The following is a 72089-nucleotide window of genomic DNA, read 5'->3' as shown; positions in this document are numbered from 1 at the left end:
TAGTGGAACATCACATCGAACATCAACAACAAGTTCTCCAACTCTTAAAGGATAACCTCGTGTTGGCACAGAATAGAATGAAACAACAGGCAGATCAACATCGCAGTGAAAGAAGTTTTGATGTAGGTGATTGGGTATTCCTACGGCTACAACCATATAAGCAAATGTCCCTCAAGCAAGCTAAGAAGGATAATAAATTATCACCAAAGTATTATGGTCCGTACAAGGTGTTGCAAAAGATTGGTACTATGGTATACAAATTGGAGCTTCCTGCAGCTTCTCGATTGCGCCTAGTTTTCCATGTTTCATGTTTAAAGAAGGTTATAGGCGACAAGCTCCCAGTTCAAACAATATTGCCAGAACTTGACGAGGAAGGAAAAATTATATTGGAATCGGAAGCAGTCACAGAAATAAGAACTCGACAGCTACGAAATCGATCAATTTCGGAGTATCTTATCAAGTGGAAGAACTTATCCGCTGAAGATTCCACACGGGAGGATGAAAATTTTATACAGAAGCTTCCAGAACTACTCAAGCGTTGAGGACAACACTTTTTTGAAGGAGAGGGGCATGTTGGGTCTCTATAATACTAGTGATTACCCCATTACTACTGTAGTTGCATCCCTTATTAATATTGTTGTGCCCCTATTATCCCCATATTGTTATTACTGTGCCCCATAAAATCCCTCTATTGTTATTTTGGTGGCTTTATATTATTATTGTTAGGTCAGCGGGGTTATATTGTGACTCCTTAGACTCCTATATATAGAAACGAAGTTTTTTCATTTGAATCATCCAAGAATTGTTCATTTATGTAATGTAAAGGAGGTTGCCCCCCCGAAGAGGCTGAATTCTAAGGCGTTGATCTATCTTTTCTATCTTTTCTTGAGCTGGTTTCATAACAATGAATACCTTGCTACAGGAGAAAAGATCTCCTCATAGTCAATTCCCTCAACTTAATAGAATCCTTTGGCCACAAATATGGCCTTATAATTCTCTATCCTTTTTTACGCTGCATGCTTAACCTTGAAGATCCATCTCAAACCAACAACTAATCTATCTACCGGTATTGGAACTTCTTCCTAAACATTTTTCTTTACAATGGATTCATATTCCTCGACCATTGCATCAACCCAGACAGGTACTCAACTGCTTCCTCAAAAGAATATGGGTCAGTCTCTAGAAGCTTTCATTAGAGCCATGTAGCCAGTGTACCAATCAAGTGACCTTTTCCTGCGCAAATTTGAGTGAGCCCCCACATTCTCCCTTACATCCTGCACAATTATATCAGCTTCCCTGGTCATTTCACTGCCTTCTCTAGATGGTTATGCTTGAGTGGATGTATCCACTATATACTCCTATACTTGTGGCTACTCCACAAATTCCTGAGGCTCCTCCTTTAGAGCTAAAATCTCCTCTTTTGGTGGGATCTAAAGCTCCCTCTCAAGAAATCACCGCATCGCTTTCTCCTCATCAAAATTTACATCCCTTCGCACAACTGTCATCTTGAGGGATGAAAAGTACACACTGTAGTTGTGTGGATTTTCTGTGTAATCCACAAATACCCCCTGTTATGTTAGGCCCCTATACTACTAGTGTAACCCCTTATTGTTATTAGTACAACCCCCTTATTATATTTTTGTACCCATGTAGTCCCCATATTGTTACTATTGTGCCCCATAGAAGCCCACTATTGTTATTATTGTGCCCTTACATTATTATTGTTATGTCAGCTCTGATTATATTATGACTCCTTAGACTCCTATATATAGAAAGGAGGTCCTATCATTTGTATCATCCAAGAATTGTTCATTTGTGTAATGTAAAGGAGGTTTCCCACTCGAAGAGGCTTATTTCTAAGGCATTCATCTATCTTTTCTATCTTTTTGTGAGCTGGTTTCATAACATTTGGTATCAGAGCTTTGGATTCTAGGGTTTCGCTACTCCAAACAGGTCATCGTGGAATTTTTGCTATAACTTTTTACTATAGCCAGAGCTTTTCGTGGGTCCAAATTTCAGAGCTTTTCGTGCTATATTTGCAGAAATATGATATGAGAAAGTTGGTATTTTTGCAGACCCCTGAATTACATTCCAAACAGGTGACTTGGGGAAAATCGTCATAACTTTCTCTCTGAGCATTGGATTGAAATTTTGTAAGAAGGTACAGAAAGAGGACAGACTGTAGTTTTTTGTATACATTTTTCAGATCCAAAGGTTTAAACAGTGACACGTGGCACATCGCACAAGTTCTCTCTACTGAACTAGTCTATAATCAGGTCACCGTGTGAGATTTGGCATAACTCTTCCTTGGAGAATCCAATTTGGATCAAATTGATAGCACTGGAAAGAGGACACAAAGGGTTACTGCAAGTCGCAATTTCAGAACTGGAAGAACTGAAATTACAGAGTTATAGTCGTTTCAAGATCGAGCTCCTAAAATCAAGAAAAGGCGATATGAGGAACTTTGATGGAAAGGATCCGGTAAATTGGATAATTCATATGAAGCAATATTTTGATCTACATGGTGTACCACTGTTACAAAAGGTATGTATTTCATCTTCATATTTAGAACCAGATCATTTTTTATGGTATAAAGGGATTTGTTCTCATAAACAACTTGTTACGTGGTCAATTTTCACGGAGGAAATGATAACACATTATGAGGATACAAAGAGCAACACCTTCTTTAGAGCAGCACCACAACAATTGGAAAGAGTAAAAGGGCTTTGTTACATAGTGGAAAGTAAAATTATGGCAACAAGGAAGTCTACCCTCACAACTATAATAATGGAAGTGTTGTTTCTCCTAGCCTTCCACAACCTACAAGGGTTGCACCACAACAATTGGAAGAGAAAAGAGAAAAAGGGCTTTGTTACAATTGTGATAGCAAATGCACTAAAGGTCATAATTGTGCTGAGAAGAAATTAATTTACATAGATTATGAAGAAGACGAAGAAAAGGATCAAGAAACATCAAAAGAATATATACACCAGGAACCAACCCCAGAGAAAGAAGAAATGAATCCGACCATATCTTGTAAAGCATTGGCAAGAATTACCACTCCTCAAACTCTCAAGATAGAAGGACATATCAAGAAAAAAAGGTTCAAGAAGTAAAAGATCACATCGAGAAAGAAGAAATGAATCCAACCATATCTTATAATGCATTGGCCAAAGTTACCACTCCTCAAATTATCAAGATAGAAGGACATATCAAGAAGAAAAATGTTCAAGAAGTGAAAGATCACATCGAGCATGAAGAAATGAATCCAACCATATCTTGTAAAGCATTGGAAGAAATTACCACTCCTCAAACTCTCAAGATAGAAAGACATATCAAGAAGAAAAAGGTTTAAGCAGTGAAAGATCACATCGAGCATCAACAACAAGTTCTCCAACTTTTAAAGGATAATGCCACTTTGGTGCAAAATAGAATGAAACAATAGGTAGATCAACATTGTAGTGAAAAATGTTTTGATGTAGGCGATTGGGTATTTTTACTGCTACATCTCAAGCAAGCTATTTATGAGAAGGAAATGTTGGAAATACTACATGCACTTAAGAAATGGCGACCTTACCAAATGGGAAGACACTTCAAAGTAAAAATGGATCATGATAGTCTTAAATACTTTTTAGAACAAATATTATCTATAGAAGAACAGAAAAAATGGATCACAAATATATTGGGATATGAGTTTGACATCATCTATAGAAAAGGGAAGAAAAATTTGTTGCAGATGCACTCTCAAGAAAGGACGAGGATGTGGAAGCATTGTTTTGTGCTATTTCTATTATCCAACTAGATTGGATAAACGAAGCAAGGGATGAATGGAAGAAGGAGGAAGAAGTGTGGCCACTCATTCAAAAGCTGCAGAAGATCCAAATTCAAACAATATTGCCAGAACTAGAAGAGGAAGGAAAAATCATATTTGAACCTAGAGTAGTCACAGAAACAAGAACCCGATAGCTACGGAATCGATCAATTTCAGAGTATCTCTTCAAGTGGAAGAACTTACCCGCTGAAGATTCCACATGGGAGGACAAGAATATTCTACAGAAGCATCAAGAACTACTCAAGCGTTGAGGACAACACTTTTTGAAGGAGAGGGGCATGTTAGGCCCCTATACTACTAGTGTAACCCCTTATTGTTATTAGTACAACCCCCTTATTGTATTTTTGTACCCATGTAGTCCCCATATTGTTACTAATGTGCCCCATAGAAGCCCAATATTGTTATTATTGTGCTCTTACATTATTATTGTTATGTCGGCTCTGATTATATTATGACTCCTTAGACTCCTATATATAGAAAGGAGGTCTTGTCATTTGTATCCTCCAAGAATTGTTCATTTGTGTAATGTAAAGGAGGTTGCCCCCTCGAAGAAGCTTATTTCTAAGGCGTTCATCTATCTTTTCTATATTTTTGTGAGTTGGTTTCATAACATGTTAGCACTCCGTAATTCCTCCAGGCTAAGGAGAGGAACCCAAAGGTAACCACAAACCTCTTTTGGTTGAATGAATCATCTTCTTCAACCTGAGGGGACTTCCTCACTAAGCAGACTCAAAGATAAAAATTTTGAATATGTTTTTTTGAGAGAGACCAATTATGAAAATGTTTGATTTTTGGTATAGGGGTAGTAGAGGGTTCTAGGAAAACACTAGTGATGTGATCATGACCTTCCTGGTCCAATATGATGATGTATCTCCAACCAATTTCATGTACGAAGGCTCAATTAATATGATTTTTAGATTGAATGACAAATTGTAGTATAGTGAAGATGGGGATATCAAGACATTCATCAGAAATAGCAGAATAACTAACAGTTCATTACTGCAACTTAGACAAATGACTATCAAGAAGAAAACACAAAACTGTCAAAGGCATTATTTCATTTGCAAATAGAAATATTTGGCACAACTAGACATGAGCATATAAAATTTATTCAAGTGTAACTGCTCCATACACCTTCAAATCAGTTTAACACGATAACACAACAAGGATAATATATAACTAAGAAGAAACAAAATCTGAAACATCCATACCATAAGTATCTCTGTAAATCCACTAGAATCTCTTCAACATTTAAGCACATGCATTAACATAGATCACAACAACAAACTGCAATAGTTTCCCCAATAATAATGAAAACCATCAACAACCTTTTCCATATGTATTCATCATCTTATATAGTTCATACATAGGATAACATCATGTCTAAATTCAATGCACATTCGATCCAACAGAGGACCGATCTCAAAACTGCAAGGAGGAAAACTATTGTTTTTCCAAATACTTTTCCTCAAAAGCATAAAACATAAAAGTGTTTTTGTCTCTAAAAACAAACTTTGTCCTAAATAGAAAACCAACATATCTCCGAACATGATCAACATGAAGTAAATTAGTAAAAAGCACAAAGTTGTTTTCTGAGTGTGCAAAAGGCTGCGTATCATCCAAACTTTGGGCTTTTGAAACTGGCACGTGGCAGGTTGCTGAGGAGGTGAGTTGGATGCCACACGTTCTCCATGCTAGCCCCTTGAAAACTTGACAGGTGGCTTCCCTCCAGCATGCGTGTAGTAGTGTGGGCATGGACTGCGTAGCAGATTTTTAATGGGCCATATATCCAAAACAATAATACTTGTGTAAAAAATAAATGAGTTTATTGTAGATGATAGTTTTGTGAAGATAAAAGTCTCCCGATTTCTCTAAATTCTTTCCCAGCTTCCTAGAAAATACTCTGCAAAAAATGACTTAAAACAAAGTATCTGTGTAGTCCAAAAAATGGGATTTGAATATGAAATAAAATTCCTCGATCCATGACACATGTGTATAAACTAGAATAGGTTATTGTTATCTGACCTGTTCTTCATAAAAACCTCTTTAAGTTTCTCTAAAATCGGCTCCATTTGGTCAGAAACTGTTTTGAAAAATGGTGACTAAAACAGAGCTTGCGCAAAAAATTCCCACTGTGAATGTGACCTCAATTTCTCATCAAATGCTAGCTGGGAATTGTTCTATGGTATTCTGGAGGGATGATATGTGCTCGAGTTAGGCAGAGTTTGCATGAATGTACAATGGCATGAGGATATGGCAGGATTTTTTTTTTGAATTACCCCCTATCTTTTGTCTTGTAGTGCAATGAAGATTTGAACTAATGAGTTAGAGTGCTCCACTTGATTTGGCATGAGCATAAAGCATGGGAAATCATTAAAGTTGAGAGTATGATGTCTCTTAGGTAATTTGGGGCGGGGAGGGGGGCGGCGTTGCATGTTATACATGAGGATTGCACATGTGATGAGTATAGGGAAGTGGTAGTGGTGTCATGGGGAAATAGGGTAGGAAATAGGGAAACATAGGGTAGATATGAATAGGGTATAATAATTTAAAATACATTTAATGAATATACCTTATGACTATCAGAACTTTATACTGACTCAAATTCATTTCAGATGGTTTTGATCAATGAACACTTGACACATAACCCCTTTTGACTTTGACCTCATGACACCCATTGACTGAGACCCTTCACAACTCTAATGATGTCAAAGAATAACTTTGAGGCTATGACAGTAACAGTAGTCATAGGCTAAACTACTAATCAAAAACTTAAAATGAATGAATAAGGCAGAGACATTTGATGTGAAAAATCATAAGACCCTAACACCCCCACTTCAGTGGTCGGCTCAAGCTTCTTCCTTGATTCTTTTGAGACATTGCAGTAAACATAGGTTCCAAAATTTTTGAAGAGTGACACATCCAACTTCCTCCTCGGGAAGGTCTATTATGGTGTAATCATACCGAGAATTTGATGAGGACTTCGGTTTTGTGAGTAGAATGTTGTGTTGCATGCCTATGCTCACAAATGCAGTGGTAGGACTTGGTCATGCAACATCGCCCTCGATACTCCCACAAGGTGATCTGTAATTGAAACTTGAAGGTATTGAACAAATTGCAAGTGATTTTTTTTTATTATTATGTATTTTGGGTAATGGATCAAGTTACAAAACACATAAACAAATGATTTTTAAGCTTGGTTAACAACCAAATTAGAGACAAAATACCATATCAGAAACACATAACAACAAACATGATAAAGGAGCTCACCCCTCTCTTGGGCTATATCTCCTAGTCCAACTTCCAATGTAGGGCCTCTTTCGTTAAGTGCTCAAATTTGTGTTTATATGGCCTTACAATGATCAAAACACAAAATTGTATCTCCAATGGATCCAAAACTGTCAAACCCCCCATATATATCAATATCTCCCTCCATATTTCTTTCTTTGTCTCTCTATCTCAGCCCTGCTAAAACCATCTGGGTTCTTTCTGCACCTTATTTGGCCAAAAACTAAGAAATTTATGTTTGTTACAAGTTTTTCGCAATTTTCATAGCTAACCATCCTCCAATTCGACACAAACCTGGCTTGAGCGTCCCAAACTAGGAACCGATGCGCAAACCTGGCCCACAATCCCGTTTGACGGGTGCAATTATCGGATATTTAACTTGTCCACTAACCCCAAGTTTCTGAATTTTGTGGTCGTATGGGAGCCACATGCCTAGGGGCTGGGGATAACTGCCCGCCCCTCTCAGTCAGGCCCCCTAACACCTGGCGTATGGTCTTATTAACGCGCATATGACTGCATTGGGTGCCGAAGATTGTGGGTACGTGATAATTGTCGGAGAACTGGTTATATTGCAGGCCATTGGCCCTGGGGTTGGCCCTTGATGCAAGTGCCTAGGGGTTCCCCCCTCCCAACTCCACCTGTGGTTATGTGAAGGGTTTATGTGACCCAGGGTGAAACTTCCACCTCTCTCCATTCACTCTAGTTGTAGTGTTGAGGTATGTGGGTGGTGACCATGGCTCGGGGTTGGGGCTAAGACCTAGCCTATGGTCTTGGCCCTTTAGTCACACAAAGTAATCTTTTTATAATAGTGAGCTAATTTGATTAAGTTTGGAAAGGGGGGATTTTTTTTTTAAATATAACATTATCATTCACTTCCCAACATTCACGTGGTTCATCAACATCTTCAACAACTTTTCTTCAAAAATTCCATAATTTCTTCATTCGGAAGCCGTTTTCAGAGCCGTTTTCTTGAATCGACCTTTTTTTTCGAGATATTTCCATCGGAACAATTAGTTTCAGCATCCACAAGTTTCAGCATCCACAACTTCAGTTTCTTTTAAAATGGAAAGTCCATGCCTAGTTATTCTTGACAACACCAACTACTTTCAATGGCTATCCTACATGGTGGATTTATTTAGAAGTAAAGGTATTTATAGAATAGCTTCAGGCAAAGAATCTAAACCTCAAGATGAAAATAAGAAAACCAAATGAGAAAATAAGAAAGATTAAGCACATGGGTTGATAGGGATGTCGATTTCTCCAGACCATAGATTCCATATCGCAGAAATTGACACCCTCGATGAAGCAATGAAACAACTCAATAAAGTTTTTGGAATTAAAAATGAAATTAGAGCCCATCAAATAGAAAATATTTCTATCTCATTGATTGAGGCCCATGTTTTGGTTATTGTAGGAATTTACAGGGTAAGTTCCTCAGACAGAACACCAAAGGACACCACTCACAAACATATCACAGATCAATACACCAGTACTTTTGACGTGGTTAAAACCCTCAAAGAGGGAAACAGTCCACGGCCTGAGCCAACGCGACCACTTCATGCAATTTATTAATAAAAGAATGAAATTTTACATAAGCTTCTCTCATGAACAGTTAACCTACAAATGACCCTCCATGCTCTTTAAATAGAGATCATGGACCAATCGGGTGTTAAGTCACGGATCAATTGTCGGTAATACTGAGGAGAGAATGAACCGTCAGATCACTACATATCGTGACCATTAGATTGTAAGTTACAAAATGTACATAGTAAAGAAACACACTTTACCTAACTCTATACTAGACCAAGTTATACTTAACTATTTCCTATGTGTCGGAATACCTTAACATCCCCCCTTAAGAGCAACTTCGGATAGGATTGAAGGATTTACAAATATGACACAATAGGAGAAGGAAGGAGGCACTAGAACCTATCCCCCCTTAGTGACAACTTCCTGAACTCCAACCATAAATCGAAGTTTAGTAAACTTCACCTCTATGAGAGCCTTTGTAAAGATGTCTGCAACTTGATCATCTGTTGAACAACACTTCAAGAACATGGTCGTGAATAAGCTTTCTGATGGAGTGCATGTGCAGTTCAATGTGTTTTCTGCACTGATGTTGCACTGGATCTTTGCATAGTTGAATGGCACTTTGATTATCACACCAAAGTGTAGTCGGATGCTGCTGCTGAAAGCCAAACTTTGACAGGATCTAACGAAGCCACAAGGCTTCCTTACTAGCTTCTACGACACCACGATACTCTGCTTCTGCTGAAGAAAAAGAAATGGCACATTGTTTCTTGCAAGCCCATGTAATAGGTCCTGAACCAAGAGTGAACACATAACCTGCAGTAGACTTCCGATCATTAGGGTCACCAACCCAATCGAAATCAGTGAAACCAACCAATAGAGGAGATGCTTCGGCACTGTAATGAATCCCAAACTGAACTGTACCTCGAACATAACGAAGTATTCTTTTAGCTGCTTTCCAATGACTTTCACGTGGGTTTTGCATAGACCGAGCAACAAGGCCAACAACAAAGGAAAGGTCAGGACAAGTATGGGTTAGATACAAAAGTTTCCTACAAGTTGACGGTATAAGGTAGCATCAACTTCAGGAGAAGTACAAGTGACTGAAAGTTTGACTCCAGATTGAAAGGGAGAAGGGGCTGGCTTATAGTCTTCCATGTGAAAATGGCGTAGAATATCACAGGCATACTTGGACTGGGAAAGGGAAATACCTTCCTTGGATTGCAAGACTTGAAGACCAAGAAAATAATGTAAGTGTCCTAAGTCTGTCATTTCAAACTTTCTTTTAAGGCTAGACTTCACATGGTTTATAAGGTTGGGATCACTACCAGTCAGGATAATATCATCAACATAAAGAACAAGAATGATAAGAGACTTACCCACTTTCTTGGTGTAGACAGTATTGTTAGAATGACACCTAGAAAAGCCATTTTCTAAAAGAAAGTTATCCATTTTGGCATACCAAGCTCGAGGAGCTTGCTTGAGACCATAAAGGGATTTCTTAAGCCGACATACAAGGCTGGAGTCTGTTTGTATAAAGCCAATAGTTTGTTCCATATAGATTTCTTCATGCAAGTCCCCATGCAAGAAGGCAGATTTAACATCCATCTGATGGACTTTCCATTTGAAAGAGGCAGCAAGGGAAAGAACAAGGCAGATAGAGTTCATTTTGACAATAGGGGAGAAGGTTTCAGTGTAGTCAATGCCTTCAACTTGTGAAAAACCCTTAGAAACAAGACGAGCTTTATGTTTATCAACTTTCCCATCTGGTCCATACTTGGTTCTGTAAACCCATTTGCATCTAACAAGTTTTCGTCCCTTTGGTAGAGGAACAAGATCCCATGTATCATTTTCCAATAATGAATGATATTCTTCATTCATAGCTACTTCCCAATCTGGATGGCCTGAAGCTTCTACAAAGGTGTCAGGATCATAATTCATTGAAGCTTGAGCCAGTAAAGAAGAGGCTCTATCAAACTGAGAACGTGTACGTCGCTGATCTGTAGGATCACCGACAAGATCACCTGCTGCATCCCGAGTAGCATGGACCCATTTTGGAAGTTGAGGAGCTGAAGGAGGATCCTGAGAAGGTGGGGGAGTATTTTCATCCTCGCTTTCATCATCTGAAGAAGAAATATTTTCAAAAGTAGAAGAGATAGGGAGAGGTGGCACATCCATCGAACTAGGCTTGTAGGCCAATATATTTTCAGCAAACTTTACATCTCTTCTAATCATAACATTTTTGGAATTAAGTGGAATAAGTCTATATCCTTTGACATCTTCAGAATATCCAACAAAAATACATTTTTCACTCTTAGGTTCTAAGGCTTTATGTTTCTCATCTGGAATATGGGCCCATGCTTCACTTCCAAAAACACGAAAGTGACTTACATATGGTTTAATTGAGCTCCATGCTTCTTCTGGAGTGATATTCTTTAAAAACTTAGTAGGAGTACAATTTATTATGTAATTTGCACAGTTCTGCCCAATAATTAAGACTAAGTCCTTTGGATTGAAGCATACAATTAGCCATTTCCTTTAAGGTGCGATTCTTCCTTTCAGCTACACCATTTTGTTGTGGAGTATATGGAACAGTATGTTGCATTTGAATTCCATTCTCAGTGCAAAAGTTGATGAATTTGTTGTTAACATATTCTCCGCCATTATCAGATCTTAGCTTAAGAATTTGATGTCCAGATTGTTTTTCAACAAAGGCCTTAAAGGCCAAGAACATGTTAAATACTTCACTCTTGAGTTTTAAGAAGTATACCCAAGTGCGTCTGGAGAAATCATCAATGAAAGTTAAGAAATACTTGTAGCCAGAAAATGAAACAACTGGAAGTGGACCACATAAATCACTATGCACAAGCTGTAAAGGGGTTGAGGCATGCCAAGAGGCACATTTTTCAAAACTGTCCTGATGATGTTTTCCGAGTACACATCCAGAACAAACACCATCTCTGCAAGATACCATTGGAAGACCTGTCACCATATTTTCTTTACATAGATTCTGAAGAGAGAGATAGTTTAAGTGACCAAATCGCTCATGCCAAAGTTTGCTCACTTTATTGTTATGAGCAACAAATACTGAGGGAATATTTGATGACCCAAAGTTGTGAAACTTACACAACCTTGTAGAATCATCAACAATGCCAGTAGCTAAAATCTGTCTAGGATCTCTTAGGTCCTTAATTACAACATCGTGAGGTGAAAATTCAATGATTTTACCTTCACCTGAATGAGTTATCTGATATACAGATAGAAGGTTGCAGGATATGGTTGGAACACATAATACATCATTAAATTGACCATTGTCTATATGAACAGTTCTAGCCCCTACAACACTAAGAGATCTATCATCACCAACATATATATTTTTGGTGTTACAATCATTTAAAGAAGAAAAAATGGCTTTGTTTTTGGCCATGTGATAAGAAGCTCCAGAATCAATGAGCCACTCATGAGAATGAGAGGAAGAAGATACATTTAGTGCATAGCCAGACCGAGATGCTTGACAACCATATGCAGAAAGTGCCATTCCTGAAGATGAAGTTGAAGTTGAAGAGTGCTCCAAATGGATGTTATGATTCTTCATTGTTGCTTCCAAGGCTTCCATCTTCTTAAAGCATTTGGATTCTAAGTGGCCATCTCGATTACAAAAGTTGCAATGTCTATCGGTCTTCTTCCCTTTGTTTTTATTTGTCTTATCATTTTGTTGAAATGATTTTTCAATTTGTGGCTGAAATTGCTTAGGACCCTTGTTTGGTTTAGGACCATTCCTTTTAGGATACAACTTCTTAGGATTCTTTGAATTTGGTTGCTGCTGGGCGGCTAACGCTTTCTTAGAAGAGTTTCCAAGATGAAGAAGACCAAGGTGTAAGAGTTTTTCTTGTTCTCTTATTAAAGAATCACAAAAAGAATCAAAGGAAGGGGACTTGTAGTCTTGTCCTTGAGAAATGAAGGCTTCTCTTGTAGAATGGAAGGTGGAAACAAACACAGAGTAGGCTGGTCCCAACTTAGTAAGAATGGAATAGATAAGGTTACTATCTTCTTTCTTAACCTTAACACCTTCCAAGAGAAGTCTAAGGGTCTTGAACTTGGACAAAAAATCTTCAATGTAAGAAAAATTATTGGGGTCCAATGTAAGCAATTCATTTTCAAGTTGATGGGCTCTAAGTTCATTTTTGATTCCAAAAACTTTAGTAATCTGTTTCAATGCTTCATCAGGAGTATCAAGTTCTGCAATATGGAATCTAAGATCTGGAGAAATAGACATCCCTATCAACCCACGTGCTTGATCTTGCCTATTTTCCCATTTAGCTACCTTATCTTCATCTTTCGGTTTGGTTTCTTGGACTGACACTATTCTGTAGAGACCTTTACTTCTAAGTAAATCCACAATGTAGGACCACCATTGGAAGTAGTTGGTGCTGTCAAGAATAACTTGGCATGGACTTTCCATTTTTACAGAAATTGAAGCTATAGATGCTGAAACTAAGTGTTCCAATGGAAAGATCTCGAAAAATTAGGCTGTTTAAAAAAAAAAGGGTTCTAAAAACGGCTTCCGGATGAAGAAGTTATGGTTTTTTGAAGAAAATTTGATGAAGATGCTGACGAAGTGCGGGAATGTGCGGAAATTAAAAATCCGCCCCCACAAAAAGGAGACTTGAACTCAAGACCTCTACTCTCATAAATTAGCTTTGGACCAAGTGAGCTATACAAAAAGTTTGAGAGAGAGAGAGGGGGGGGGGGGCTGAAGCTTTGGGTTGCGTGCTTGCTTTGAGAAAGCTCTTTTTCCCTACAAAACAAAAAACACAAAACCCAACACAGACATGAAAAAAATGAACCTTGTGGCTCGAAGTTAGCTTTAGCCGGAAACTAAATATTTTTCTCAATGTTTCTGATTTTCCGAGATCACACTAAGGCGTAGAGGAAAAGAGCATACGCATGAGAAAAATCCTTCCTTTCTGTTTCTGATTTGCCCAGATAGCACAGAGTTGCGGGCAAAGAGCATACGTAGAAACGAAAGGTATATATCCGATAATAAAAAAGGCTAAATAAACCAAAACCGAAATAAACAGAGAGAAAATAACTGTAAACTGCAAATAAACACTGTATACCTCCAGATCTTAAAAATGACGTAGCTAGGGCTACCGGAAACCTTTTCGCGTGAAACGAAAGGGGTTCCTCACTGGAACAGATGCTCCAACACAATAGAGCAGTCCTCTCGGCCCGAAATCAGTCAGAAACAGTAGATCTAGGAAACGGTAGTCGGATGCAGTTATACCGGATTCAGATTTGGATCACCAACGGACGCGGCCCTCAAATAGGTCTGATACCATGTAGGAATTTATAGGGTAAGTTCCTCAGATAGAACACCAAAGGAAACTGCTCACAAACATATCACAAATCAATACACCTGTACTTTTGACGTGGTTAAAACCCTCAAAGAGGGAAATAGTCCACGGCCTGAGCCAACGCGGCCACTTCAGGCAATTTATTAATAAAAGAATGAAATTTTACATAAGCTTCTCTCATGAACAGTTAACCTAAAAATGACCTTCCATGCTCTTTAAATAGAGATCATGGACCAATCAGGTGTTAAGCCACGGATCAAGTTTCGGTAATACCGAGGAGAGAATGAACCGTGGATCACTACATATCGTGACCATCGATTTGTAAGTTTCAAAATGTACATAGTAAAGAAACACACTTTACCTAACTCTATACTAGACCAAGTTATACTTAACTATTTCCTATGTGTTGTAATATCCTAACAGTTATAAGTGTCTTATCTGTCTCTTAATGTAATGGGTATGAAAAGACCCATGTTGTAGTCATTGTAATATTCAATCATGTATGGGCTATTGGGATCAAGTCATGGTATGTAATCCCATTTTGGGACATTGATGTAAAATATGGTTAAAAAATGTAACCCCATTATGTTGGGTGATTTATGTAATGGTTCATGAGTCCTTGGTGATAGGAAAGGTCATAATTGGTTGAGTTATAAATTATTGTACTTCATTTAATATATTTAGAAAGTTCAACATATGCATAATGGGAGCATGGTCAGTATGAAATTTTCATATTCAACAGAGAAAAACTACAACGATCCACTCTACAGTGGTGGAGAGAAGCCTTCATTTAGTATTGATCATCCCTTTTCCCTTGATGTCAAAGGGGGAGAGAAGCTGGGTGTTTGGAGAAGAATACTAGGAGAAGCTTGGTAATAATTATTGGTATTTGCAGGTGTTTACAGGTGGTGACCAAACACCAAAGTGGTTTCCATCAAGTCCACAAGGGGAGATTGTTGGCATTATGGCTAATGTGTTGTCCTTGATGGAAACCTACTTGATTTTGGGTTGTGTCATATTCTTTCCACGACTAGCCACATAGTTAACGGGGGGTTAGAGGGGGGGCTCCATTGCGCCGATTGTGTAGCAGGGGGAGTCACAGGGGGTTTAAGGGGTACAGGTAACCCCACTCTATGGGGTCCGGGGTAGCGCCTCGGAAAATTTTGTTTTTGGACCCTATATTAGGTTGGGCGGACCTATCTATGGTTTTGTGCATGATTTTCACACATGGTTTTGGATGCAATGGTTTTCAGCCCATGTTTTTGGATGCGATGGTTTTTGGTCCATGGTATTGGATGCTTCGGCATGTATAAATATATATTGTAACATTGAAAGGAGCATAATGAAAAATTAAGCTGGTAGTCATGGTTTTGGGATCTAGGGAAAAATCTCTGTGTATATGTGTTTTATGTGTTATGCTCTCCCATTGTTTATTTTCTGTGTTTTAGAATTCATATGCAAGTAATTTATGTACAGGATTAAAACCTACATTTGGTCCTAGAGCTGTTTTTGGCTTCAAGGGGATGCCTTTGTTGTTGAAGGGTTTTGCTCAGGCCTGTGGTAGACCATGTTCAGTGGGAGATCTGCGAGATCAATTCTAGTGGTGAAAGAAGATGGCAAGCAATGGAAAGATAGAGATCGAGAAATTTAATGGTCAAAGTTTTGAGTTGTGGAAACTCAATATGGAGGATCTGTTGGTGGATAAAGATCAGTGGATCGTGGTAGATCCGAGTACTAAACCAACAAGAGTGTCTGATGAAGAATGGAAGAAGTTGGATTAGAAGGCAAAGAGCACAATACGATTGTGTGTCTCAGATTCAGTATTGCTGAATGTATCAGGGGAAGCTACGTGAAGGTTTTGTGGGAAAAGTTAGGGGATTTATACCAATCTAAGTCTCTGGTAAATAAACTGTTCCTACGGAAAAAGCTGTAACCTGAGGATAAAAGATGGAGACTCGGTGACATAGCATCTGAATGCATTTAATACTGTGGTAAGTCAGTTATCATCTATTGATATTAAAATTTCAGATGAAGATAAGTGCATCAGTTTGTTGTGTTCTCTACCAGATTCGTGGGATAGTCTGGTTATTGCAATAGGTAGCAATGCAACTACCTTGCATTTTGATGAAATAGTCTCATCCTTGCTGACAAAGGAGATGAGACAGGAAAATATGGAGAGCCAGAATGGTGATGCCTTGTCTGTACGAGGACGGTCCCAGAACAAAAACAAAAATAAGTCATCGATTGGGAGATATAAATCTAGAGGGAGATCTAAATCTCCAGGAAAACCTGTAAAGGTGGTGTGCTGGAAATGCGGAAAGGAAGGGCACTACAAAAGGGATTGTAAATCTAAAGCTCCTAATAAAGGAAAGGGGTCTGATGATGCTCCTTCTGTAGAGGCGAAAACCACCTCAGATGAAGGTGGGGATGTGTACTTGGCTTCTTCAAGTACACATGTAGATCATGAGGCATGGTTGATTGACTCAGGTGCATCCTTTCACTTCACTACCCATAGAGAATGGTTTTGCGAGTGAGAAATACGATGGTGGTGATGTCTTCTTGGGGGATGATAGGAAGGCTAGAATCGTTGGTCGTGGAAAAGTAAAGTTTAAGTTGCAAGGTGGAAGGGTTAGAACACTTCTAGGTGTTTTGCATATTCCTGCGTTAGCCAAAAATATGATTTCTGTAAGCAAGCTAGATGATGCAGGTGTAAAAACAATGTTCGAGAAAGATACTTGCAATATGGTTCGGGGAGCACTGGTATTGATGCGGGTAGTTTGGATTGGAACTCTGTACAAGTTGCAAGGTAGCACTGTTGTTGATGGGTGCAACAGCTCTGTGGTTCCTGAAAGTGGAGCAGAAAATTTGGTTGTCTCAGAGAGAAGACCATGCTGTGGCAACAAAGGCTTGGACATATTGGAGAGAAGGGCCTTCGAATACTTCATGGTAAAGGTATGGTATAAGGTATGAATAATAGCTCTCTGGATTTTGATTTCTGTGAAAATTGTGTTTATGGGAAGTAGAATCGGGTCATTAGAACTTGTGCACAATGATGTGTTTGGACCTGTGAAGGATCCATCACTAGGTAAGTTTGTATACTACGTACAACTTATAGATGAATTCTCAAGGAATACATGGATATATTTCCTTAAGAAGAAATCTGAAGTCTTTGACAGGTTTAAATAATTTAAGGCTCTAGTGGAAAACCAGACAGAGAAGAAGATAAAGGTGTTGAGGATAGATAATGGTGGAGAGTTTTGCAGTAAGGAATTTGAAGAATTTTGTAAGAAGTGTGGTATAGCACGACATAAGAATACTCCATACACACCTGAGAAAAATTGAGTTGCAGAAAGAATGAACAAGACGTTGATGGAAAGGGCAAGAAGCATGCTCAGTGGTGCCAGGTTAGGACAGGACTTCTAGGCAGAGGCGGTGGAGACAACATGTTACCTAGTCAAAAGATCAAGTTCATCAGCGTTGGAGGATCAGACTCCAGAAGAGCTATGGACTGGTAAGAAACCCTCTCTTTCACATCTGAGGGTATTTGGATGTGATGCATATGTACATGTTACAAAGGAGAAACGAACCAACTTGGATAGTAAATCTGAAAAGTGCATCTTTATTGGGTATAAGGATGGTTTAAAGGGTTATAAGCTTTGGAATCCAGTAACAAGGAGGGTTGTGTACAACTGAGATGTGGTGTTTAGAGAGGTAAAAAATGTTATTAAACATGAAGTCCAACCAAAGGAACCTGAGAAGATAGAGTTTGAGCTTAAGGAGGAAGAATTAGACTCTATAACAGAGGAGGAAACAAAAGATTAAGAGCCACAAACTATGGGTGTGAGAAGATCAGTTCGAGAAAGAAGACAGCCAGAAAGGTATAGTCCATCTAGTTTCTGTTCAAATTTTGCTTTATCTCTTATTGATGATGATCCCATAACTGTGAAGGAAGTAGTAGGTTCAGAGGATGGCACACTCTGGAAAGAGGCCATGGTTAATAAAATGACATCTTTTCACAAAAATGAGGCTTGAGATCTGGTGGAGTTACCGGCTGGAAGGACACCCATTGGCAGCAAATGGGTGTTCAAGAAGAAGATAAATGTAGAATGAAAGGTGGAGAAATACAAAACTTGGTTGGTAGAAAAAGGTTATTTCCAGGTGCTAGGAACTGAATTTGGTGATATTTTTTCTCCTATTGCCAAGGTAGTTTCTATTAGATTACTTTTATCTGTTGCTGCTGCTTTTGATTTTGAGATAGAACAGATGGATGTGAATACAAAATTTCTTCAGAGGGATCTGGAAGAGGAGATCTACATGAAGCAACCTGAAGGCTTTGCGGTGAAGGGTAAGAAAGAACTGGTATGCAAGTTAAAAAAGTCTCTGTATGGGTTAAAACAATCACCAAGGATGTGGTATTAGAAATTTGATACATTTATATGAGGACTTGGCTTCACCAGAAGCAAAGCAAATCACTCTGTGTATTTTAAATTAATTGGTGACCATGTTATTTATCTGGTCTTTTATGTGGATGATATGTTGCTGGTTGGAAATGACAAAGAAATTATCCAGGATTTGAAGACCCAATTGTCCTCCAAATTCGACATGAAATATCTTGGTGTTATAAACTATATTTTGGGCATGGAAATTAAAAGAGATCCGGCAAAGAGGAAGCTATAGTTAAACCAGAGGAAGTATGTCGAGACAATACTAAATCTGAAAAGTGCATCTTTATTGGGTATAAGGATGGTTTAAAGGGTTATAAACTTTGGAACCCAGTAACAAGGAAGGTTGTGTACAACTGAGATGTGGTGTTTAGAGAGGTAAAAAATGTTATTAAACATGAAGTCCAACCAAAGGAACCTGATAAGATAGATTTTGAGCTTAAGGAGGAAGAATCAGACTCTACAATAGAGGAGGAAATAGAAGATGAAGAGCCACAAAATCCGGGTGTGAGAAGATCAGTTCGAGAAAGAAGGCAGCCAGAAAGGTATAGTCCATCTGATTTCTGTTCAAATTTTGCTTTATCTGTTACTGATGATGATCCCAGAACTGTGAAGGAAGCAGTAGATTCAGAAGATGGCAAACTCTGGAAAGAGGCCATGGTTAATGAAATGGCATCTTTGCACAAAAATGAGGCTTGGGATCTGGTGGAGTTACCGGCTGGAAGGACACCCATTGACAACAAATAGGTGTTTAAGAAGAAGATAAATGCAGAAGGAAAGGTGGAGAAATAAAAAGCTTGGTTGGTAGCAAAAGGTTATTCCCAGGTGCCAAGAGTTGATTTTGGTGATATTTTTTCTCCTATTTCCAAGATAGCTTCTATTAGATTACTTTTATTTGTTGCTACTGCTTTTGATTTTGACGTAGAATAGATGGATGTGAATACAACATTTTTTCAGAGGGATCTGGAAGAGGAAATCTACATGAAGCAACCTGAAGTCTTTGCGGTGAAGGGTAAAAAAGAATTGGTATGCAAGTTAAAGAAGTCTTTGTATGGGTTAAAACAATCACCAAGGATGTGGTATTAGAAATTTGATACATTTATACGAGGACTTGGCTTCACCAGAATCCAAGCAAATCACTGTGTGTATTTTAAATTAATTGGTGAACGTGTCATTTATCTGGTCTTTTATGTGGATGATATGTTGCTGGTTGGAAATGACAAAGAAATTATCCAGGATTTGAAGACCCAATTGTCCTCCAAATTCGACATGAAATATCTTGGTGCTGTAAACTATATTTTGGGCATGGAAATTAAAAGAGATCAGGCAAAGAGGAAGCTCTAGTTAAACCAGAGGAAGTATGTCGAGACAATACTACATAGGTTTAATATGCAGGATAGTAAACCGATGAAGGTTCCTATTCCCGTAGGTGTGAATTTATCTGTTGAATAGTGTCCCAAGACACAAGAAGAGGAAGAGGACATGTCCCGTGTTCCATATGCAAGTGCAGTCGGTAGCCTGATGTATGCAATGGTCTGTACTAGACCAGACATTGCACATGCAGTGGGAGTATTGAGCAGGTTTATGTCAAAATTAGGGAAGGAGCACTAGAGAACAATGAAGCGGGTTTTCAGGTATTTGCGTGGCACTAATGATTATGGTTTGTGCTACCAAGGAAGACCAGGATTGGACAAAGTGTTGGATACTCGTGACTTTGTTGATGCAGATTGGGTTGGAGATCTAGATCAGGAAAGATCTACAAGTGGGTATGTGTTTAACCTATTTGGAGGTGTAGTCAGTTGGATGAGTAAGAAACAATCTGTAGTGGCACTATCAACTACAGAGGTAGAATACATGGAAACCACCCATGCAAGCAAGGATGCAGTTTGGTTGCAGAGATTGTGTTCAAGTATGTGGTTAGTACAGGGAGCTATAAGGATAGACTGTGATAGCCAAAGTGCAATTTTATTGGCAAAGAACCCTGCATATCATTCAAAGACCAAGCACATTGATGTTCAATATCACTTTGTGAGGGATATTATAGAAGACAAAAGGGTGTTGCTGGTAAAGGTGGACACTTTGAAGAATACTGCAGATGCATTGACAAAATCTGTGAGCTTTGAGAAGTTCTCTTGGTTTAGAGAAATAATGTGTGTTGCAGGGCTGGATAAATGACTAAGCTCTCTTGTGGCCCCTTGTGGGAAGAAAACAACAAGTGGAAGAATTTTGGGTTCTGTTATATTCATTCCACAACTAGCCCATGTAGTTAACCGAGGGGTTAGAGGGGGGGGGGGGGGGGGGGCAGAGCCCCCCCCTTTGTTGCGTCGATTGCGTAGCGGGGGGAGTCACATGGGGTTTGAGGGGTGCAGGTAACCCCAGTCTATGGGGTTTGGGGCAACGCCCCAGGAAATTTTGTTTTTGGATCCTATATTAGGTTGGGCAGACCTACCTATGGTTTTGTGCCTAATTTTCGCACATGGTTTTGGACGCGATGGTTTTCGGTCCATGGTTTTTGGACGCGATGGTTTTCTGTCCATGGTATTGGATGCTTTGGCATGTATAAATATGTATTGTAACATTGAAAGGAACATAATGAAAAATGAAGCTGGTAGTCCTGGTTTTGGGATCCAGGGGAAAATCTCTGTGTATATGTGTTTTGTGTGTTATGCTCTCGCATTGTTTATTTTCTATGTTTTAGAATTCGTATGCAAGTAATTTTTTTACAGGGTTAAAACCTACACTTGATAAAGATATCAACATGATGGTTATGCAGATGCTACAAACGGTACGAACTAGAAAATGATAGATCAAAGATAGATGAATTTTAAACGTGAAGTTTGAGGAATTATAAGCGGACCCTATGAATAAGGTTCACAGACATACGAGGGTCCTACAAGGGAAATTCACGTAGATAATCACAACATGGTAATTTGAATACCATAGGTATTTACTATGGTATTAGCCCTTAGTAATGGAGTGACAATGTTTATTTGATCCTGTCAATGAATACCAACAACATTACCAAGGGATTTATCTATTATAGATGACTTCTCAAGGAATACATGGATATATTTCCTTAAGAAGAAATCTGAAGTCTGTGACAGGTTTAAATAATTTAAGGCTCTAGTGGAAAACTAGACAGAGAAGAAGATAAAGGTGTTGAGGATAGATAACTGTGGAGAGTTTTGCAGTAAGGAATTTGAAGAATTTTGTAAGAAGTGTGGTATAGCACAACAGAAGACTACTCCATACACACCTGAGAAAAATGGAATTGCAGAAAGAATGAACAAGACGTTGATGGAAAGGGACAGAAGCATGCTCAGTGGTGCCAGGTTAGGACAGGAATTCTAGGTAGAGGTGGTGGAGACCACATGTTACCTAGTCAAAAGATCAAGTTCATCAGTGTTGGAGGATCAGACTCCAGAAGAGCTATGGACTGGTAAGAAACCCTCTCTTTCACATCTGAGGGTATTTGGATGTGATGCATATGTACATGTTCCAAAGGAGAAATGAACCAAGTTGGATAGTAAATTTGAAAAGTGCATCTTTATTGGGTATAAGGATGGTTTAAAGGGTTATAAGCTTTGGAACCCAGTAATAAGGAAGGTTGTGTACAACTGAGATGTGGTGTTTAGAGAGGTAAAAAATGTTATTAAACATGAAGTCCAACCAAAGGAACCTGATAAGATAGATTTTGAGCTTAAGGAGGAAGAATCAGACTCTACAATAGAGGAGGAAATAGAAGATGAAGAGCCACAAACTCCTGGTGTGAGAAGATCAGTTCGAGAAAGAAGGCAGCCAGAAAGGTATAGTCCATTTGATTTCTGTTCAAATTTTGCTTTATCTGTTACTGATGATGATCCCAGAACTGTGAAGGAAGCAGTAGATTCAGAAGATGGAAAACTCTGGAAAGAGGCCATGGTTAATGAAATGGCATCTTTGCACAAAAATGAGGCTTGGTATCTGGTGGAGTTACTAGCTGGAAGGACACCCATTGACAACAAACGGGTGTTCAAGAAGAAGATAAATGCAGAAGGAAAGGTGGAGAAATAAAAAGCTTGGTTGGTAGCAAAAGGTTATTCCCAGGTGCCAAGAGTTGATTTTGGTGATATTTTTTCTCCTATTTCCAAGGTAGCTTCTATTAGATTAATTTTATCTGTTGCTGCTGCTTTTGATTTTGACGTAGAATAGATGGATGTAAATACAACATTTCTTCAGAGAGATCTGGAAGAGGAGATCTACATGAAGCAACCTGAAGGCTTTGCGGTGAAGGGTAAGAAAGAATTGGTATGCAAGTTAAAGAAGTCTTTGTATGGGTTAAATCAGTCACCAAGGATGTGGTATTAGAAATTTGATACATTTATACGAGGACTTGGCTTCACCAGAATCCAAGCAAATCACTGTGTGTATTTTAAATTAATTGGTGAACATGTCATTTATCTGGTCTTTTATGTGGATGATATGTTGCTGGTTGGAAATGACAAAGAAATTATCCAGAATTTGAAGACCCAATTGTCCTCCAAATTCGACATGAAATATCTTGGTGCTGTAAACTATATTTTGGGCATGGAAATTAAAAGAGATCAGGCAAAGAGGAAGCTCTAGTTAAACCAGAGGAAGTATGTCGAGACAATACTACATAGGTTTAATATGCAGGATAGTAAACCGATGAAGGTTCCTATTCCTGTAGGTGTGAATTTATCTGTTGAATAATGTCTCAAGACACAAGAAGAGGAAGAGGACATGTCCCGTGTTCCATATGCAAGTGCAGTCGGTAGCCTGATGTATGCAATGGTCTGTATTAGACCAGACATTGCACATGCAGTGGGAGTATTGAGCAGGTTTATGTCAAAACTAGGGAAGGAGCACTAGAGAACAATGAAGCGGGTTTTCAGGTATTTGCGTGGCACTAATGATTATGGTTTGTGCTACCAAGGAAGACCGGGATTGGACATATTGTTGGATACTCGTGACTTTGTTGATGCAAATTGGGTTGGATATCTGGATGAGAGAAGATCTACAAGTGGGTATGTGTTTAACCTATTTGGAGGTGCAGTCAGTTGGATGAGTAAGTGGCACTATCAACTAAAGGCAATACATGAAACCACCCATGCAAGCAAGGAAGCAGTTTGGTTGCAGAGATTGTGTTCAAGTATGTGGTTAGTACAGGGAGCTATAAGGATAGACTGTGATAGCCAAAGTGCAATTTTATTGGCAAAGAACCCTGCATATCATTTAAAGACCAAGCACATTGATGTTCAATATCACTTTGTGAGGGATATTATAGAAGACAAAAGGGTGTTGCTGGTAAAGGTGGACACTTTGAAGAATACTGCAGATGCATTGACAAAATCTGTGAGCTTTGAGAAGTTCTCTTGGTTTAGAGAAATAATGTGTGTTGCAGGGCTAGATAAATGACTAAGCTCTCTTGTGGCCCCTTGTGGGAAGAAAACAACAAGTGGAAGAATTTTGGGTTATGTTATATTCATTCCATGACTAGCCCATGTAGTTAACCGAGGGGCTAGAGGGGGGGGCGAACCCCCCCCCCTTTGTTGCGTCGATTGCGTAGCAAGGGGAGTCACAGGGGGTTTTAGGGGTTTAGGTAACCCCACTCTATGGGGTCTGGGGCAACCCCCCAGGAAATTTTGTTTTTGAATCCTATATTAGGTTGGGCGGACCTACCTATGGTTTTGTGCCTGATTTTCGCACATGGTTTTGGACGCGATGGTTTTCGATCCATGGTTTTTGGACGCGATGGTTTTCTATCTGTTATCACTCAGGTTGTCCTTAAAGCTCCTTAAAGGATACGACCGAGGTAACCACAAACCAATCTTTGGACTGCAGGTCCTAGCCTACCTGCAATCAGAGAGGGCTCTCTCTTTATAATTTAGATTTGTTTTGGGTTTATTTTAGGCTAGTTATGATTTTCTTGGGTTTTGTTTTTATTTTGGTGGGATGGAGGATTCTTTCAAATAGAGTTGGGATGCATAGTGTGAGAAGTTCAAACCATTGGGCATGGAGTCATGGATTAGGCTTGCTGTTGCGTTTTCTTGGTCACAAGAGGAATACAGAGCAGGATAGCTACACATAAAACAATATCTAGCTAGAATAAAGATGGAACGAAGGTCAGTGAATGAAAGGCAACTAAGTAGCTCTCATTATGCTAACAGAGGGAAGGTGAATGAACATTTATATAGGAGCAATCAAGGATTCCTAAGCAAAATTCATATACGAAGGAACTAGTGTAAATATGAGCAAATCAGTATTCATATTCAGGACTAATTCAGAGGAAAACATAGATAAATCACAGAAATTGAGAACAGAATACAATTAAGTGAGCTCTGAACTATTCTTTCTTTCTGCTATTTAGATAGTGAAACAATGATGGCATAAAACATATAAACTGTAAACAGAGATAAGAAACACTTATTGGGCTATGTAGAAGCGTTAGGATTCCATAGTCACTCTTCAGACATTAAAACACAACAGTCAGTTCATCTCCCAAACATTCCAGTGATCTTTGATTATAGAGACTCTTAGAAAATACAATGCAAGTCTAGAGGAAGTTATTGACCAACCAACCCTTTTTTCATAACAGAGGGTGGTTTAAATAGAAAAAATATCTACAAACAACAGAACTGGGATAGATCTCCTCAAATAAATGCCTTTAACCTAATTTGTATAGAAGTAAATGGCAGAAATATCTATCTAACAACTACGCTGGGGCAACTGGCATCTCAAAAATATCTATTACAGCAGATCTTAGGCAGATCTAAGGAAAATGAGTGCTTTAATCTATTTTATCTTGAAGTAAATGCTTAAAACATTTATCTAAGTGCTGCGCTGGGGCAGCTGCCTCAAAAATGGATCAACATCTGTCCTTATGGCTCTGTGCTGGCTCTTTTAGCCATAAGTGTGCTTAAATTCATTCATCTGCGCCTGCAAGTGGTTCTGCTGCCTTAAGTGGCCAAAACTGTGAGTTGGTGAGCCTTTATGGCTCAGAGCTGCTTTATTGACTTTGCTGGGAGGCTCTTTAATGATTTCCTGCTTTGGGTTCAAAGTTTGCATTGAACACCTTCACTGATACACTTTTCCGCATCCTGATACACTTTGGCACTGAATCTAGGCCTTTTCTTACCGCTGATACTCTTTAAACTGTCCCATCGCCCCCTTTCTGCCTTTTAATGCAAAAATAACTGCTGCTAATGTCCTCCGTGGCCTTTGGAATGCTATCGGCGCTGGCCGATCAAAAATGGTACTAAAAATGATGAACAACTGCTAACTGGCGGAAGACTCGATGCTGGAGGCACGCCGAGGCCAAAATCCTGCAATTTGGAGCTATTTCGGGCCTGGAGCGATCAAATATGGACTAAAGAATGCCATGTTTCTTTTGGAGGCAGGGCGGGCATGGGTGCCGAACTGTTTAAACGAAAATGGCCCTTTTTCCCTCTTATAAGGCAAAAAATGTTTTAAACATGAAAATCCATCAAAATTGGGGCGGGAGAGATTACTGTTCACAAGATTGAATGCTGGCCGTTGGATCCGGCGCGGGCCGATCCAACGGCTAGCGCTAAATCGCATCGGGGCGGACCATTGGTCCCAACACAAAACCTTTGAAATGCCGCGGATCCGAAGTGCTTATATGCCCTTTCTTTATGGAGATCAGGTCCGGTCCGTCGGCGATTTCATATCGGCGGATTTTAACAAAATCAATATGCGGACCCGAAATCCTTTAAAACTGCCCTTTAATATTTTTCGGCTCCGCTGGTCGGAGCCATATAGGAGTGATGCGATTAAATATGGGCCATTGATCTCTGGGCCTGAATGGGCGGCTGAGATTAACGCGGCAATTCGCTATCGGCGGGGTCATGGGGTTGCCACATAGAAACGCCGAAACCCATCGGACCCGATAAGTTATACAGGCCCTCTTTATTTTATTTCGGGTCCGACCCATCAGCGGAACCCAAATCGACGATTTTAACAGTGGAATGGGTCCGCGGACCCGAAAACCCTTAACATTGCATTTGATAACTCATTGGCTCCGCCAAATCGGAGCAGTATATGGGGCGATGCGAAGTGGGGGGCCGCGCGACAAGATCTGGGCCGTCAGATCTGGGGCCCGATCCAACGGTCCTGGGTTCGTCGGCGGATCGGCAGTCGGAGGGACCAGGGGGCGGCACACATAGAATCGCCGAAATATGGCGGACCCGAAATCCTTTGCAAGCCCTTTATTATTTTTGAAATCGGGTCAGGCCCGGGCTTTCGGCAATTCAACATAGAGTTAACACATTATATCGCCCGACCTCCGACAGCGATATCGCGTCGGAGGGAGGGCACATGTCTTCGGAGGGTTTCCAAATATGCTTGTTATATGCCACTTCCCCCTCCCGATAGTGATATCGCATCGGAGGGGGACAAAATAGATCCTTTTCTCATCAGAGCATGCATTTTATTAAAATGCAAAGGAAAAATGAATTCGGAGGGGTAGCCTTTGGTGTTTCATATGGATTCTAAGGCATCGGAAGGGGTTCGATAGCCAAAAAAGGGAGAATTTTATCATTTTGTGAAGGTTTTTCATGGTTTTTGTATTCTTATGCCTTGGAAGGAGTCCAAAGGCACTTAGGAGGAAAGTGCTGTGTTTTGAGAGGGTTTAGTGGCCAAAGAGGGTTTCCTGCCTTATAAAGGCAAACCAAGGCCAAAGGGATGATTTTTATACATATGAAGGTAAACTATGCAAAGGAATGAGTCCTTTTGCATTTGGAAGATGGTTAGAGGGGTCAATGAGGGTTCTTGCTGAGTTTCAGATAAACTTAGCAATTCCCGAGGATATATATGGTTATTTTTCAACCAAGGGAAGGGATAAGTATACAGGGGAGTTATATACATAATTTTAGTAGGGGAAGGGGAAATAGATAGGGAGTTACATAATAAAGTTAGTAGTTAATATGATAGTGATGAGAAAAAGCGCTAAGAATGATGTCTTAGGCTATCAATGGGGGAAAATGACTGATAGAAGAAGTGTGAACATTCCTTGAGTGAAGCAGATCTCCACCAAGGCAAATGATGTGGAGAATGATGAATTTAAGAGGTATCAAGCAGATCTTGACCTCTTTTAGGGAAGTTAGTGAGTGATTTGGGGGAGAGGAGGAAGGGGGAAGTTAGACATGCATTTCTTGAAGTCCTCCAACTGAAAAACCGCCTTCAACTTGTGATATGATAGATATAACACTTGACAATATGAAATGGATCACAAGCCATGATTCTGCAACCACAAAGCTACCTACCCGACCTGCTCACCTAACATTTTCTCTTCTTTTTGGTTTGGGTGCACTTGAACTAGCATACCCAACTTTTCACTCTTTCTTCTTGCTATGCTCCTATCTACTTCTACACTTATTTCAGCCAGGGTCTCAGATTAAACTGTTGAGCACCCTTGTTTCTCTACCTATCTACAAATCTGCCAAGATTAAGCTGTTTGGACAGATATTTATTCTCTATATTCTACAACAAGAAATTGAAACCTAGGGAGACCAAGATTAAGCTGTTTGGACCTCCCTTAGCTGAAAACTCATGAAAATGGATCAACTCATCAAAAATGAAACACAACAGTGGCATTTAGACTAGCACACTCTCATGGATACTTCTCTGGCCATTTGTAGCAAATATGGAGCATTGCAGCAAGCAAAGTATGACATATTTGGCATGTAAAAATGTCGATCATGAAAGATGATTAACCTGCTGCAGCAGGAGGCTAACAGTGGCTCCACTTGGGGATGGATTTTCCTTGTGACAAGCCAAGAACAGCAGGTCAGAATGCCTTGATCCTCTGTAGTTGCTGTTAATTGAAAATTTCTTCTGTGCTAACTGCTGAATGACTAGAACTTTAACTTCTGAATGTAGCACTCCTCCTTAACTGAAACACTGTGAAAAATAAAGCATCACCCGCTTCCTTCTGCGTGCTTGATATTGTATACACTTTTGTTTGAGAACTGCCTTGTAAAATAAACACAAAAAGGGAACAAAACTAGAGCTCTTCTTTTCTTGTCTTTGAAAGGGTGCTGAAGTAAACTGAAAATCCTCCTTTCTTTTTGATACTGTTGACTTGAAGACTACAAGCTGCAAACAACTTCTCTTTAACATAAATCACTGTGATATGACAGCGCTGCTCTTGCTGTTTTGCTGAGATTACTGCAGAGACAGAGATTAAAAATAGAGGACTTGCATTGGCTGTGTCTTCAAAAACTTTGTTGCTGCTCCTCTAACAATCAGACTGTTTATACAAAATAAAAACAAAAGTGCTGATATATACAAATATCAATGTATAAAGAGATATTTACAAAGCTGTGTTATGTTCAAAAAAAGGGATCATGATAATGCTTCAGCATACGGCCATTTACAGGGCCTTCTTCAGCAGTGCTGCCCTCTACAACTTTGAGGAAATATGTGTTATTTCCCTGAACAACAGAAATAACAAATGGCCCTCTCCAAAGGAAATCGAATTTTGCATGTTTTCCCTTGTCTTCTCTTCATGAGTCCCACCTTAGAACTTTGTTGCCAACACAGAAATTCTCAGCCTTAGTTTTCTTATCAAACATCCTTTTGAGTTTTTCTTGCATAATTTGAGCTCTGCCATAGACCTGCTCTCTTGTCTGCTGCAAATGGATTGTTTGGTTTATCCTCCTTTGTATATCATTTCGCTCAGCTTGAATCTCTTGCAGCAGCTTGATAATAGGAATGCCCAGTGATGAAGGAAATCTGGCCTCCATGCCATATACTAGCTCATAAGGGCTCATCCCAATGGATTTCTTGGTTGATAATCTGTCTGCCCATAGGGCATTTGTGAGCTTTCTATGCCAGTTCTTCTTGTTTTCTTCTAAGATGTTCTTGATAATACTGATCAGGATCTTGTTAGATGACTCGGCTAAGCCATTACCTTGAGGGTAATAGGCTGTAGAGTGGCCTAAGGTAATGTGAAATTTATGGCAAAAATTGATCATCCTTTTGGATTTGAAAGCAACGGCATTGTCAGTGATGATCTTCTCAGGGCAGCCAAATCTAGACAGGATATTGCACTCAAGGAATTGGATAATGGTGGTGTCATTGGCCTGCCTGCATGGAATGGCTTCAATCCACTTGGTGAAATAGTCGGTGGCAGTTAGAATCCACTTATGCTGGCCTGAGGAAGAGGGATGGATTTCTCCAATGAAGTCAAGACCCCATTGTTGAAAAGGCTTTTCAATTGAGATGGGTTTCAGAGGCAAGGGGAGCAAATTTCTTTTGCCCTCAAAGATTTGGCATTTGTGACATGAGATAGCAAACTTCTTTACATTTGCAAAAAAAGAGGGCCAATAGAAACCAGCCCTTAAAATTTTATCAGCAGTGGACTTCCAATATAGATGTCCTCCACAGTCCCCTGCATGGAATTCTTTCATGACATTATTAGTTTCATTCATGGTCAAACAATTAAGCAATATGCCTTCATGATTCTTCCAAATAAAGCACCATCTAAGACACAAAGTTTCAAAGCCTTCATTCTTAAAAATCTCTTCTTGGTCCTGGACAATCCTGGGGGAGCAAACAGGTTTAACAATACAAAGCATATATCAACATACCATGGGGATTGCAGAAAGGTGTCACTGATCTGTGGAGTCGCCAGCTCCTGTTCATTGTCCAGTTGGTTGATGTCTAAGGCTTGAAAGTTTGTTTCGGACATCAGTTTGGCTAAACCTTGTCCCTTTATTAGCTTGGTTGGTTTTATTTCTATGTCATACTCAAGAATATTAGCAATCCACTTGCCTCTTTTGCCTTCTAATCCTTCTTGGGTTAATATGTCTTTCACAATGGCATTTGGCACATAAGCAATAACATGAGAATATAGGATATAAATCCTAAAATCTTTGATGGCCTTAACCAGGGCATAAGCCTGCTTTTCCATAATTTGGTACTTCAGGGGTGCATCTCTTAAGGCTCGGCTGAAAAAAGCAATTGGCTTTTCATTTCCTTTGTCATCCTTTTGCAATAGGACAACAGCTATGGTATTATCAGATGCAAATGAAAATATGATAAAGTCCCTATCAAATTGAGGACTTGTGAGGACTGGGGCTTGAGTTAAGGCAACTTTGATACTCTCAAATGCTTGCTTGGTTTCAAGAGACCATTTTACCTTGGCATCCTTCTTTAACATGTTGCTCAACAGTCTTATCAGCTCGGCTAGATTTGGGATATATCTCCTTAGGAAATTGATCTTTCCTAAGAATGCTTGCAGCTCTTTTATGTTTCTTGGATATGGGATTTGGAGAATGGCTTGGATCCTTTTCGGATCAATTCTGATCCCGTCTTTTGAAATGATATGTCCAAGTAATTTGCCTTCTTCAAGGCCAAATAAAGACTTCTTGGGGTTCAAGGAAATGCCATATTTCCTACATGTTAGGAACACTTGTCTCAAATGTCTTAGGTGCTCTTGATCAAATTTGGAGAAAGGGGTAAGATCATCAAGATAGACAACCAAGAAATCATGGATTTCCTTGGAAAATGCAATGTCCGTGGCCCTTTGAAAGGTGGCACCTGCGTTCTTTAGGCCGAAAGGCATTTTCACATATTTGAATGTTCCCCACTGTGTGGTAAAGGCTGTCTTGTCTTGGTCATCTGGGTGAACCAGTATTTGATTAAAACCTGAAAAGCCATCTAGCAAAGAGATTCTAGATGACCCCACTACTCTTTGTAGGATGTGGTCCATTTTGGGCAATGGATAGTGGTCTTTAAGGGAGACTTGGTTTAAGTTTCTCAAATCTACACAAAGCCTAATCTCACCTGTTTTCTTTCTTGTGGGAACAAGATTGGATACCCATTCAGAAAATCTAATGGGTGCTATGATACCTGCTTCAAACATTCTTTTCACTTCTTTCTCAATTAAAGGGAGAAGCACAGGATTGATTCTCCTCAGTTTCTGTTTGAAGGGCTTTTGATTTGGCTTTAAGGGAATGGTATGTTGAATAATTGAGGCGTCATAGGACTTCAAGTCCTCATAACTCCAAGCAAATACATATTGGAATTCTTTGAACAAATCAACATATTTGGGCTTTTGATCGGGTGGAAAATATTGAGATAGTTTGATCATTTTGGGATTCTCTGCTGTCCCAATGTTGTGTTCTTCTATGGCAGTGTTTATAGGCTGCATTTTTGGCTTTTTGGGCACATCATTTGCATCAAACATGTCTTCTAGTGGAGTGAGGCCAACCGGGAGAAAATTTTCCTTTAGATCAATGATTTCGGCCTCTCTTTTGGCTATTTCCTCCAAATGCATCTGTTTCAGATCTTCTATGTTTTCTTCATCAAAGATGGTTGGCTGTAGCAATTTTCTAGCTGTTTCAGCTGTTACAGTTTGCTGGATTTGGTTTATTGCTTGCAGTGGATCATCCATAGCATTCATATCAATGTTTAGGCCTGAAAACTCATGCTGTAAGGTAAGAAAATTGTTGATTTGAGCATCATCCTCACAATAATTCCTTTTTGACTCTAGGCAGATTGACTCTTTTACAATAATGACTCTTCCAATGATGACACTTTTACAAATGACTCTTTTACAACTTTACAATGATGACTATTGGCCTTGACACTTCTTCACAATATATAGATGGCTGTCATGTCTTCAAAGGATGTCCCGCTGCAATGATTCCTTTGATTTGATACTTTTTCTCTTGAATTATTGCTTGAAGTTGTACTTGAATCTTCTTCTACCTGCATGCAAAATTTGCCCCGTGAAACCAATCCCAAAACAAAACAAAATACCCTTCAACTTACCTCTGCCTGCAAAACACATGTAAGTGCATAATAATGAATACATACAAATTAAAATTACAATGTGTACCTGAAGCGTGCTTGTCACTTTTTTTGTTAACTTGTTGCAGCAATAGACAAAGACTCCCACTCTTGATATAGGCCTGGACTATATGAAAGACTATATCTAAAACTGACCTGTTACACAACATTTTGTCACTGTCCCTATACTCCTCGTTCCTTGACCCTGGAGGACCTCTACAGTGAACCCTACATGCTTACCCCTCATGAAGAAACCCCCATTTTGTCCCTCTTCATGAGTAGAACAACTCCCTTTTACACCATTTTCCTAAAATCTTCTGTTTTTTCCAGTTTACAAGACCTGTGCTAATGGCCCTTGTCCTCCTCTCACCGATATGCAGGGATTAACATTGTCCATAGTGCTGACAGGAGTGACTAAGCTTTGTTCCAGTCGCGTTGGTCCTCTTATGGAAAGTTTTTTAAATAAAGAGTTGAAGCTTCCAGCTCTAGAAGCTTTGTAATGGAAGTCTGGTAAATCGTTTGGTCGGATGGGATCGGGGATGTCAGTTTGGGCTCCTTTCCCCTATAATGATGGAACTGCTTCAAGAGATAAGACCTTCTCCCATGAGAAGAGGATCCATATCCCATTTGTTCATCCTATATAAACCTCCCTTTTCCCCAAGCACAAGCTAGTGTTAATGTTGGTGTGCTAGTGCTAATTAAGTTTGGAGTAAATAACAAGCTATTCATAGTTGTAGCTCTCTAGTTGTGTGAGGGAGAAGTGTGAATTTGGTTTAGTGTTGAAGCCTAAAGGGAAGAGCCTTAAAATTATTATTATTGAGGCCATCATGGAATGCTAACAGAAGTGTGTGGGAACCTGGTTTTGTCGGAGGAGAACAAAAACATCAAGACAACGGTTGTAATCTCTTCTTGATTTAATATATATGCAACTATCGATTGATTTCCTACATGATTTATCATATTACAATTCATGGCTTAATGTTTCTTGACTTGTTAAGTAGGTTGAATTACAATTGGTCTATTATCGCGGTTGTTATTTGCTGTTGTTTACTTGTTTCAGGTGTTTGAAGAAGGAAGCGAGAGATAACTAGAGCGAGCAAGCAAGGACATCATCAAATGGGATAAGCGTACTAAGAGGTAGGCCCTCTTAATTGGTTCTAACCTAAGGAAATATTCCATTGAATGTATTAGTTGTGGCTAGACCCATTATCGAGCTAGAGGAATATGTTTGTGTCTGCACTTCTAATTTTACTTCACCACAAATTGGCGACCATACTGGGGAGCCAATCCTTCTGTTTATCTTAGATTTCATGATTTCGTGTGAAATTTTCTAGTTCCACTTTTTCCCTTTGGTTTTGTTTATTTTCTCCTGCTTACTGGTCTGAGTTTGGAATTCATAGTAGTAGATTTGGTTCCTGTTTCAATTTTTTTTTTGGCTCCCTAGCTCAGCGCGCTTAATTCGCTAACAGTTGTGCCGATCAACGTGATATGCTGAGAAACAGTTGCGTCGACTAGCCTCTGGCGCTTGTTGTCAGTTAGGCAGTCGCGTCGATCCTTGTAAGTGAAGATTAAGGTTTGTCCCCAATCTTGGCCAGTGTGTTTTTCTCTCATGATTTCGACCCCGTAAGCCTTTTAGACTATTTTCTCCCTAAGTAGAAAGCTGCTTTTCATTTGGTTTTGTTTGCTTGTTGGCTTATCATATTTCTGCTTAATTTCTTGAGCCATTGGATGGTTAGTGACACTAGGGCATCTACATTGTCATCCATTCAGCTGATTGTGAACTCAGTGAGTCGAGTCGTAGGTGTACTTACTCCTTGCATTTCGTTTGTGGTCCTTTTTTCAACTTTGACCTCCATCACACAAGTTTGAAAAGTTTTCGTTTGCTTGTTTAAACATTTTTTTTTTTTTTGTTTTGTTTTCTGGCATGGATTACTTTCTTGTCTTGTTGTTGGTAAAGTCGGTACTTCATTACTCTGAATGAGTCTCTCTTTTCATGTTTTCATTTTCTTGAAGAGTTGATTGTCTCGAAATTTTTTTCATTGAAGTGTTATATGCAAAAAATTCATTTCGTTGTTTCATGAAAAGTATGAAATTCTAGTTTGTTGCATCATTAGAGACTAAGATTGCATTGGCATTTGAAAAAAGGAAAAGAACTCTTTTTTCTTTTGAAAGAATGTTAGAAATGTGCTTGTCAGGAAATTAGGAATTGGAATGCAATTTTCATTAGTTTATTTTTTCGAAAAGTGAAGTAGTGAAAGATCATTTTGCTTTCAATTTCTTAGTTGTTTGCATTTGATTGTGTAGTTTCTACCCTCTCTAGTGTAGGCAATTCATCGAATTGAAAGGGTCTTGTCTCATTTAGTTGCATTTAAGGTTTTTCGAGTCGCATTGCTAAGGCCTGAAAAACTGAAACATGACTCAAGATAAACTTGAAAATGAATTCAATTAACCTAAGGAACATTTCACATGTAACGATCATATCTAGAAGTTCTAGGCTAGAGACATGTTCCGACGTCTTTAATCCTAGCATCTGTTGTTAGCTTCGGCATTAGACAACGCTAGTACAGTTTTTTGCTCCCCATACCATCGATTATATAACAGGAGACCCCATTAGGCTGCAATCCTTTGTCCTTAGGAATCTGAGTCGTCCACCTTGCAAACATGATACACTGAACACAACATTTGTCGAGATTGCATGCCTGTACTTCTCGATTCGCTGGGAGGTATTCTGTAGTTCACGATTGCCTGGTAATCCTGTTTGCCTAGATCATCCAGAGCAGTCATTTGATCTTTTTGACTCATTAAACTTAAAAGATCATTTGAGAACTTGTCCTTTCAAGGTCATTTCCAATCGAAAGCGATAGAGTCATCTTTTTTTCTTTCTCGACTCTTAAAAAATGAAAGAGCACCAGTCTTTTTATGCATCTTAATAATTGATTGCCCACGATCCGATAACATCATGTTAGTCTTTTCAAAGACCAAATCATGAGTTCCCTTAAAGGAAATTTTAAAGCCTTGAAGTTTATTTGTCTCTTTTCTACTAACTCAGGTAAGGTCATCGTGGCTGAACTATTTGGTTCCCCTAGTTCCTCTTCCTCTCCTCCGTTTGAAAGATTGCCTGAGGAGCCATTTCCTGAGTTACCAGAGTCACTCAAGGACCAAGGTGTTGAAATTGGAATTATTCTGAGCATTCAAACTATGTCATATCGTCCCCCACCTACCTTCGATACTGGGTCATCTATTGATCTTGGCCTGGAATCTCTCGACAATCCCGTTCAAGCTCCTAAGAATTCGCCAACCATTGACAGTCAGCTCAGACTGGTTATCTATCCTCCGAATACTATGTTTGACCTTATTGTGATATCACTGCAGCGTCCTTATAGTCTGTACGACAATCCGGGTGTTACTTTGGAACTATCCCCTCATACTTCTTCGACCATTCGTCATCGTTTGTTCCTGGATATGGAACCTGAAGGCGATGCTCCAATCACCTCTCTGGAGGAGTCAAAAGTTTCTACTCCACATGCTGTCGAGGAGGAAGAAAATCCTTTTCCTCCTAAAGGTTTCCCCTATACAGGGGGTAATATTTCGAGTTTTCCACCTAACTATGTGTCTTTGGCACAGTTGGTTTCAGGTACACCTAGTGCCTCATCACTTTACCATAACCCTATTTGGGCATCAGGCGCCATGCCTGCTCCAGGTCCATTCATTGCGAACACGACCTCCCAATAGGCTATTACCTCAGTCCTAGTGCAACCCACCATTCTGAACCCCCTTGTATTGTCAGTCCCAGTCACCCATCTAGTTCAGCTGATGGTTTCGAAGAATGTCTCTGTCAGTTCCTCCATCTGTCTGGTGAGTGGCCAAGCTGTGCCATCAGCTTGGGGGCAAAACATGTATTTTTCTATGGTGTCAGGCACCATAAATGTGAGTGGCTCACAAGCTTACATGCTTGGTCTGGATTAGCCTTCTTCTAGTGTTATTCACAACCCTGCTAATCCTACTGGATCAAGCAATTTCAAGTACCAATAGGTTCAAAATCCTGTTGGTCCATCTTGGTCGAGTAATGTCTAGTATTACTGGCCCTTTGAGGCTCAGGTCCAATACCAAACTCCTTCCGTTCCATATGTTTCTCAAGGAATGGTTAATAAACCTTACACACTTCAGTCTGGGCAGTACATTCAGCCTGGCTCATCCACCTTCCAGGGTGGCTATGGCCAGATTCAGTTCGGAAATTTTTTGGGCACTGTTAAAGTACCTTTGCAACAACAGGGAAACCTCTACAACAATAAGGACAAACTTTGCTACCACGAGGGAAACCTTTGTTGCAGCAAGGGTTGTTTGCTCAATAGCAAGGGAAAATGATCTTGCACCAAGGTCAGTTGCAACAACCGCAGGGTCAACCCTTGTAACAGTTGCAAAAAATTATGCAGAAGTAGATGCAATATGCTCCACAAAACTCCCAGCCCATGTCCTCGCAAGGCCAACCTCTATAGCCCCAGGGATAAATCTTGCAGCCACAAGGCCAACCCTTGCAGCAACAAAACCAACTCGGGAAGCAGCAACCCTTGTATACATATCAGCAGGGTCAACCCTTGCAAGGGCAAGGCCAGGGTCACGTCCTGTAGTAGCAGGCCCAAAATCCTAAAGTCCTAGGTCAACATGTTCAAAATACTTTTGGTCAAGGGCAGCAGGTACATAATCCCTATGTCTAAGGGAAACTAGTGTATCAAACTTATGCCCAAGGACATCAGGTCCAAAATCCTCTTGTTCAAGGACAACAGGTTCACCACCCGTATGTTCAAGGACAACAGGTCTAGTATCCATATGTCCAAGGTCGATAGGCTCAACAACCTTTTAACCCATATGTTTCTTACCAGCAACCTATGGCTGGATAGTTCCAAGGTATTCAAGGTCAAAATCCTCCCTATGGTCAAGGTAACCCACAATGGGGGCAGTGTTAGATGCCATATGGTCAAAATCCCCCACTGTGGTGCCAAAACCCTTACCAACAGGGATGGGCTCCTTCGTTCAGAATCGCTTACCGACCTCCTATTCATTTTAATACCCAATTGCCATTCTTGGCCACACTCAAGTTTCTAGATGTATCTTGCCTTATGAACATCCAATCCTTCATTCGCCATACTGGTCTCCGTTGCCGTCCAAGATACCAAAAAATTATCCAAAGTTTGATGCGAAAGCAAAAGGAGATCCTCAAGCCCATGTGATGACATATCACCTTTGGTGCTCGTCGAACTCATACATTGACGATTCCATTCATCTCCGTCTTTTCCAATGAACCCTCACAGGTGCTGCAACCAAGTGGTACATCGAGCTTCCTCAAAGTACTTACCATGACTTTAACTCTTTAGTCATGGCTTTCCTCACACATTTTCCGCTGCTGGTTCACTATGAAACTGACACCTATTTTCTCACATCACTTAAGCAAGATACTGCGACACACATCTCCGATCACATCCATGGAGACATAGACGTTGCCTAGAGATTGATGATCATCTTCTCACTGAATGGTTCACTAAATCATTCATGGCCCCAATTTCTTGCGATATAGCTGTGGCTGGATGCGTTACTGAAGAGAAAGCCATTGCTCGTGCCCAGTACTTAGATCTAGTTTACTCTCAGTCTGGCACTTTGTATCAGTTATTAAACGTTGCTTTGCGGCCATCATCTGATCCCGCGGCATAAAAATCACAAGTTGTACCTTCTGCCGATGGAGTTATTGGTTTAGAATCCCAAAACCCTACTAAATCTTCTTCCAAATAGAAGTCGGTCTCAAATGCTTCTCCTAATAGTTCTTTCCAAAATCTGCCTAGCCCTGGTAAAACCTTAGAGGTCCACGCTATCGAGTCTACCGCAACAGACAAATCCTCGAAAGGTAAGAAGAAAGGCAAAGGCAAGGGTAAAGCCGATGCCCCAAAATAGGGTCCTCCCAAATCATCTGCTGGTGAATCTTCACAATGGAAACCTAAGTATCCCTGCCTCATTTGCGAGGAATACCACTACACTAAGGATTTTCCCTGAAGATCTGAAGTTAGTAATTTGCTCAAAGTGACCCCCATTGTCCTCAAAGAGCCATTTCTGTCTCAGCAGACCCAAATGGTAGACCAACCTCAATCATTTTCTTCCTCAATATCTCAAGTGTTCATGATGAGTACGCTTATTAATGTTGCTACTAGATCGAAAGATTAGCAAAACCCTACTCCAACAGCTGGGAAAGAGAAAGAGGCCACCCCTTCTTCTTCTACTCTGATTTCCGGCCCTCTTCATATCAAGCACCTTAACCCTAATTCCAGTATACGGCCACCGTCTTGAGGTGTGCTACATAAATCATTGTATAACCCTAATGCCCGAGCCACTCAGCAATATAATATTGTTGAGGATTTGGTGCCGTCAGCTATGTCGGCTCTCGAGGTGCTCCAAAGCTACCCATCGTAGCGGAAATCTTTGCTTTCAGCTATCGGGGGCATCAATCCCACCGATTCCAACTTGATATGTTTTGATCTATAGAACCATGTTCCATGTCTCCCTCATCAGATTTCCTTTCTCATTCATGTAATCATCAATGAGAAGACCATCCACAGGGCTGCCATCGAAGAAGGTGCTTCCACCTGCATCATGTCAATCACATGCTGGAAGGCTATTGGTTCTCTTGCTTTGAACCAATATTTGAACACTTTGGAAGCTTTTGTTGGGCGTGATTCACAACCCTTTGGTGTCTTACCTAACCTTGCCATTACTCTTGAAGGCAAGACAGTGCAAGTCGAGGTAGAGATTGTTGACGCCAATCATAATTAAAATCTTCTACTCGACTGGAGCTGGACCCATGCTATGCATGCCGTAGCCTACTCCCTATTCCGTGTGATTCGTTTCCCCATCAAAGGAAGATTGTCACTATCGACCAGCTATCCTTTGCCTATTCCTCTTCGGATGGCAATGTTCCATATGTCAAGCACACTGGTGCTCCCTATGAGAGTGTGGGGGTAGGTCCTTTTAAATATTTTTCCTTAATGGGAATTTTTCCGTTCCCACCTCCTCATGTTTCCTTTGTCAAGATGGTCTTAATCAAATATGATCCTTGGGTCATACCTTCACCAGATCTTGTTGATACCTGGGGCAAGGTTATGCGCTTAGTCCCACCAAAGTCAATTACGTGGAAATTGTTTCGGCTTCAAGGTCCACATCCTCTATTCTTCCGTTTCGAAGACCTCTCTCGATACATATTCTCAATCCCCGTGGCTTGGTGCTTTGGAATCGCTTGATCCCTTAGCTGAGGCCTTCCTTGCTGACAAAGGTATCATGGAAGTAATCTCTCTCGAGGAACCACCTTGGATCGATACTCATCTTCGTTCCTTGTTCCTACCTATCCCGATGTTCAAGTCTATGTGTCTTGAGTAGTTTTCTTCATAGTCTCCTATTGATGTGTCAGTTTATCCTAGTATGATCAAGATCTTTCAATTGAGGGCACCTTTATCCCATCATGGCTTCAAGATTTTTCTCCCTCCCTGAGTTTGTACCACTTTCCATTATTGCAATTGGGTTGTCAGCTGACTTATAACCCTCACTTGCCCAGGGGGCATGGGGCAAAGCCTTATATGAGTTCTACTCTATGATTTGGTTGAATCAATGCTTACTCGTCATGACAACGGTAAAACTCCAGTGTTCATTTGTGTTGATTATTACTTGAGTCCTAACATGGACTCTCTCAAAAAGTACTATGCTTAGGTCATCTTGCATGGTTACTTGTAAGAGCCCTATCCTAGGGTCTGCTAATAGATCTATTTCTGAAGAATTTAAATGAAATAAGAGGCAATAGTTTTAGTTACTTACAATACTTTTAGGCAAATAAAATTTTACCATTTACATTCTAATAAAATTTACATGAGTAATCTATGGAGGAATATCCGTACCAGTGGCTGGTGGAGATGCCTTTGTCCTGCTGTGCCTGCTGAATGCTCCTCTTGACGAAACCAATTGGATTTACCTCCCAGTCAACTAGGAAATAATCCCTAGCCCAGGAAACCTCCACAGGTTCCCTAGTCCTCCAAGCCCAAGTCCAACTAGATGTAGTGTGTGTGTCTAAGATGAATGATCCAGACCAAGATGAACAATAGTTCCCTCTTGTCAACAACCTAAGAAACCTCCACAGGTTCCTAAGGTCTCCAAAAATCACAAAAAATCCTAAAATCACAATCAGCCCCCAAAATCATAAGCAAGACCCAACATCCCTTTTCTCCCTTCCCCCTTCCATTTTTATACCCTCCCTCTCTTCTCCATCTCAACCACCTCTCATTAATGTCATTAACTTCTCATCCATCCTTACAATTGACTTCTCTTCTCCCAAGTAAAGCTGGGAGTACATTTGGAAATGTGACATGAATATAAAATTGGGAAATTAATGGCAAAGGACCATGTCTTCTCCCAAGTAAATCTGAAAGTACATTTGGGAATGTGAGATGAATATATATATTGATAATTAAATGGAGAGGACTATGTCTTCTCCCAAGTAAATGTGAGGGTACATTGGGGAATGTGAGATGTAATTAAATGGAGAGGACCATGTCTTCTCCCTAGTAAATGTGAGGGTACATTGGGGAATGTGAGATGAATATATATATTGATAATGAGTTGGATAGGACCATGTCTTCTCCGAAGTAATTGTGAGGGTACATTGGAGAATGTGAGATGTAATTAAACGGAGAGGACCATGTCTTCTCCCTAGTAAATGTGAGGGTGCATTGGGGAATGTGAGAAGAATACATATATTATTTGAATAATGGAAGGAGACCATATCCTACCTAAGATTCAATTTGAGAAGGTAAGTTGTGAATTTGAATAATAGAAATCATGAAATTTGTATTAGACCAATATTTCTCAATATTTTCAGATAACATAAACATTAATAAAATTTGTAGGATAATATTTAAGTGGGGCATTACATACACCCCTCCTTCAGAAAACTTCATCCCGAAGTTAGAATGAAAAGATACAAGGAGTTCGAAAGCATAGCAAATCAGAGAGAGTTATAGCAATAAAATTTGATAAGTCAGACAATGACATTAATTCCCATCAAGAGTCTCCAACTGATCTATATCCCCCTATCCATCCTGACCGACTTTCGTTCCCACCCTATCCGTCCTCTTCTACTTTATCAGTGGCAACGACCATACTAACCACTGATAAAACTGACATGGTGGAAGCGTCGACTATGTCGACCCAACTTCCCCAGCAGGCAACTGGAAATTGTCATCACATGTCTAGGGGAGCATGTCCACTGCTGCCCTCCCATGATTCCAGGTTTTGGAGGATACACGGTGGGAAATATCTCCACCCCTCCTTCAGAACTAGGGTCCACACCCTAATACGGACCACACTAGAAAGCTGGTTGGACTTGTCATCGAATAATCCAGTCAGGTCGTCTTGCCACCTGTCATTTGCATTTTACTCGTGTCATAAGAGTGCATATCAAGTAGATACCAAATGTAGTGGAATAATGTACATTATACCTTTCTCATGAGATGTCTCTTCCTCCCCTCAATGGAAGAGTAGATCTCCGCTATCATATAGTTCTCTCCCCCTGCGGGTTAGCTCTCATTCATGCATTTATATAACAACAAGTCATATAATCATCACATTATTAAGTCTAGTATCCATGTGTCAATCTTGGGATTCTCACTGGAAATAAATCATAAATTCGCTAAGTCATTCATTTAAATAAATCATATCCACTTGAGCTATATATGAACCAAATAATTCTGATAAGTTACACACTAGATAATCCATCACTAAGTGAGTCATACATGTAGGCCATACATCAACCATTTCTATCATCAATATCAAATGATAAATCTATCAATTGATTCATATAAGTAGTTTTATGTGTCAAACCCAATTCATCAATATTACATAATGTTCATAAATAAATAACATGGAACTGCAAAATAGAACCTTAACATAGGTAGCTGTCTAAGTCAAAATAGGAATCACAGATGCTCAAAAAGTGAGGGGTAGTTACGATGCATAGTCTCTACATCCTCCCAGGTAGCAGATCCTAGGCTATACTTGTCACATTGGACCTTAAATTGGTTCGCTGTGTGACGTCTGAGCTGTCGAACCCTACGGTCCAATATGCGTAATGGTTCTACCATTATGGTTCCCATGTCCGAGACCTGCAAGTCCCACCAATCTATTTTGTGAGATTCATCAGAAACATAATGTCATAAAATAGGTACATGAAAAACATCATGAGTTTTATGCAAATGGGGTGGCAGTACAAGATGATAGGAAACTGGTACAATCTTCTCTTTGATCCTAAAAGGTCCTACGAACTGAGGTGACAATTTCGTCCCCTTCCCAAACCGGATGGTGGTTTTGTTGGGCTGGATATGAATAAAAACTTGGTCCCTACTTCATAACTGTGATCAACCCTATGTGAATCAACATAACTCTTCTGTCTATCCTGTGCTTCCTTTAACCTTTTCCGAACTTGCTTTACATGTTCCTCCATTTCTTGAACTAATTCTGGGCCAACTATCACTTGGTCCTCCAACTTTTCCCAACTCAACGGTGTCCTGCAAGGCCTTCCATATAGAGCTTGATAAGGAGGCATCCTGATTGAACTGTGATAACTGTTATTATAGGCAAACTGTACCAAGGGTAAGTACCTTTCCCACTGAGTCGGATTATCCATGACGTACATCCTAAGCATGTCCTCTAGAACCTAGTTTACTCTTTCAGTCTGCCCATCTGTTTCTGGATGATATGCAGTGCTCAGGTTCAAATGAGTCCCTAATGCTGACTGCAAACTTGTCCAAAACATAGATGTAAATCAGGAGTTTCTATCAGAAATGATCTTTGTGGGCAATCCGTGTAGTCGAATAACTTCATTGACAAACACTCGCACCACATCCATAACATCGTAAGTGTCCCTTACTGGGATGAAATGGGCACTTTTGGTCAATTTATCAACTATAACCAATATATCATTGTGCCTCTGGGAAGTGAACGACAAACCCACCACAAAATCCATGGAAATTACTTCCCATTTAGATGTAGGGATGTGATGAGGTTGTAGGAGTCCTGCGGGATGGCGATGATTAGCCTTCACTCACTAACATTCAATACATTTGGTGACGAATTGTATTATGTCATGCTTCATGCCTGCCTAAAAGAAGAGTTTCCTTATGTCTGTATACATCTTCTTTACCCCAGGATGTGCACAATAGAGTGCTCTATGAGACTCTTCGAGGATGGTTTCTCTTATACCCCCTTCCTTAGGTACGTACATTCTCCCTTGGAATCTCAATAGCCCATCTGGTTCAAGGACATATCCTTCAAACTTTGGTTCTATCTGTTTCCCATTTTGGATGGATGAGATGAATTTTAGATACCAACTATCTTCAAAGAGTTTCTCCAATATCCGCTCCCTTAAATTTACCTTTAAGGCTACTAGGGAGAAGGTTCATGGCCTCTTGCTTAGTGCATCCGCCACTACATTCTCCTTTCCCTTGATGTATGAGATTTCAAAATCATACTCACTCATGAATTCGCTCCATCGCCTTTGTCTGGCGTTCAAATCCCTTTGAGTGAAGAGATGCTTCAGGCTTTGATGATCCGTTCTTAACTCAAATCTTCTCCCAATGAGGTAGTGTCTCCATAGCTTCAAGGCTAACATCACTGCTGCCAATTCTAAGTCGTGGGTAGCATATAACTCTTCATGCTTCTTCAATTTTCTAGAAGCGTAAACTATTACCCCACCTTCTTGCATCAATACCGCACCCAATCCTTGCGTCGAAGCATCAGTGCAGACAGTGAAGTCTTTTCTCATGTCTGGTACTTGGAGGATCAGTGCACTATTTAGTAACCTCTTCAACTCTGTGAATGCAATGTCACATTCATTTGTCCATTCATACCTAACCCCCTTTCGCTGTAATGTGGTGATGGGTTTTGCAATCCTTGAAAACCCTTCCACAAACTTGCGATAATACCCAGCTAGCCCCATAAAACTATGCACCTCATGGGAATTTTTTGGTATTGGCCAATACATTATGGTCTTCACCTTTTCTGGGTCAACTGAAATCCCTTCTCCTAAAATGATGTGCCCAAGGCAATGGACTTTCTTCTGAAAGAAGGAACATTTTAACAATTTCCCATACAATTGATTTTCCCTTAAACAAGTCAATACCACCCTTAGGTGCTTTTCATACTCCTTTTCATTCTTGGAATACATAAGAATGTCATCAAGGAAGACTTGCACGAATTGGTCCAAATACTTCCTGAACACACCATTCATGAGGCTCATGAATACTATTGGTGCATTGGTTAAACCAAATGGAACAACTACAAACTCATAGTGCCCAAACTGAGTTCGAAATGCAATTTTTGAGATGTCCTCCTCCTTTCTCCTCAATTGGTGGTACCCAGATCGTAGATCGATTTTTGAGAAGACCGTTACCCCCTTCATTTGATCAAATAAGTCATCTATTCAAGGTATTGGGTACCTATTCTTTATCGTGGATTTGTTTAAGTCTCTACAATCTATGCATAGCCGCAAGGAACCATCCTTCTTCTTGGGAAAAATTGATGGTGCACCCTAAGGTGAAATACTAGGTCTGATCAATCCCAAGTCTAAGAGCTACTTCAAATACATCTGCAACTCACAAAAATTTGGAGTTGTCATCTTATAGGGTGTCTTAGATATTGGTTCTGCACCTGGCTTCAGATCAGTGGTGAAATCAATCTCTCTTACAGGAGGTAATCCAGGCAATTCCTCTGGAAAAACATCCTTGAATTCTGTCAAAACTGGATGTTGATCTAGGGAAGGTCCTTTCTGGTCACTTACATTCTTGACCAAATATAGTTTGCAACCTTGTCTGAGACAACGTTTTACCTTCATCATGGATATGAATCATAGGGACACTCCCCTTTTGATTGCAAAAATCTCAATTGGCCTACCTTCATCATCTAAAAAAATCACCTTCTTCTTGAAATAGTCTACCAAATCTCGATGAACTTCTAGCCAGTCCATCCCAATAATTACATCATACGTCCCCAATGCTGTGATGTATGCCTTCAACTTAGTCATACACACCCCGAGGTTTACCTGACATTGGTCAACACGAGGCCCTACTGCTTGTTTTATTCCAGAAGCCATCTCAACTTGAATAAAGTCATCATGCTCATAGGCTGCCAACCAACATTTTTCTAATGCAACTGGTGAAATGAAACTATCTGTAGCACCATAGTCAAACAAAATTTTAACTTTTACTTTGTTTATCATACCTGAGGTTTCTACCATGACATACTGGTGTTCAACTTGCTAATTGTCAACTGCTGCATAGATTTGGTGGTGGCTACCTGCTCTCCCCATTGGTTCTTTTCCCTCTCTTCTGTTGTTACCGGTTCGAAACTCAGGTAGTCTAGCTGCTAATGAGGTCCTCCGCATCCCCAACAAGTGATGCGTGGTGGACCTTGAACCAAATGTTGTGGAGTTCTTTGGAAAGAGTTTCTTCCCCTGGAACCCCTGCCCCCACTTGCTGCTCCTCGCGTATGACTTTGATTGGTACGCGCCCTTGAAGCTGCACTAGAAACCATTGAAATCCCTACTGTCGGTGTTCTAGGTGTAACCCTGTTTCCATATGGTGGTGGCCTCAAACTTCCTCCCCTTTGGAAGGTACAAGGGGCCTTCCCTATAAACCCTGTTTGACATGGAAAGATGGCCTTGTCTTCACCCTTTAAATCTAAGTGTTATTTGACATAACAGGCATGTTCTATAGCTTCTGCAATTGAGGATGGTTTCCACATCCACACCATTTCCCTAATCTTAGGTCTTAATCCATACATAAAACGATCCGCTTGGTGTTGGTAAGTATCCATGTAGGAGACATACTTAAACAATTCCATAAATCAAATTTCATATTCTTCTACTGTACGACCTCCCTGTAGCAGGGTATGGAAGGCTCCTACCTGCTGTTCTTCATAATACGTTGGCAGGTACTTCTTCCTGAACCTCTCCTCAAATAATTCCCAAGTAACTGTGTCTGGAGTGAGGTGCAGTTGATGCTCCAAGTTACCCCACCAATTCAGAGCACTATCTCTAACTTGGAATATTGCTATTTTGCTTTGGAGTTGGAATTGTAATCCCTTAGTGCAAAACACCTTCCCATCCCTTCTAACTAGGCTTCTGCACACTCGCTGGCACAAACTCCTGCAAACTCTGGGAGCTTAATCTTCTGGAGCTCCCTAGTAATGTCCTCAACTGGAGGTCTTCTATCATAGTCTTTAGATCCCTCGGGGTTCCCTAACCCTGATGAAGGTTGTTCCCCTTCCATTTCATTTGTTTGGCACCCTCTTAAGGTCTCATTAATTACTTCTAGGGAACGCAGGATGACAGTCAATTCTGGTGAAGGTAATGGGTTATTTGAAGGAGGTCCTTGTGAAGACTCTCCGGGCCCTTGGTTCCTTCATGTCCTTACCATTTTGATTTGTTCAAAATCTGCACAATATCTAAGACTTATCAGCGTTATCCCTAACATTTTCTACCACACTCTAGATAGTCCAAAGATAACCCAAGAAATAGATTGATTCAAGTTATGCCAAGATGAAATATTTATAAAGTATGTTGTATCAATCATGTTGAATATCAACTATCCAAAATATTTGTAGTGATCCACATACCCAATGATATGTGCAGCCTCATGCCTAACATATGGGTGAAGGAGGTGCAAACAAAAGAAGACTATCATCCTTAGGCTGAGTGGTAGGAATAGTAGCAAATTCTCTAGGTAATCAATTACAATAACATCATCTTTCAAGACCATGTTCAAGAGAATTACTCAAGAATAGATCAAGTGTCCCCCATAACCCAAGTGGGATGGGTACTACTCTTCATTTTCACTTTTAACCATTCATTTAAAATTTTTCTCTTTCATTTTTCTTTTATTGGAAATCTAGGGTTTGATCAAGTTAAATTTGTGGATTTAGATTGCAAATTTTCAAGTTACTTAGGATAACAGTTTTCAGATCTAAATTAGGCTTGAAATTTTCTCGCAAATCATTTATGTTTTTTTTTTCATGCTCAAAACATTTTAAACACTTGCATTTCCTTTTTGGATATAAAAAGTTAAACTCTAATGTCTTGCAGATCCTTTCACTAGATGGTTGATTGGACTAAACAACACTTATGGGCTAATAATTTCAAGGTCTTAGATCTATCTGACAATCTCTTGTACTACTGGAAAACTCATCAAAATTTAATCCACACATAGGTATATGCTCTATTAGATGTTTCATGACTTTCGTAATTTATGTGCTCAAGAGTCAAAATCATTTGAAGACACTAGACTAATGCAATAAGAACATAAACATTGTGTTAAAGAGTGTAACGAATTATTATTATTATTATTATTTATTTATTTTTTTTATATGGATAACTTGCGGGTTCATCACTATTCCAGACATATAGATGCTCTCTTTGAATTCTTTATGAAAAAATATGCTTGAATAGTAAATAAATGCTAATTTCGCTTAAGAAAATGTCTAAACGAATTGATCACTAACCCTAATGCATCAGATTTGCATTGCTAGAAGGTTTTGAAACAATGACATTTAATTGTTTGGTTTTTTAACCTTTTAAGGGTTTAAAAATGAAATCTTCCATATGTTTGGAACTTGATCATTTTTTGTTACACTTGATTCACATTCTAACACATGAAAAGTTTCAAATTTAAGTTGATCATGGCACACATAACAACTTCAGATTGTTTGAATTCTGTATGACACTTTTCTATTAAAAATGAGACTCTGTAATATACATACATACATGTATATAAAAGACTCTAGTATAACTATCTATTGACACAAACATTCCTTGGGGTTTTTTTTGACAGGGCATGTGAGGGAGACCCTCCTATGTGTGATATTGGAGTCTGGACTGGTCCTTTTCCTCATTCATAACCACACTGTTCATGTTCAGTACGCTTACAGTAGAGGCATAAACAATAACGCAAAGTTCTTGGGCCTATTTGTATCTTTTGGAAGTGATTAAAGCCAAAGGAATAAAAAAGATGCAGGTATTCAATGATTCTCAGCTTCCTATCATATGGCTAACAAACAGATCACATTGTAAAACCTCCACCTATCCTCACTTCTACAGACCATTCAAGAATCACTACAATGATTTGATTGGCTATAGTTCAAGTTCCTGACATAGTATTGTATTTTTTTGTCAAAGACAGAAGAAATATGGATAATATGTTATTCTGTATTTTGTCAGCAATGAAAAGAACGGGGGAAGCTAGAACTGGCTAAGTCAAGCCTTATGAAAAGCTAGAACATGTATACTTCCATTATATGAAATATAAGGATTATTTTCTTTTTGGGAAAAGATAAATACACACACACATATAAATGACAGTTCTATGTATTCTGGAGGAATATAAAGACATGTATAATGAGCACTTCAGGCATGAGACATGAATATTTTGATGTTTTTGATATAAGTTCAATCCTTGTGATAATATTGATATGCGGGAAGCATATATGGTATGCATATTTACTTCTTTTTGGACTTCTCGTATTTTATAATTTTTATACTTTGGGTTCCTTCCTAGCTGAGTGATTACTTAACTTGAGCATGTTCTAAGCTCATGCAAAAGAACTCAATAGCATGGATCAATAAGAATATTTAAAGGCTCTCTATAATTACTGCGTTTGCACTTGCAGAGAATAAAAAGATTCTGTTAAGCTTCACGGTAATCTTTGCAACATTGCTGCATACTACCTTCATACTGATCATGTATGATAAGGAACCCCTTGCACTTGGGCATATGTTGGGCTAAGGAAACCAAGACAATGCACAGTTATGCTCTGTTCTTAACTCTGCCTTCCTAGCATTATAGATCATGGATGGTGGATTCTCTATAAGAGTCAAAGGAAGAATGAATAATGTTTTAAGGATGCGGATAAAAATGTAGAAATTTTGAATAATTTAACACATATTCAACAGAGATTATCCTGATCATGTACTATTGCGTAATACATAGACAATACATAAGCTCCTCTACGTTGATCATCAATATAGTAGCATCAATAACAATAAAACATCAAGAGCATTCACACATTAACATAATATGTAACCCGGGGAAAACATCTCACTAAAAACCCCAACTATATGTATATTAATGATTGAGACCATGTAAAATTACAAAGTACAATGCTTATCACAAGAAATCCAGTACCAGCTCCACCTATTACACACAATACAACTAAGATCTGATCTCCAAATCTATTCCACCGCTTGCCTGCCTCCACTGCTCAATACCTGCTCAAGAATGAATGAGAATGGTTTACCAAACTCGTATTTCACCTCCAAAGAATCACTCACACTATGTAAGACGTGAGCAGAGGCTATAATACTGGGCAAATACATGAGCAAACTCATTGGCATACTCAATCCCTTGATTGTGCAAATCCTCATGCACAACTATAGTCACAACTGATAGCAATATGATCCTCTAACACCTGTCCCTGTTGAACTGAACATGCACTGACATGCAACTGAGTTAATTGATGTATTCTATAGTTGTATTATGAGTTAATAATTAGTTTAACAACTCATCATTAGTCTATTTGCGGTTAGACTAACTACAACTAGTTTAACCAAGTCAAACTGAACACAACTCCATCAACTCCACAATCAACTCCACCAAACTCAACTGATTGAGTTCTAACTGAAGTCATGCATGCAACAACTCAACTGACTCATAAGAAAAGCGTACTTCCTTCTGACAGCTGCATGGGCCACATCTGTAGCTCAAACTGAAGTGCTCCAAGAGAATAAGATCAAGTTTATAGTCCAAATATTATTATGAGACAATAACATTTGACTTTTCTATTTTGGACAGCCAGTCTAAAAATAGACTTTGATCACTCCTGCTGTGATCAATCCTGCTGTGGTCACTCCTACTGTGATCACTCCTGCTGTGGTCACTCCTGGTGTGATCATCCCTTCTGTGGTCACTCCTGCTGTGATCATCCTTGCTGGGATCCAAAAATAGAACTTGCGCCATAATTTTCCTGTGGGCCCACTTAGTGAAGGCGACTCTTTTCACTAAGCTCCATCATCTTGTTGCAATCTCAACACTCCCTCTTGACAAGATATGGATTATCAGCAACCCCTATCCTACCTTGGTGGTATTCGAATTTTCTCCTGGTGAGAGCCTTCGTCAGAATATCAACATCCTGATCCTCCGTTGGAATGTATGAAAGCAACATGATCCTCCGCTACACACAATCTCTGATATGATGGTACCTGATGTCCTTGCTGCCATATACTCGACCTCTTGAGCTCCCTGCCCAATATGCATCCTCCTGTCTGTACCAAGATCCATATCTCGATGTGCCTCTCAAGTAGCGCAATACATGCTTGCCCGCCTTCCAGAAGAGCTTGGTAGGCTTAACCATAGCTTGTGAAAGCTGGTTAACTGCATAGCATATATCGGGTCGTGTATTGACAAAATACATCAGCGACCCCACCAACTGTCGATAAACAGTGGCATCCACTTCTTCTCCCGAAGTGGCATCCTCCTTCCTCCAACCTGCAGGAAGAGGAGTATTAACAGGCTTGCAGCCATGCATGTTGAACTTCTCCAGTATCTCCCGAGCATACTTTCCCTGAGAAACAAACAATCCACCACTGTGCTGCCATATTTCCAATCCTAGGAAATAGTGAAGGAGGCCCAAATCCTTCATCTCAAACTCTGTAGCAAGATGCTTCTTGCATGACAGTATCAACAGCTCATCACCCGTTAGAATCAAATCATCAACATACAGTACAATGATAAGAAACTTACCCTCCACCACAATCTGGTATAGGTTAGGATCCGCCTCGCTCTTAGAGAATCCATGTCCTGTGAAATAGCTGTCTATCCGTGTGTACCAAGCACGTGGTGCTTGCTTAAACCCATACAACGCTCTCTTGAGCCTACACACATCCGACTCGCTGCTGAAGACCTCAAAGCCTTCAGGTTGCTCAATGTACACCTCCTCCTCAATGACTCCGTTGAGGAACGCAGTCTTCACATCCATCTGATGAATGTGCCATCCCATCTGCGCTGAGAGAGCAAGAATCGTCCGTATGGAAGAATACCTTGCGACAGGTGCAAAGGTCTCCTCATAATCGATCCCCTCTATCTGTGAAAAGCCTCGGGCAAAAAATCTTGCCTTGTACTTCTCTACACTCCCGTCAGCTGCCTGCTTAACTTTGTAGATCCATCTCGAACCCACCACTGATTTCCCTTCCGGTCTAGGAACAATCTCCCATGCACTGTTTCTGACAATAGAATCATACTCTTCCACCATGGCGTCTACCCATGCAGGATTCTCCACAGCTTCCTCGAAAGAGGATGGCTCAGTCACAACACACTTGCTCATAAGAGCCATGTATCTAGTGTACTGATCAGGTGACTGTCTCTGCTTGTGTTGGGCTGTAGGTGGTCCTACAACTTTCTCTGCATCTTGAGCCAGTCGCTCAACTTTTGTCAAGCACTTTCGCCCTCTGATGGTTGGCGCTGCATGAGTGGTCTCTTCCACTCCATGAACCTCGTCCTGTGGCTGATCCACATCCTGAAGCTCATCCTTAGGAACTAATAGATCCTCATCTGCATGCAAGTGTAGCTCCCTCTCAAGCGAACACTTCATGGCTTTCTCCTCCTGAAATTTTATATCCCGTCGCACAACAGTTTTACCACTGTCTGGCAAATACACACGATAGTTGTGGGGCGTATCAGTGTACCCCACAAATATCCCAACCTCTGCAGTCGACTCCAACTTCTTCCTGGCATCCTTCATCACATGCATGTAAACGTTAGCACCAAAAATCCTCAAATGAGAAAGATCAGGCTTCTTACCAGAATAAGCCTCCTTGGGTGTACTCATGCCAAGTATCCTATGAGGACAACGGTTCTGCACATAAACTGCTGTATTGCATGCTTCCGCCCACAAGTGAAGGGGTAGGCCCTGATCATGCAACATTGCCCGTGTAGCACCCACAATCGTTCTGTTCTTCTGCTCAGCTACCCCGTTCTGCTGTGGGTTATGGGGAGCTATGAGCTCTCTTCGAATCCCTTTTGCCTTGCAGAAATCCTTGAACTCGTCCGAGATGTATTCACTACCATTATCGTTCCTAAGAGCCTTCACCTTCTTCCCCGACTCCTTCTCGACCAGTGCTTTGAATTCACAGAACTTTGAATATGTCTCGCTCTTCTTTTGCATGAAGAAGATCCAACACTTATGAGAGAAATCATCATCAAAAATCACATAATACCTATGTTTTGCTGTCAAAGCAACTGAGGAAGGTCCACACACGTCTGTGTGAATTCTCTCAAGGATCGTCGTGGCGCGACTATCCTTCTCGTGAAAGGTGGCTTTCACAAACTTCCCCAAAGTACACCCCTTGCACTGATCTGACTGCGCAAGTGTGACTTTAGGAAGCCCTGTAGTGATCTGCTGTAGTATATTCAAGGCTCCATGGTGAAGGTGACCCAATCTCTTGTGCCACAACTTGCCATCATCCCGGCTCACCAATCCTTCTGCCTTGCCTGCCATTGCTACGCATCCATCTACATGCAACTGATAAAGGTTCCTCACTCGAACCCCTATCTTCCGGGTCTCACCAGTTGTCTTGCTGCGTAGGAAGGCCTTTCCCTCATTGAAAACAACATCATACCCCTTGTCTTCTAACATCGCCACTGAGATAAGATTCTTCGTCAATCCTCAAACATGCAAGACTTCCTTCAATACGAAGGGTTTACCAGACTCCCTCTCAAAGGAAATGGTACCGATATCAGTCGCACTGTATCTACCATCATCACCCATCTCGATGTGCACTCCAAGATCTTTGTCCTCCAGATCAGAGAACAAATCTCTATCTCCCGTCATGTGAAAAGATGCACCACTGTCCAAGAACCACACCGATCCCATCACACTTGAAACTAAGCATGTGATCAATGAAAAATCAAGCTCAAATGGTGAGGCTAGAGCCTCTCTTGCTGAAGATCCAACAACCTGCTTGTTCTTCTTCTTCTGCGGACAATTAGTGGCATAGTGTCCGTGCTGGTGACAATGAAAACACTTCACCTTGGACATATCCTGCTTCTTGCCTTTCGCACAGACTGAGAAGCTTTCTTGTTCTTCCCCTTCTTTGCTTTGGCAGCTAAAGCGCAATTCTCTTCATCATCTCCCTTTAACGAAGATCCGTCCCTCGTACTCCGCCTGATCTCATCCTGCACAAGATCTGACCATAGTCTTTCCTATCCTGGCAATTTCTCCCGACCATTGACAGAGTCCTGATAGGAATGGCAACTCTTCGGAAGACCAAGGAGAGCCAAGCTCACCAAGTCCTCATCATTGACAGTAACCCCCACACTTCCCAACTCATCTCGACACTGAGTGAACTTCGTGAGATACTTGGGCATACTGTCACCCTTCTCGTATTTGATGTTTCTGAGTTTATATTTGAGCGCCAGCTTCCTCTGATCGCTCTTGCTTTCGAATAATTCTGTTAATGATTTCCAAATCAAATATGGAGTAACCTTTCCATGGAGACTGGACACAATGTGATCCTTCACGCCCTCCAACAGAATCCTTCGACATTTTGCGGTCTTCTTTTGCCAAGCATCAGCTTGAGTAACATCAGTAGGCTTTGGGACATCCATATCTATGAACTCCTTCAGCCCGTTATCATCCAATACTGCCTCCATCTTGTCCTTCCATGCAATATAGTTTGAGCTGCCCTCAAGAGCATACTCCAATCACAATCCGTTGAAAGACATTGCTGCGTTGCCACCAAGAAAACACTGTTGCAAATTCGAATTCCACTAGCAACCAACTCAACCGCCTCGGATCTAAGATTCGTGAGAACACAATATTTCTCGTACAGAGATTGACTGTATGGGCATTCACCAGATATCGCACCTTCCAAAGGAAGGATGAATCCAGAGGCTACCTGGCCCGATTACAGACTCTGCCTGAAGAAATAGAATGTAAACACTTCCTAAATAGTAGATCTAATGATCAACAGCTCCGATACCATGTAGAAATTTTGAATAATTTAACACATATTCAACAAAGATTATCTTGATCATGTACTATTGCGGAATACATACACAATACATAAGCTCCTCTACGTTGATCATCAATATAGCAACATCAATAACAATAAAACATCAAGAGCATTCACACATTAACACAGTATGTAACCCGGGGAAAGCATCTCGCTAAAAACCCCAACTATATGTATATTAATGATTGAGACCATGTAACATTAAAAAGTACAATGCTTATCACAAGAAATCCAGTACCAGCTCCACCTGTTACACACAATACAGCTAAAATCTGATCTCCAAATCTATTCCACTGCTTGCTTGCCTCCATTGCTCAATACCTGCTCAAGAATGAATGAGAATGGTTTACCAAACTCGTATTTCCCCTCCAAAGAATCACTCACATTGTGTAAGATGTGAGAAGAGGCTATAATACTGGGCAAATACATGAGAAAACTCATTGGCATACTCAATCCCTTGATTGTGCAAATCCTCATGCACAACTATAGTCACAACTGATAGCAATCTGATCCTCTAACACCTGTCCCTGTTGAACTGAACATGCACTGACATGCAATTGAGTTAACTGATGTATTCTATAGTTGTATTATGAGTTAATAATTAGTTTAACAACTCATCATTAGTCTATTTGCAGTTAGACTAACTACAACTAGTTTAACCAAGTCAAACTGAACACAACTCCATCAACTCCACAATCAACTCCACCAAACTCAACTGATTGAGTTCTAACTGAAGTCATGCATGCAACAACTCAATTGAATCATAAGAAAAGTGTACTTCCTTCTGACAGCTGCATGGGCCACATCTGTAGCTCAAACTGAAGTGCTCCAAGAGAATAAGATCAAGTTTATAGTCCAAATATTATTATGAGACAATAATATTTGACTTTTCTATTTTGGACAGCCAGACTAAAAATAGACTTTGATCACTCTTGCTGTGATCACTCCTGCTGTGGTCACTCCTACTGTGATCACTCCTGCTGTGGTCACTCCTGGTGTGATCATCCCTACTGTGGTCACTCCTGGTGTGATCATCCCTGCTGGGATCCAAAAATAGAACTTGCGCCATAATTTTCCTGCGGGCCCACTTAGTGAAGGCGACTCTTTTCACTAAGCTCCATCATCTTGTTGCAATCTCAACAAAAAAAAATTGTGAATCTCAAGGAGATAGAACATAAACCATAGTTGGAACAGGGGCAAGATAAAATCTCAATCTGGTTCAGTATGCAAGCAAGAGCTAGAAAACCTTGAGCATAATATATGTAAAAGGTACTGTATGATAAATCAATTCAAAGTTTAGTGTTCATACCATGTTATTCAATGTACATAGTGCAAATTCTGTAGTGACAGGTCATTTTAAGTGGCATTATTAGGTAGTTAGCTAAACATTCCTCTTCTCACCTAATTTTCCTGAAATTGTTGCAGATCTCAAATGCTTGGGATGATGAACTACAAAATGTAGTTATATTGGGAGCTGGGTCAATCATTCAAACCCCTTTCAAATCTCAATGTCTCCAGGGTGACTGAGAAAACTTGTGAATTAATAATTAGTTTGTACTCAAACTTCTCAAGTTATTATACAAAAATGATTCACTTTTCTATTTTTGTTTGCAGGACCATTATGTATCAGGCACCCAAATATTGAGAATTCAATCCACTCAGCTATAGGAAGTTGTCTTTGATTTTTACAGTGCTCAGGGTGTATCCCTAAATTACACAGTTAAGAAAGATTTCTATCAGTTATAGAAGTTTCGAATTGTGGGTGTATCGAGTTCATTGTCCATGGATAAGTTCATAAGCTAAACCATCAAATATAAATGGTAATTCTAGCCAAATTGAAGATGATACAAAAGGTATCTCACCTTGGGATTGCCTCTACATCATGCTCAGCATTTCAACTGTACCAATTTGAAACTTTAGACTAACTGATTGTATTCGGTGGTGCAAATGAACACCACTTGCACCATACTAGAGAGGTGCAGGCCATTTGTTAACTACGGTTTGCAACTATTAGTGAGTTTATTATATTGTAGAATGCTGAATTCAACAATATTGTATGGTTCCTCCTATTTTAATGGATGTATGAGAACAACTTGTCAAAGTATTGTGACAATGATTGTAGATTTCACAGCTTTGGGAATTTTTAAGTAATGAAAATATTGGATCAAGCAACAGCATTATGACAATTATTAGGAGGATCAGTAAGTTGGTACTTTATTTCATTTCTTTAATATTACATGCACCAGAATTAAGATGCCCTAATGGGGTTGTTGAGCACCAAACTTAAGATGCTCTGATGGGAAAAGACTGTTAACCACAACAACTTAACAGCTACAAGGTCGGAGGTTCAAGCCCTCCTTCTAGCGGTATTTGGGGTTTAGTGGGCTTTGGGTCCAGATTTTGAACCAAAGCTCTGATACCATGTTTAAGAGCCCTATCCTAGGGTCTGCTAACAGATCTATTTCTGAAGAATTTAAATGCAATAAGAGGCAATAGTTTACTTACTTACAAGACTTTTAAACAAATAAAATTTTACCATTTACATTCTAATAAAATTTACATGAGTAATCTATGGAGGAATACCTGTACCGGTGGCTGGTGGAGATGCCTTTGTCCTGCTGCACCTGCTGAACGCTCCTTTTAATGAACCCAACTGGATTTAACTCCTAGCCAACTAGTGTTGACACCTAATCCTCAGCGGTTGGGTGTACCCGGAATGTGAACAGTCATCAAGTAGATGAACTGATCAGTCACATTCCTGTATATAAACAATAGTTACCTAATGAAATATATCAATCAGTTTTTTCTGCCAAGTCTGGAGTTACCCTGGCCTGACATGGTATCAGAGCATAGGTCCCAGATTCCTTTTTTTCTGGTGTGCCTTGTAACTCCTTTGTTCCATACTCTGCCATAACGCATCTGCCTGACCTGAACGTTTGTCTGGCCTGTACGTTTGACTCTTTGCACGCATAAAGATTCCATGCTCCTGCGCAGGCCGATTTCTTCTGCCTAAACAACTTTAATGCCCTTTGCGTGATAACGCTTTGCATACCCATCGAATATCAATGCTTTAGCATTGATCTCTTTGTTTTTACCGTTTGCTGTATATGCATTAAACCTGTGTGAAAGATTGGGATTCGCTAGAACATCACCGTCCGGAGCTGGAAATGTCAAGGACGAGACATTCATCGAGTTACAAGAAGATGTGAGACCCCAAACCATCACAGTATTCGCGCCCTAGCCCGAGAGCCATTGCTCATTTTCTGAGCCCGAGAGCCATTGCTCATCTTCTGAGCCCAAGAGCCATTGCTCATCCTCCGGTTTTTTTTTGTGCTTGTCTGTATAGGAATCCACGCAGACTAAGACATACAACCTATTGCTCATCCTACGGTTGCTATTCCAGGTTCAATCCTTGTGTGAATACCATTGAACGCTGGGATTGACTGTAGCAAACTTGCAGTTGCCTGAAGCAATGGGTATGACGAAAAATTTATATTGGGATTGACTGTAGCATTAATGTATGACATAGAGCTTATGTAGGATGGTTGGTTCAAGAATAGAGAGCAGAGATGTGGCTTATGCTCTCATACCCTGCGTCATTGCTTACTTGTTTGTCTGCGTGAAAGGCTCTAGAAACCGTGGGCAAAGTGATTACAGTAAGGTGGTAGAATCTCCATGTGAAGTTTAAATATTGCAAAATGCGATCAACGTTCAAAGTTAGGGTCAGGAAGGAATTGATAAAACAATTTACAGTCTCTTGTAATGATAGTTTATGACAACATGATTTATCATTTCTGGCCTATTATTTGCGTGACTGTTTAACCTACGTGTCAGCTACGCTTCTCCCTCCCAACTTTGTGTGCATTGTCACAAGAGAATGCCAGCCGCCGAATACAAGAAGAAGCATTGATCCCGGAGTGAATTAACTGTGTGATTCGCCATAGGTCCCATGATCTCTTCCGCCATGGATTTATGATTATGGGCCTGTTTTTCTTTGGCCATCGAATGTTAGTTCTCATTCTGGTTGAGTCTACACAAGTTTCTGAGAAGTGCTGATGAAAGGATTTAAAATCATCAGCCTTTGATTTGAATGCCTATGATACTGCACAGTTTTGTTCATTCAAAGCAGTTGTAATATTGCACAATTTTTTTTTTTATCATTTGAATGGTAATGCTGCTTTGAAAAGTTAAAGCATTAAAGTGATATCGAAGTGAGGAAGTTTTTTTTTTTATCAGCAGAAGTATTTTTTACAGAATGCATTCAATCATCTCTATGGTAGGGATAGTTCTCATTGGCAAGGAGAACTATCCTGAATGGTCCAGGATGATAAAACACACTCTCATCTTCAATGAGTTGTGGAAAGGAGTGTGTGTCGGAGAAGGAGACAATGACCCAGTGCAGCCTACATCAGACAAAGAGCTCGTCATTTGGGAAAACAAGAACAGCAAAGCCTATGCATTAATCGCAGCACCTGTAAATGAAGAAGTAAGTCGCCATATTTCATCATATTCAACTGCCTTTGAAGCTTTACAAAAGTTGAAAGAACTTTATGACTCACATTCTGCACTTGAAGTTGTTCAGCTCATGATTAAACTCTTCACTCTTGAACTGAAAAATAATGATCCTCTTGCTCTTGCATCTGAAGTAAAATCCATAATGCATGATATCAAATCCACTAAGGTTGAGCTGGATATCCCTCTTATTGGTTTTCTCAAGGCACTCTATCCTACTTACTCCAATTATCTTGAGTCTTTACAAGCAAATGGAAATCTTAAAGATATAAACTTTGATTCTCTTGTGAAAAAGTTTGCTGAAAGAGAGAAAGCCTTTGGAAAGAAGACAGTCCCTAAATCTTCTGAAGAGACTGTTTGCCTTGCTCATAAAGAAAAGCATCCTGCTCAAGATTCTACAAGAGGAAGAGGTGGACGAAGAGGAAGAGGAATACATTTCAGAGGTAGGGGGGGCAGACATTCTCAAGGAGAAAAGGCAGATCTGCATTGCATTCGCTGCAAACGAAATGGATCACATGATGCTTCTACATGCAAGCTACCATGGGACAAAATTGAGCAGAAAAGAAACCAGCAGAAAGGTAAAACTGATGATACAGACAAAGGTAAAGCACCTGAATCTGCTCACTATATTGAGGCACAATGCAACATTGGAGTAAATGAAGATTTGTTTAATGCTTCACTTGCTTCTTCGAAAAATGATTGGTTGCTTGATTTAGGAGCAACCTGTCATATGACTCATAGGAAAGATTTTTTGAAGATTTCACTGAAAATGTTGATGGAGCAGTATACTTTGCAGATCAGTCAAAAATCAAGCCATCAAGGCTTGGCACAATCAGTCTTAAACTGCCTGGTCTTCCAGACTTTCTTCTGGATCATGTTCTATATCTCCCATAGCTCAAGAGAAACTTGCTGTCCTTGGTCCACATCCGTCAGCAAGGTCACTCCATTCATATGTTTGATGGCAAGCTTGAGGTAAGAAAAGCATCTGACCACTCACTTGTCATGAGGGGAATAGAAGAAGAAAGACTTCTCAAACTGCAAGGAACCTCTGCTCATGCACAACATTTCTCATATATTTCTCATCATGAAGAAGGTACACTTTCATCAAGTTTATTATGGCATGCTAGATTTGGACATTTAAACTATGACAGTCTCCGCTTATTGAAGAAAAATGGCGTTGTTGGTTTGCCTACAATTCCTAGAAAACATAAGCAATGTGATGCTTGTATTCTAGGAAAGCATAGCAAACAGTGTTTTCATGATTCACATTCAAGAGCACATAGGAAGCTTGAACTCATTCATTCAGATTTATGTGGTCCAATGCCTGTTCCTTCTGCAAATGGAAATAAATATATCATGACATTTATTGATGATTACACCAGAATGTGTTGGGTTTATTTATTGAAGAACAAATCTGATGCTTTTCAAACATTCAAGAATTTTCATAAATGGATTGAAAATGATGCACAATCTCATATTGGGTCTATTCGCACTGATAATGGAAAAGAATATACATCAAATGAATTTGACAACAATCTTCCCCAACATGGAATCAAACATCAAACAACTGTACCTTATAATCCCCAACAGAATGGTGTAGCAGAAAGAATGAATAGAACAATCTTTAATATGGTACGATCCATGCTTTTCTTCAAAAATGTAAAGATAATGTTTTGGGCTGATGCTGTTCTATGTGCTGCATATATAAAGAATAGATGTCCATCTAGTTCTATAAGAAACAAGACTCCTTATGAATTGTGGTATGGACATGTTCCTTCGGTAAAACATCTCAGGATCTTTGGTTCCACCTGTTATGCTTTAATACCAAAGGTACATAGAAACAAACTTGGTGCTAGAAGTCGTAAGTGTTTCTTCCTGGGGTATTCAAACACATCTAAAGCATACCGCCTCTATGATGAACTAAATAAAAAGTTTGTTGTATCTAGAGATGTCATTTTTCTTGAATCATCCAAATCTGACAATGTTGTTGAGCGGCAACTTGATCGCTTGGATAGATTCGCAAAAACAAAATCATTTCAAGAATTTGATAATCAAATTCCACATCTTGAAGGGGGGATTCCTATACTAGAAAAACATGTGGAATCTTCTTCTGAAGAAATTTACTTGGGAGGAGACATTTGTCAAAAGGCATTGCTCTTGACAGTCGAGAGTTGGTGGTCAACGTGGATTCACAGCTTGTCGTCTTTCAACTCAATGGGCAATATTTTGTCAGAAACCCTCAAATATTGAGAATGTATCTCCGTATTCATCTACTAGAAAGACATTTTTATTATATTACATATCATCATATTCCTAGATGCATGAATACATTAACAGATAGATTAGCAAATTATGTGTTGTATAGACATTTACGAAACATGCTAAAAGACAAAACAAACCATTTGTACCATAGTAAGCGAGAAAATACAACATATATATATATATATATATATATATATATATATATATATATATATATATAGATATCTATATATATATGGTGATAATTTTTGATACATCGAAACCCCAAAAATAATACGTGTGTCCAAAATAACATCGACAGCTTGCAGGCCTTATATCCGTGGCACGTAGGCCTCAAAAAATGTAAGTGCTGGACCTAGGAACTAATCAGCATGGCGATCATGGTAGCATGACATGGCTCGCGCAACACGATTCAACAATCAGCAGATACGATTCGACACTCCCACCTTGTGTCTCTGGTACTAGCAAAGCATGTCTCCCACCCAAGCATACTCTGGGATACCACAAGTCAAACCCTTAAAGTTCCTCGTGATCTCCTCCTCGTTGTCACTCCCCTCCTGATAAGGAGCAAAAACATCAATAGGGCAGGTGACACACCTGGCTATTGGCAACATCCCAGTAGGCCGCTCTGGTCCAACGTCTACATTAACAACATAAATGTTATAAGCACATATATACCAAAAATAATTAAAAAATCTCAAAATCTCAAAATCGGGTTTTTACCTTCATCGTCGAAATCCTCTCCATTTGGTAATGGCATGTTCAGATCTCCATGGAAGTCAGTGCCACTATATGGCCAGTCCTCCATGACGATCTTCTATCATTGTAGCCATGAAAAGAATGCAAGTCTGTATGACATGTGCTGGCCCCCAGTCATCCTAGGCATCAAACGACTCCAGCGAGCCATCTACGGGTTGCGTGGCATGGGAGGATCTACCTCAGTCAGCTGGTACTAGAACAATGGCACCTATTCCAAGAAAAATGGAAGGAGTACGGATCTGAAGCAAAATCGCTTCAGATTCCCCAACTTAGCTTTGGTCAACTGGAACTTTATGTTGATTTTTATGGCCTATGCCCAGTTGAAGATTGAAGGTTTCGTGCAGTCAATAGCATACAAGAACTTTGACCTATTTGTCTCATGCACTGCTTGGGACCCTACCACTCTGTTGATGGTAAACAAAAGCACTCTCAGTTTCAGATCCTGAATAGTGGAAATCTCAATTTTCCTAGTCTTGGATTTCAGGGCCTCAGGGCAATGTTCAACAAGCAATAAGGATATGCTTGCCCCGATCGGTTGTGGCCAATACAAGTTGACTGGTTCCCCTCTTCGGGACAATCCAGTGATGAAATATACATCTGAAGTTTCCAACTCTAGCTCTTGGTCACCAATGACAAATATTTCCTGATTTATGTCCCAAAGACTAATCAGGTATCAAAGCAAATCATGTTGGGCCCGCATCCCTGGTGTGAGAAAAAATTTGAGGAGCCCACAAGCCCTCAAAAATTCCAGGAAATTTCGATCATTTAGTGCATAGGTGTCCACATCCTCATGTTCCTGTTCTTTCCAATCTACCATTTTCAGTGACTCTTTTCTGCAAAAGCCATTGATTTGAGTCAACAATCATGCTTGGCCCACAAAATTCAAGTTTTAACTATAATTTTGTGAGGAAATAGGCTTTTCCCCTATTCACGGTGTTGGCACACTTGTTTTAACAACAATTGTGCCGACGATGCAATTGGCCGTGTTAATTACCCTCGGCCGGTGCAATTCCGTGCCCGGAAGTTGCGTCGACCAAGGGTGAATTTTTTTTGACAAAACCCCCTCAAAAAACATAAAAATGGTTAAAAATAGGAATACAAGACATGCAAATGGAGCTTAGGACCTTGGCTCTTATCTGTAATTGACGACTCAGTAAAAGACCTCCTAGATCTCCCTCAATCTGCTCCAAAACAATTAGGGAAAAAGTGAGTAAAACGTCTTCACAACGAGGTAAAATGGTAAATGGTAAAAATATATTTACTTTTCTCATTTTTATTCAATTTTTCAAGAAAATATTAGGTTTTTGTAAATATGTTAACCTATTTTTCCTCAAGAACTAGATAATTCACTTTACCTTTTTGCATAGTGACAAGTGATGGATGTTTGACGATGATGACAACTCATGTTTCAACTCTTTTCTCGACTTATTACACTAGTATGAAAAGGTTACCGAGTATTTTTCCCCTTTGACTCGTAAAAGAGAATAAAATGGGGGGTCTGCTTTCAAGCTCTTTTCTGACCCTTTAAAAGAGAAAAGATAGCTGAGCCCTTATCATTTTGAACTCGTTAACGGATGTGAAACATCGTGTACCTAGTATAAGTTTACCCCTTTGTCAGGCTAGGATTCACTATTTATGAAAAAGGTACTCCTTGACTAAAATGGTCAAGCGGTTCTCTCAAGTATTGTTTTCTACCTTTTCAGGCTAGAGAGACACAAACATACGAAAAGGGACCATGTGGAGTTTTCTTTTCTGTGTCTTTTTCAAACTCTCTAAACGTGAAAAATATACCTAGTTACACCTTTTTCGGACTCGTTAAAATATTAAATGACATTGGATTTGTTGTCATGAAAAACATTAGCTTCTCCTTCCTAGGGCTCGTTAAACTTACTAGGTCGGATTCATCTGAAGGATGAACTTACAGTGCAAGCATATGTTATCCCCTTCAAGCTTGCGATTAAAAAATAATTGGGGTACTTGCCAGAAATGGTGGGGGAACATTTGGACATTCAATTAGTTGTGTCAGCAGCTCACTCTTGAACATGACACTTTTTGCTTCGTGTCGGGATGGGATATCATCCTTTGTATTGTTGACCTTCCTAGGTTGGGTTGTTCATTTTTTCTTTCCATTTGATCTCTGACACATCATCATGACCACTGATCTTATGGGTCCAAAAGTTTCCAAACTTCCAATTGTGTCACCGATATGTTCAAGAGTTTTCCTTCTGTAGTTACACTTACCTCTGATTCTCTATATCATCCAAAATCATTTTGCATCCTTTTGTCTCATGTCGATGATGTGGGATACATCATGGCCCTCCTTCGACACAGTCACTTCTTGTCAAATTCAACTCATTATCGGGGAAGTTGACTGAGAGACTCCTTTCTAGTACCTTAGAGCTTGCATGCCCTAATGGCAAGTTCTTCACACTCGACGACAAGTTCATATCATTAGCTTTCGATCGAGAGATTTCATGGGTGTTCGACTTCAGTTCCTCTATTCACATCCCGTGGATTGTGCTGATAGTACCTTGAGGACTATTCTCATTATTGGTGGTTTCTCTCGTGCTTGTTAACAATTTACATCATTGACTGGTAATCACGCGACGTTCTAGCATGTTCAACGTCACCATATCTAATCACATGTTAGAATTTGTACTTTGATTGGATCGTATTGGAGTGCAAGACCCTGGACATAGATCATACAAATCCATGTTGCGAAGTGATGTGACATATTTATGTTGATATGCATGTCTCTTTTAGATGGATGGATGTGACCATACCATGAGCTATCATCCTTCTCATTATTGGATGGCTGCGACCATACCTTGGTTTCATTATGATCCTCTTTAACAGATGGTTGCGCCCATGCTTGGATCCATTTACATGATCATTCTCTGCATGGTTGCATCCATACCATGATTCATGTATCATTTGACAGAGTTTTAAGTTATGTATATGTATCTCTACTTTCTTGCAGGTTTTCTGATGACAGACTATGGTTCCCCGCATTGATTCATAAAGTGTTTCATCCCTCACTCTAGTTCATCCTTCATGCTTTAGGGGGCATATGTTACACAACATTTTGTCAATGTCCCTGTACTCCCCATTCCTTGATACTGGAGGAACTCTACAGTGAACCCTGCATGTGTACCCATCATGAAGAAACCCCCATTATGTCCCTCTTCATGATCATAACAACTCCCTTTTGCACCATTTTCCCAAAATCTTTTGTTTTTCCCAGTTTACAAGATCGACATTAATGTCCCTTGTCCTCCTCGCGCTGATATGGAGGGATTAACACTTTACCTAACGCCGACTGGAGTGATTCGGATTTGTTCCAGTTGCGCTGGTCCTCTTATTGATAGTTTTTTAAAATAAAGAGCCGAAGCTTCCAGCTCTAGAAGCTTCGTAACGAAGTATGGTAAATGGTTTGGCAGGATGGGGTCGGGGATGTTAGTTTGGGCTCCTTTCCCCTATAATGATGGAACTACTTCAAGAGATAAGGCCTTCTCCCATGAGAAGAGGATCCATATCCCATGCATTCATCCTATATAAACCTCCCTTTTTCCCAAGCACATGCTAGTGTTAATGTTGGTGTGCTAGTGCTAATTAAGTTTGGAATAAACAACAAGCTATTCATAGTCGTAGCTCTCTATTTGTGTGAGGGAGAAGTGTTAATTTGGTTTAGTGTTGAAGCCTAAAGGGAAGAGCTTTAAAACTATTATTGTTGAGGCCATCATGGAATGCTAGCAGAAGTGTGTGGGAACCTGGTTTTGTCGGAAGAGAATGGTAACGTCAAGACAACAACTTTAATCTCTTCTTCATTCAATATATATGAAACTATCGATTGATTTACTACATGATTTGTCATCTTACATATTCATGGCTTAATGTTTCTTGACTTTTTAAGTAGGTTGAATTATAATTTGTCTATTATCGCGGTTGTTGTTTGCTGTTGTTTACTTGTTTTAGGTGTTTGAAGAAGGAAGCGAGAGATAGCTAGAGCGAGAAAGCAAGGACATCATCAAACGAGATAAGCATACTAAGAGGTAGGACCTCTTAATTGGTTCTAAACTAAGGAAATCTTCCATAGAATGTATTATTTGTGGCTAGACCCATTATCGGGCTAGAGGAATTTGTTTGTGTCCGCACTTATAATTTTACTTCACCACATGACCTAAAGATATATACAATAAAAACTGATGATAGACCCTATACTTGTGATGGACCAAGTTCTAAGTACAACAACAGAGACCATTCTATCAAATATGACAAGACAAGTAACATGAAATTACAACATCATATACATTTAGCAAACTTGGTGTAGCATCAAGAATATGTAGCATCAAATGTGTAGTATCAAGAATAAGATATCTGAAAAACTAACTGTGACATATAGAGACATAGAGATATAATCGAGACCATGTATATACTTACGTTGGCCAGCAAAAACATATGTCAGAGATGATAATAAAATTCCAATGTAAACACTAATCATTAATACCTTGTTGTAGGAGACTTACCCTTGACTGTTGATGTGTGGTCCTTAATATAGTGATCCTTGAATGCATGCTTTTTCTTTCCTTCTAGGATCTCAATATTGAATATGTTGTATCTATGTAATTTCAGATCTCCAGGGTCTGAAATTTTGTCTTCTGGTAGCCCTCTTAGTCCTCGTTCAAACCCCACAGGTCTGATCAAGACTGGATTATTCAAGAAAGAGTTATGCCCAATATCACACGATGATCGGATTATAGACATGTTCAGTAGAGCGAACTTGTACAAAGTGCCACATGTCACTGTTACAACCTGCAACCCTGAAAACGATATTCAACAAACTAAAACTTGTCCTCTTTCTGTGAATATTTATGAAATTTGAATACAATGCTCAGAGAGAAAGTTATGATGATTTTCCCACTATCACTTGTTTGACATGGAATTCGTGATCCTACAAAAACCCTAACTTTCTTAGACCGTATCTCCGAAACTATAATGAACCAAGATATGAAATTCATTCAAGCACTTCATCAATATTTTGGTTCAAATGGGTTTTAATTTCAGCTTCTGAAGCTTTGTAGAAACAAAGTTATAGCAAAAATTCCACGATGAGCTGTTTGAAGCCACAAAATCCATACTAGAGGAGGACATGAGGGTCACTATCTATATGAATGTCTTGAGTTGAGAGGGTCCTTAACTAGTGAACGTTGGAGGGATTTTATGATTTATTTATTTATTAATTATTTACTATTCCAATTATGAGTGCCATGCCACAACCCCATAGGGTTTTAGCCCACTAACAGGGGTTACTAACTTCAAACATGAATATCTCTCAAACCGTGAAGAATTATTTGGCGTGCCATATATCAAACGAAACATCTTGATGAGTAGAATCCATCTAGAGGATCCTTGAATCATAGTAGAATAAGTTGTCAAGTCAAAATGTACATGCAATATCAGGGTAGCCCCTCTTGCTACTTAGGTTGACATCAATGACAACCACTGATCAACAATCTCCCCCTTTGGCATTGATGGAAACACAAGTACTCCCCCTACGATCATGAAACCTATTCCTAATTCCTTCTCTCCCCCTTTATCATCAATGGAAAAGGGTAACTCCCCCTGACAAACAACCATCCTATGGACATGTACACACCTCCACTCCCCCTTTCTACTCCAGTAGATAAGAGAAAGAGTCTAATGAAAAATTGGGAGAATCTGATTCTTTTGGCGAAGATAATCAAATGCTTCATGAGGTAATGGTTTGGTAAATATGTCAGTAGTTTGTTCCTTTGTGCCAAGTATTCAAGCTTGATATTCGTTTCAATGACCTGCTTTCTAACGAAATGATATTAATCAGAATGTGCTTTGTTTTGGAATGCATCACAGGATTCTTGGAGATACAGATGGCATTGGTGTTATCGTAAAAGATGGGTATAGGCTCATCGAACTTGACGTTACGATCTTGCAAATTTTTCTTCATCCAAATAACTTGAATAGAGCAAGATGCTTCCGCGACATATTCTGCTTTTGATGTGGATAACAACATTGAAGATTGCTTTTTACTTAACTATGAAACAAGACAACCACCTAGATAGAATGCTGCTCCACTGGTACTCTTACGATCATCAACACTTCCTGCCCAATCTGCATCTATAGAGGATTGGATGACTAGATCATTTCCTTTGGGAAACCATAGACCATATTCTGTTGTGCCCTTAAGATACCGAAGAATTCTTTTGACGACAATAATATGATATTCTTTTGGTGCTGCTTGTAATATTGCTACTTGTCCAACTGCCTACATCACATCAGGTTGGGAGGCTGCCACATATAAGAGAATAACAATCATGGATCTATACAACCTTTGGTCCACATCCTTTGACAAATTTTCTAAGCTTAACTTGCAACATGTTACCATGTGGGGAAGGACTGGCTTGCAATCTTCCATCTGTAATTTCTTGAGCATTTCTTTGATGTACGTGGTTTGATATATAAATATTCCTTTATCCTACTGAGAAACCTAAAGCCCTAAAAAGTATGTCAGTTCGCTAATCATGGACATTTCAAACTCGCTTTGTATTTCTCTGGCAAATTCTTTACTTAATCTGTCATCACTACTTCCAAAGATTATATCATCCACATATACTTTGATAATTGTTAGGTTATCTTGATCCACTTTCACATAAAGATTGTTGTCAACACTTCCTTTCTTGAATCCCTGTTGATGTAGATATCCATCAAAATGAGCATAACAAGCCCTAGGAGCTTGCTTGAGACCATATAGAGCCTTCTTTAATTTGCAGATGTAGTCTTCTTTGTCAAAGAGAAGAAAACCTTCAGGTTGTTCAATGTAAAATTCTTCCTCCAATTCACCATTTAGAAAAGCTAACTTAACATCCATTTGGTAGACCTTGATTTTTCTTGAGTAAGCATAAGCGAGAAACATCCTGATAGCTTCCATTCTGGAAATGGGAGAAAATTTTTCTTCAAAATTGATTCCTTCAACCTGTGCATATCCTTTGTAGACTAAACTTGCCTTATTCATGGTAACCTGTAATCCTTCAACTATTTTTCTCCCCTGAACCTGTAATGAAACTGTCATCTTGTTCAAGCTACCTTCCTGTCAATTGTAGACTTGTGCCATATGCTTCTGCATAGAATCCTCCTCTACAAACATTAAGGAGTCAACAAGCTAGATTGTTGAAAATAACGAGTCACCTAATGGGCCATCTTGACTTGAGTGATTATCTGAAGCAACTGCTAATTCCTCATGACCTTTTTCTTTTACAAATCATGAAAGCATAACTACTGAAACCTTGTTATTTGCTTTGTCTTCCTATACCTATTTCCTTTTCCAAACCTTCTTATTCCTGCAATCTCGAGCCATGTGCTCATAGTTATGACACTTCAAGCATTCAGTGTTGTCCATAGGTGATTCCATATGATATCTGCAATCATGAGCGCTATGTCCATAATTATGGCATTTGAAACATTCAATATTTGGACCATCTAGCATGTATGCTCTTTTGAAAAAATCATTGTGAAACCTGTCTCGTGATCCTGTAAACTTGCTTCTAGGATTTTGTAGATAATTATTGTACCTGTCAAAAACTTCACAATCCCTAGCCATATGTCCATAGTTATTTCTAAAAAGCGATAACCATTAAATAAATGTGCGTACTTGAATGGTTCATTTGAATGCGATGGTCCTTGATAGTTGTGGCTGTCAATAACTTTACAATCCTTGGCCATATGTCCATAGTTAGTGCATGAAAGACAATAACCATTAAATAAACGAACATACCTGGAAGATTTTTCATTCTTCTTTGGAGGCGGTATTGTATTTTGTTGTGATCCTTTGTTCTTGATTGCTTTGGTCTTGTTCTTTGGAGTTGTAACATTCTTCTTTGGCTTTTCACTTTGATCAACTTCCTTCTTAGAATCATCCTGCGAAGATGTGGAGCTTGTACCTTCATCAACTGGAGCTTTACCATATTTAATTGCCTTCAATTTTGCTTCTTCATCTGTAAATATTCTTTATTTTGAGCAAGATCTTCTTGAAACCATCTTTTCAAGATCTTCCTTCTTTCTTTTGCCTCCTCAACCTGTAGCTTGAGAAGAGTGGTCTTCACTACTTCTCTGTTGAGGACCTATATCTGTTCCTTTTTCTTCTCATTTTCAATCTTGAGCCTGCTTATTTTTACTGAAGATGTTTCTAATTCCTTTTGCTTTTAGTCAACATCGGATATGTATCTTTGATCAGATTCCTTCCTTTCAATTTTTGCTTCCTGCATCTGTTGTTGAATCTTGTTAATCTCTGCAAATTTTGTGTTGAGTTCTTGTTGCTTCTGTTGGACTTCTCTCTTGAGGTCTCGTGTCATTGTATTCTTGATTTCTTCCAATTGAGTTCTAAGACTACTAATCATCTTCTTAGACTCTTCATTTTCTTTGATGTGTTCTTTTGCTGTCTTCAATTCTACTTCTAAAAGTCTTGTCTTTTCCTTTTGACTTTTGAGTTCCTTTATCACCTTGATCACTTGATTTTGAAACTCGGTTTTACTCATTTCTCCCACTTTTGCATCATAATCATAAGAATATGAATTTTCAATAACATATTGACCTGATTTCTTTTTTTGAATAGAGATAATGAAGCTTTTCCAAAAGAGATTTAGCTGTTGAACATTGACCAGCTTTTGTTTTCACAGAATTTGGCAAAACATTCAAATTTACATTCATGGCCTTTGAATTGTACCTTTTAGCTTCATCAGTAGATGTGTCTCTGGTAACAACTGATTCCCATACTCCATGTGCTTGCAAATATACTTCAACCCTGGATTCCCATATCTAGTAATTATCTGCTCTGATACCAATTGTTGGAAATACTGAGAGGGGGGTGAATCAATATTCCTTAGAAATTAGCACTTTTTATAACTTTCAGAGCATTAGTTAATCTTCAATTATTATTAATGTTTATGCAGTAAAAATAGTAAATAATAAAACACAGCAGGCATAAGAATTTTAGGTGGAAAACCCCCTCCGGGTCAAAAACCACCGAACGCTTTTCTAATAAATTGTTTAATCTTCATCCCCACCTGAAATGAAAGAAAAAACTTCCTATAATTTTAGAAAATCATTCTTCTCCATCTCCCACTCAAAGGACACCTCAACGCCCTGGTTTCTTCAATATTCAACTGAATGGATGCCCCAACATCCTAGCGAGCCCCACCCTACCACCCTAAAGTGTTCACAGGCTCCAACCTATAGGCGACTTCATGCACCTGCCTAGCACCTCCTTGCCACCCTATAAAGACTGAAATGAGACAAGAGTGTGGATTCCTGTATCAGGGACAACGATCCATGATACAACACGATTTACAATTATTTTGACCAAACACCCAATCACACTATGACCCGCAACCCAACCATGACATAATCCCAACAAAAACTCCTATACCTCCCAATAATTCCTTCTCGACTCTAGGCAGATTGACTCTTTTACAATAATGACTCTTCCAATGGTGACACTTTTACAAATCTCTTTTACAACTTTACAATAATGACTCTTGGCCTTGACACTTCTTCACAATATACAGATGGCTATCATGTCTTCAAAGGATTTCTCACTATAATGATTCCATTGATTTGATACTTCTTCTATTGAATTATTTCTTGACATTGTACTTGAATCTTCTTTTACCTGCATGCAAAATTTGCTTGGCCAAACCAATCCCAAAACAAAAAAAAATACCCTTCAACTTACCTCTGCCTACAAAACACATGAAAGTGCATAATAGTGAATAAATACAAATTAAAATTACAATGCATACCTGAAGTGTGGTTGTCACTTTTTTTTTTGATTTGTTGCAGCAGTAGACAAAGACTCCTACTCTTGATACAGACCTGGACTGTATGCAAGACTATATCCAAAACTGACCTAAAGATATATACAATAAAAGCTAATGATAGACCCTAGACTTGTGATGGACCAAGTTCTAAGTACAACAACATAGACCATTCTATCAATTATGACAAGACAAGTAACATGAAATTACAACATCATATACATTTAGCAGACTTGGTGTAGCGTCAAATGTGTAGTATCAAGAATAGGACATCTAAAAAGCTAACTGTGACATATAGAGACATAG

The sequence above is a fragment of the Pinus tabuliformis genome, chromosome 7 (assembly GCF_031772625.1).
Source record: "Pinus tabuliformis cultivar Carrire ecotype Pingquan chromosome 7, CPIR1, whole genome shotgun sequence".
Classification (NCBI taxonomy): domain Eukaryota; kingdom Viridiplantae; phylum Streptophyta; class Pinopsida; order Pinales; family Pinaceae; genus Pinus; species Pinus tabuliformis.
The sequence above is the reverse complement of the archived record's forward strand: the minus strand, read 5'-3'. Positions refer to the sequence as shown.